This window comes from Mus caroli, unplaced genomic scaffold (genome assembly GCF_978045245.1).
Source record: "Mus caroli unplaced genomic scaffold, Mus_caroli_1 scaffold_1, whole genome shotgun sequence".
Lineage (NCBI taxonomy): Eukaryota > Metazoa > Chordata > Mammalia > Rodentia > Muridae > Mus > Mus caroli.
Window position 1 is genome coordinate 178,739,169 of NW_028227256.1, and position 69,920 is coordinate 178,809,088.

At 49.4% G+C, this 69,920-nt stretch overlaps 2 protein-coding genes across 6 annotated transcripts; both read left to right on the forward strand.

The window, feature by feature from the left end:
* Positions 1-16,805: 16,805 nt before the first annotated feature.
* LOC110302982 (left-right determination factor 1) lies at positions 16,806-19,715 on the forward strand. Of its 2 annotated transcripts, XM_021173860.2 has the most exons (5): positions 16,806-17,055; positions 18,267-18,309; positions 18,412-18,513; positions 18,761-19,006; positions 19,352-19,715. In XM_021173860.2, the coding sequence occupies exons 1-5, from the start codon at positions 16,806-16,808 to the stop codon at positions 19,713-19,715; spliced, it is 1,005 nt and encodes a 334-aa protein (XP_021029519.2). The 2 variants fall into 2 exon arrangements, with proteins under 2 accessions (XP_021029519.2, XP_021029513.2); XM_021173854.2 differs by having other exon boundaries at positions 18,267-18,513.
* Positions 19,716-23,353: 3,638 nt separating this feature from the next.
* Tmem63a (transmembrane protein 63A) lies at positions 23,354-57,476 on the forward strand. Of its 4 annotated transcripts, none has more exons than XM_029478127.2 (23): positions 23,354-23,372; positions 27,860-28,059; positions 31,061-31,140; positions 34,286-34,349; positions 35,140-35,177; positions 36,984-37,126; positions 38,270-38,321; positions 38,698-38,806; positions 40,632-40,702; positions 42,674-42,754; positions 42,992-43,115; positions 43,245-43,378; positions 44,561-44,698; positions 45,193-45,346; positions 48,095-48,201; positions 48,299-48,385; positions 49,086-49,148; positions 51,316-51,478; positions 52,660-52,765; positions 54,357-54,524; positions 55,100-55,215; positions 55,550-55,612; positions 56,560-57,476. In XM_029478127.2, the coding sequence occupies exons 2-23, from the start codon at positions 27,874-27,876 to the stop codon at positions 56,725-56,727; spliced, it is 2,415 nt and encodes an 804-aa protein (XP_029333987.1). In that variant the 5' UTR covers positions 23,354-23,372; positions 27,860-27,873; the 3' UTR covers positions 56,728-57,476. The 4 variants fall into 4 exon arrangements, with proteins under 4 accessions (XP_029333987.1, XP_021011797.1, XP_029333982.1 ...); XM_021156138.3 differs by lacking the exon at positions 23,354-23,372 and adding an exon at positions 23,630-23,870; XM_029478122.2 differs by lacking the exon at positions 23,354-23,372 and adding an exon at positions 27,625-27,733.
* Positions 57,477-69,920: the final 12,444 nt, after the last annotated feature.

Genomic DNA, 69,920 nt, shown 5'->3' on the forward strand with positions numbered 1-69,920 from the left:
AAGACCCCAGACTCAGAGAGTATGCAGAGACAAAGAGTGTTTATTCTGCAGAAATAACCAGCGTGTGGGGGTCCACCATTCTCCAAAATGGCAACCCCAAACAAAGGCTCACCTGCCTTCTCAAAGGGAACTGGGGGAACTTTCAAGAAGGATTAGGGTAACATAAAATCTCATTGGTGTGTGCAGGGAGGTCACAGGTGGTCAGTGGTCTGCATTCCTATGTCATGAACGTTTAACCATAGGATGACATAGCCCAGCACAGATGGCCTATCCTGAGATAAGATAGCCTCATTTTTGTGGTTTTCCCCATTTTTGTGGTTTTCCTCATTGCCAGGGTTATCCTCAGGAGATTTTATGACCTTGTTTCTGGATTTTATGGTCTGTTCCTGGAGCTGGTGCTATGGCCTTCTTTTTGAAATCAGGCCTGGGGGCTAGAGAGATGGCTCTGCGGTTAAGAGCACTGACTGCTCTTTCAGAGGTCCTGAGTTCAATTCCCAGAAACCACATGGTGGCTCACAACCATCTGTAATAGGATCTTATGCCCTCTTCTGGTGTGTCTGAAGACAGCGACACTGTACTCATATACATAAAATAAATAAAATAGCTGGGCGTAGTGGCGCACATCTTTAATCCCAGCATTCGGGAGGCAGAGGCAGGCGGATTTCTGAGTTTGAGGCCAGCTTGGTCTACAAAGTGAGTTCCAGGACAGCCAGGGCTATACAGAGAAACCCTGTCTCGAAAAACCAAAATAAATAAAATAAAATAAAATAAAATCTTTAAAAGAAAGAAATGGAGCCGGGCGTGGTGGCGCACGCCTTTAGTCCCAGCACTCGGGAGGCAGAGGCAGGCGGATTTCTGAGTTCGAGGCCAGCCTGGTCTACAAAGTGAGTGCCAGGACAGCCAGGGCTACACAGAGAAACCCTGTCTCGAAAAAACCAAAAAAAAAAAATAATAATAATAAAATAAATAATAAAAAAAAAAATAAAAGAAAGAAATGTACCGGGCTGGTGAGATGGCTCAGTGGTTAAGAGCACCCGACTGGTCTTCCGAAGGTCCGGAGTTCAAATCCCAGCAACCACATGGTGGCTCACAACCATCCATAATGAGATCTGACTCCCTCTTCTGGAGTGTCTGAAGACAGCTACAGTGTACTTACATATAATAAATGAATAAATCTTAAAAAAAAAAAGAAAGGAAGAAAGAAAGAAAGAAAGAAAGAAAGAAAGAAAGAAAGAAAGAAATGTACCTATGTGGGAGAGCCCGAAAGTAATACCCAGATGTGGAAAAACGTCACCTTGATGCCCTCTTCTGGTGTGTCTGAAGACATTTACAGTGTACTTAAGTATAATAATAAATAAATCTTTGGACCAGAACAAGTAGGGACTGAGCAAGCGGGGTTGATTGGAGTGAGCAGAGGTCCTAAAAATTCAATTCCCAACAACTCTATGAAGGCTCACAACCCTCTGTACAGCTATAGTGTTCTCATATACATAAAATAAATAAATCTTAAAAAAGAAAGCCAATCTATGTGCTACAAAAAACGAGGCAATACAGGTTCCTACTGTGCGCTCAGCTAGAGTTCAATGCCTGGCACTTAGCAGGTGCTTAGTGGGGGACTGCTGAGCCTTGAGGGAGGGGGCAAGGTGAGAGTGAGGGAGTGGTGAAGGCCTGTCAGACAGAGCCCCTTTACGTGGGTTTCATTAGGGTCTTTCCCCCTTTTTTTCTATTCCTTCTTTCCCTTTTTCTTTCTCCTTCTTCCTCTGCCCGACCCCCATACATGAAGTCAACTCTGCTCGACAAACCAGCACTGGTGCCTGGAGACCCTAGATAGGCGTTTCTGCCCTGGGCACTTTCCTGTGTGCCAGCCAAACAGGAAACGTAACCCGGCCATGTTGGCTTAGATACCACAACCAGAGAAAATCAAGAGCATTTAGCTAACAATTGTTTACAATTTGAAGGCTAATCCATTTTACCCAGAGTTAACTCACGACACATTCTTACACAAGCACACACTCATATATACTCGGCATCATACTCACACACGCATAATCACATTTTCATGTACATACATACTAGCTCATACACACATGTCATAGACTCATGCGCACACAGTAACTGGTGCCCACACTCATGCATGTGCACTCCCCCTGAGGAAGCTTCCGACAAGAGGATTGTCCCTGATGAAAGATGGGAGGTGGAAACTGCCAAGGCCCATTAGAACGGCTGGTGATTTCAGAGACAGGGATACTAGAGGGAGGCACGCATGGTCCAAGGCAAAATCCTTTCCTCTCTAGAGGACCTCCTTGGCTGCCCAGGGTCACACATATCATCTTGACGCCCAGGGCTGTGTCCAGCCCCTTTAGACTTCCTTAGCTATGGGCAACTGGCAAGGTAGCCTGGGCGTCTTGTCAATGTGGATCTACAAACAGGCTCTCATCATAACCATCCCTTGACCAGACACGAGGCCTGGTGCTTTGATCCGAGGTGAGGCTTTCCATGCCCCCGTGACTAGAGTCCTTTTCACTTTGCTGGATAAAAAGCTGAAGAACACTTTGTCAAGTAAAGCTGAGATGCTGGCCGGGTAGGCCCTAGACCAATCAATTCCCTTGTCAGTAGACAAGTCACTTCATTGATAATTAAACAAAACAAAACAAAATAATAAGAGGATGAGCTATGGTGTGCTTGTGGAAGTCAGAGGACAGCTTTTCGGGAATCTGTTCTCTCTTCACTCTGTGGGTCTGGGAACCATGTGACTCTGGGGACTGAAGGCAGATTGGTAGGCTTGGTGGCAAGGACCTTTACCCTCTAAGGCCTCTGGGTAGTCAGTCCTGGAACGCCTCTGATCCTCCCGTTTCTGCTTCCACAGAGCTGAGATCACAGGAGAGTGCTACTGTAGTTAGCTTTTTAATTAGCTCTTTGTTCTTCTGAAGGAGAGAGGGCTTCAGAGCCAGGGCTGGCCTGGGAAAAGCATAGTGTTTGGAGATGAAGGTAGATTATAGGCCCTCCATGCTTGCCTCCTGCCCAGACCTGCTGTCAATAGTGTGATAGGCTTTGTAGGCCGCACCTTCCCGGGCTGTGCTGCTAGACTGTGGACTAAGGCTTGCTGCTGGGTTCTCGCAGACACCACCACCACCCGAAGCAGCTCCTCTTTCACCAAGGCACAGCTGCTTCTCTGACCTCACTTCCACATCTGAACTTTCATCTTCTACTGTAAAGATAAAAATACCCTCTCAGCCTCCCTGGTCCTGATGCTAGCCCAGCCTGTGGCTATCTAAAGTGAGTGTCTCTTGCATCTTCTCTTAGCTCTTTGTCCCTTTGGGCTTTGGGCTTCTCTCCCTCAAGGATCTAGCTACTAGTTATTTTTCCAGAGGCTTCCTCTGTCCTGATCATCAGCCCTGCTGTGTCCCATCCTGCTCTACTACTGATGAAGCCAAAGACACCCTTCTGTCCCCTCCCTGTCCAGCTGACCTCCCCGGAGCCCTGAGTGTGGTCCTCTGAGAATCCCCTGGCTCTGTAGGCTGGTCTCCCCACTCCTAGTCTTTTTCTGCATATCCCTATCCCTGCTCTGTGGGTGGGACCCCTTCTTACTTGGCCCATGCCCTGGATCTAGAGGCCTGTAGCTGTGACTTGGGCCAGGAGAAAGAACTTCATGTAGGATCATCCTCCTGCCTTCTCTGCAGTAGCTTCTCTGCATCTGCCTCCTTGCTTGGACACATGGCAGTCTCTTCTCACTGTGGTTCGGTATCTGAAAAGTCCCATACCACACCCCAAATCAGCTGGATTTTCTTCTGTGTTATCTTCTATTTTCATCTCTTTTTCTTTCTTTTTTTGAGATAGGGTTTCTCTGTGTAGCCCTGGCTGTTCTGGAACTCACTCTGTAAACCAGGCTGGCCTCAAACTCAGAAATCTGCCTGCCTCTGCCTCCCGAGTGCTGGGATTAAAGGCGTGTGCCACCAACGCCCGGCTTCTTTCTTTCTTTCTTTCTTTTTTTTTAACAGTCTCATTCTGTAGCCCTGACTGGCCTAGAACTCATGTGTGACAGGTCTGCCCACCTCTGCATCTTGAGTGTCAAGATTAAAGGAGTGTGCTTCTACCTCTGATTATTTTCTTGTTTTAAAACTCAGTGGTTAAGAGCACTTACTGGCCTTGCAGAGGTGCAGTTCCCAGTACTCACATGGCAGCTTAAAACTATCCTTAACGTCAGACCCAGGAGATCCAACTCCCTCTTCTGACCTCCACAGCCTCCAGGAACATAGTGGTACACATACATGCAAATATTTAGGTCTATGGTTTAAAAAAAATTACTTCTCTTATGTCTGTGAGTACACTGTCACTCTCTTCAGACACACCAGAAGAGGGTATCAGATGGTTGGCAGCCACCATGTGCTTGCTGGGAATTGAAATCAGGACCTTTAGAAGAGTACTCAATGTTTTTAACTGCTGAACCATCTCTTCAGCCCAGTCCATGATTTTTTTTTTTTTTTTTAAAGATAAGATCTTACAGGAGCTGGAGAGATGACTCAGTGGTTAAGAGCACTGGCTGCTCTTCCATAGGACATAGGTTCAACTTGTAGCACCTGCATGTCAGCTCACAACTGTTTGTAACTCTGGTTCCAGGAGATCTGATGCCCTCACACAGATATACATACAGGCAAACCATCAAAGCACATAAAATAAAAAAAAAATAATAAATTAAAAAAAAAAAAAGATAAGGGGCTGGAGAGATGGCTCAGTGGGTAAGAGCACCCGACTGCTCTTCCGAAGGTCCGAAGTTCAAATCCCAGCAACCACATGGTGGCTCACAACCACCTGTAATGAGATCTGATGCTCTCTTCTGGTGTGTCTGAAGACAGCGACAGCTACAGTGTATTACATGTAATAAATAAGTAAATAAATAAATCTTTTTAAAAAAAAAAAGATCTTACCATGTAGCTCTGGCTGGCTTGGAAGTCCCTTGTAAATCCGACTGGCTTGAAACTCACAGAAATTCATCTGCCTTTGCCTCCCAAGTCCTGGGTTAAAACTTCTGCACTACTATGCTCATTTTATTTTGAATTTTGATACAGGATCTCACTGTAGCCAGCCGAGGCTGGGCTCCAGTTCACTGTGTAGCTAAGGATGGCCTTGGACTTCTGGTTCTCTTGCCTCTGCCTTCCAACTGCTGGAATTGCAAGCCCGTATCACCATCCCCTGCTTCTAGAATTAACTTTATTTTTGGAGGATTTTGACTAATGCAGCTCACTTTTCAAGGATTATTACTATTTTGGAGGTTGAGAGGTGGGCAGTCGCCCAGCAAGGGATGGAGGGTCTCAAACAGAAAATGAGACCCAGTGAGACCATACTGTCTTGTGGGGGACATGAGGCAGTAAGGACCCCCAAAGGGCTCTAGGTTTGGAGGCCTCTCTGACTATAGGAGTTGGAAACAAGGAGGTAGGGGCAGAGAACATTTGGACATTTTTGGTTCTGGGGCCCAGAGGAGAAACCAAGCTCAGCGCAGAGAATACAGTTTCAGATAGGGCTCTTGTCATGACCTCCAGCTGTTGGCAATTGCAGTTCAGACTAGGGTTGTGTGGCCTACAACTAAGGAGGTGGTGAGACACATCGTTAAAGAAGGTGTAGCCAGCAGACAGGACAAATATCCCTTGGCAAACAGATCTCTTTTCTGAATGTGGATTCTGGATTGTCTTTGGGGAAATACAGTAATTGACCAATCAGCCAGAAGGAAGTGAATGTGGATTGGGGATTTTGCACAATGGGCTTGATTAGGTGTCAGGTGGGAGGGAGACTGCCCTTTGTCATGTAGAAGGAGCTTGGCCTGCTAGCCTTGGGGATGAGGGTAGGTAGAACTTTGGTGGTCTTGGGGGGATCAGACTGGAAGAGGGAGTTACCCTCTTGGTGAACCAAGTTTGTCACCCTGCAGGAGAGGGCAGGAGAACACTGACTAGTGCAGCCCTGGGCTGGGCTTGACCTCTTACCCTGCAGGTCAGGCTGCCAGTTGAGTGTCAAGTGACAATATGGGGTCAGGCCTTTAGGGGTATGTGTCAGCTAGCCAAGGTTCAGATGCAAAGGGGACTCTGAGGCTAGGCAAGCTAAGGCCCAGGAGCAAACTCATTCCAGGCAAGAGCCAGCAACTGAGGTTGGCACGGGTAGATACTTTGTTCCTGTTGGACAAATGCACGAAGGCCAGCCAAGGTGCCTTAGAAAGGCCCAGCCCTAGCCCCACACCACTGAGCTCCTGACTCTAGTCCAGAGCTCTCTCCCAGGGAAGTCCAGGCTTATTTGGGCCTCACTGGGTCAAGGAGGGAGGTGACTAGGCAGGAACAGGGAGCACGCTACAAGCCATATGGCCCTGTCCCCTCTCTGAGAGGTGTGAATCCTGAGTTTAGTTTTAGATGTGTGTGTCAGGAGGAGCCTTGGTACCTCTCTCCTCTTGTCAGGTGAGGCAATGAGAGGCAGGATTCTGTAAAAAGGACGGGATGGAAGCCCAGCGATGCCATTAAGGCTCTTGTCTCACAGATATGGAAACTGAGGCACAGGCTGCTGATTAACACATCCTTGTTCCCCTAGGTAGAACTGGCCCTTGGTGAAATGTCACTGGGGAGAGTGAAGGAGATAGGGGGCCATGAACACTGCAGAGTCACCTCTCCAACCCATGCACCTGTGTCCCTGTGGTGGTAGTGGCTTCCACAGGGTCACAATCAAGAAATATTTGCTTAATTGATTGAAGAGAAAAACAGGCAGGAAGAGAAGCTTGTAATGACCAAGGCTTCTAGGTTTTTCTGCAGAGAAAGAAATCACCTTCAGAGGTCTTTCTCCCTCAATACCTTTTAATTGTGTGGGGTAGGGCAGGGAGGCAATAATATGACAGACAGACAGACAGACAGACAGACAGACAGTGTACAGGGGATGAAATCAGCACCTTGAACATTCTGGGCAAGTTCCCTTCACCACAGAGCTATACCCCAGCCCCTGTAATTTCCTGACCCTCATCCCCACCCCCACCCCCAAGTCCTCTGTGATAACAGATGGAATTTAGGTGTGGCATCTCAGAAGAAGTGGCTCTCCCGTGTGGACCCAGAGAAGATGGGGTCTCTAGTTGGCATGGCTGAAGGAGGGGTCCTTTTGACTCCGGCATAGACTTTGGTGGCTCTGACCCAGCCAGGAGCAGAAGTTCAGGGTAGCACAGTACATGCCCCCTTACCCCTTGAGGGTTTGTTCTAATGGGAAGTGGTTTGCCTGCAGGTGCCTCTGAGGTGTGACTAAAGCCCCAAGGAGAGCAAACAAATCATAATGAAACCAAGTCTGTGTGTTTGATTCCTGTCTTTAGCCTCCCTCCCCTGTGTGCTTGGTAAATACATAAAATGAAAACACTTCTCAGTGACCTGTGCAAGGTTTCAGGCTGTATCTGCAGGCTGGCCTTGAACTTGTTTGTAGTAAATAACTCCCAGAGTCCTGGGAGTACCGTGCCCAGTCTTTATGACATGCTGGGGAATTGAACTCAGGGCCTGGTGTTAATCATTCCCCAACAGTATCCAGCCAGAGGGTGGTGATGGCACTGAGCTGTGTTTATTTCATCTTGTCCCCGTCTGTTCCCAGCCTTGAGGTTTCATCTTTTTGCCCATGTAATAGGGTTGGGGTGAGGGGATGGGTAAACTCCATTTCATCTAGATTTTTAAAAAAGACCTGAAATAATATGTTTAGGTTATGTTTGTATATGTTTAAGAGCTTCTAGCCCTGAATTTCCTAAGTTTGTTCTGGGATAAGAGCTTCCTCAGGGAAGTCCACTACAGTGAAAAGTCGAGAGAAGGGCTACACACGGAGGCTCATGCTCATAATGTCAGCACTTGAAAGGCCAGGCCAAGACAAGAGGATTGCACTAAGTTCAAGGCCACTTAGCTACATAGCAAGCACCAGGCCAATTGTAGAAGATAGAAGGTAGAGGAGGAAGAGGAGGAAGAAGAGGGAAAGGAGGAAGAAGGGGAGGAGGGGGAGGAAGAAGAGGAGAAAACTCTTAAAGTGTGCCTTTAAGGCAGAAAGAGTCAGGCATGGTAGTGAATCTCTATAATCACAGCACTGGAGAAACTGAGGCAGCAGGCTAAGTGCATGCTGGAGACCAGCTAGGGCTACCCAGTGAGTTCCAGGCCTGTGTGAACTATAGTGTCAGACCCTGTCTCAAACATAAGATGATGAAACAAATAAACCAACCCCTCCCCAAAACAAACAAAACATCGATCAATCAAAGGGAAAACCCCGAAACAGCAAAACCCGAGGAGTGACCACAAGGTAAACTAGGAAACCCCAAGCTATGGGGGAGCTGCTCGTGGCACGGACTCTGCTGCTCGTCAACCCACGTGGCCCTGATGGAGGGCGTGGGGCTCTGGAGAGCACGTGTTGGCTGCTCACTGCACCCCCGTGTCCTGTGTCCATGAGTGTTCTCAGTCTGACGTGGGTCTCCATACCTTGTGTGGCATGAGGCATGGGCATTGGCACTGGAAGTCTCAGCACACTCGAGGGCCTGGGGGCTGTGGGAATCTCCCCAACACTGCCAGGCATGAATCCAGGGGTTTGAGAGCCAGGAGTTCCCCTCTGCTCTGCTAGGACAAAGGCTCCTTACACTTCTTCCACTTGTGGCCCCTTGGGCCTAAGACATTTTTATGAGAACCCAGGTATATGGGAATAAAATAGGTGACAAAGCAAACATTTGCTGACAGTGATCATAAAGACGGTTATTTTAAAACAATTCATTGATACGCACATGTCATGTGCATTAGATCGGTAAGCTGTCATGTGCTGTGAGGGGCTCTCCAGTCCCAGACTCCAGCACCTTGTCTGGGGACAGGTTGCTCCCTGACTCAGACTGTGGCTGAATGCTTGATACAGCAAGACTGAGAGCATCTTCAGCCTCTTCACGGTTGTGACTGCAGATTCCCCAAACTGAGTACATGTAGAAAAAGCTCCGGCAGCTTAACTCTCAGAACGAGACAATTCATCACAACCAAGTCATCACAAACCATCCTAACCAAAATGATGGTTATCAGCAGTGGACCCCCTGGCCTCCTGCCGAGGAGTGTGGCTCTAAACGGTGCAGCCTACTTCTGCCTGGTTTTGAGTGACAGGTGACTGAACAGACTGTGTCTGGGTTCTGTCCCCTGTTCTGCTCTTGCAGTGGCCAGTGCCAGACAGCTCTGACTTGTTCTTCCTGTCACAGGATAATCCATGCAAAAACTTGACTGCAGCGAGATATTTCTGGTAGGTGGCTCTGGTTGTCCACTTGGTTGGTTGGTTGGTTTGGTTTGGTCTTTTGTGTTTGTTTGTTTTTGTGTTTGAATGGAGCCGAGGGTCTCCTGCGTGCTTGGAAAGCCCTCTGGGCCATAGCCAGCCTGTCTAGACTCAGACACTCGGACACCACTGTGATAATCATCACTGTTATGAATGTATTTATGTCAGACTGAGGGGAATTGCTGGGTCTCAGAATGATGTAGTTCCTCCAACTCTAGAACCAGCTGCCAAAGTGTTTTCAGCTGTTTTTCTGTTTTTATTACAATATAGGAGTTCTCATCAGTATAGACATTCAGTAAATTGGTAGGATTCTGTTTGCATTCTTGATTTAAAAAACAAAAAAAAAAAAAAAAAAAAAAAAACAAAGCCGGGCGTGGTGGCGCACGCCTTTAATCCCAGCACTTGGGAGGCAGAGGCAGGCAGATTTCTGAGTTTGAGGCCAGCCTGGTCATCAAAGTGAGTTCCAGGACAAGCCAGGGCTACACAGAGAAACCCTGTCTCAAAAAACCAAAAAAAGAAATCTTCTAAGCTAAGTGAGGCCAGGGCCATGGTGGCACAGGCCTTCAACCACAGCACCTGGGAGGCAGTGGCAGATGGAGCTCAGACTTGCACAGAGAAATCCTGTCTTGAAAAAACAAAAACAAAAACCCAAGTGTGTTGGCTCACATTTCCCAGCGCCTGGGAGGTGGAGACAGGAGGGTCAGAGAAGCTACCTGGCCAGCATGAGGCCCTGTCATGGATGGCCAGAGGACTGTCTAAGAGGTGGCTCTCACTGGCCAGCATGAGGCCCTGTCATGGATGGTCAGAGGACTGTCTAAGAGGTCGTTCTCACAGGTTGCATGAAGCACCTTAACAGATAACACTATTTTCTGGGCAAGAAGAGAAGAGTTTTGGAGAAAAGTGAGGATCTAAGACCACAGGACAAATGACATGCTTTTCAACAAAGTATGAACACAGGGAGAATCTATAGGTTATGAGATTCAAAAGGCTCATCAGAGCTGGGTTGTCATGGCCTATGCCAGAGTGAGGCAGAGGATCATGAGTCCAAAGCCAGTGTGAGCTTCATAGTGAGACCCTGTCAAAAGAAAAACGCAAACAGTGCAGATGGAACACAAAATTGGTCTGGGTCAATATAATGGGTACATGGGAGTTACTTGTGCTATTTCATCTACCTTTGTGTATGACAACTTCCATGGTGTGGGTGAGATTTCCTAATGGTTACAGCTAATAGAAAAAGGACTCTTCCAGGTGTGGTGTCAGACGCCTTTAATCCCAGCACTTGGGAGGCAGAGGCAGGCAGATTTCTGAGTTCGAGGCCAGCCTGGTCTACAGAGTGAGTTCCAGGACAGCCAGGGCTACACAGAGAAACCCTGTCTCGAAAAACAAAACAAAACAAAACAAAACAAAACAAAACAAAACAAAACACCACCACCACCAACAACAACAACAAAAAACTCCAACAGCCGGGTGTGGTGGTGCACGCCTTTAATCCAAGCACTTGGGAGGCAGAGGCAGGAGAATTTCTGAGTTCAAGGCCAGCCTGGTCTACAAAGTGAGTTCCAGGACAGCCAGGCTACACAGAGAAACCCTGTCTCAGGAAAACAAACAAACAAACAAAACAAAAGGGCCAGGAAGGAGTTTAGCTGATAGAATACTTGCCTAGAATGCTTGAGGTCTTGAGTTCAATCCCCGGCACCATAGAACACCTGCATGTTTGGAGGGGCAGAGGCAGGAAGATGAGAAGTTCAAAGTCATCCTTGGCTGCACAGTGAGTGTGAACCCAGCCTGTAATACATGGGGGGTTGGGGAAGGCGTGCCAGTGGCAGAGCCAGAGGGGAGAGGTAGAAAGAGAGAGACAAAAGACAGACAGACAGACAGACAGACACATACACACAGAGAGAGAAAGAGAGAGAGAGAAAGAGAGAGAGAGAGAGAGAGAGAGAGTATTGATGGATACCCCATTTGTACCTAACAAAAAGCAGTGGATTTAGACATGGAAGTCACCTAAGCACTGTTATAAACAATAAGGAGAACCCAGAAGGGAAGCTGCGTTGGAAGTCAGAAGATAAAATAAACAATATGCACTGAGCGATACAAGCAACAGTTAAGCAGGCCTGTGAGTTAACGATCCCTTTTCCATAGCAGCAAGAATTACAAAGGGCCTAGGGATTTACTGAACATGTTACACATAGACACATACATCTAACTGAAAATAAAATAAATCTTTAAGAAAAAAATAAGAAGAAATCCACATTGTAGTGTGTTGTCACCATAGTGCTTCCTGTCTAATCATGCTTGCTAAAGTCAGAAAAGAGAGGTATGTCTGGCCTGCAGGAGGCCTGAGGTTCATCCCCAGCTCTGAAACAAACAAATAGCCAAATCAGCTATGCAGGCGTCTCAATTGCCACCCGACTCAGAGCAGCGATAAGGTCTAATTGCAAAGAGGCAAAGTAAGTGTCAGAGTAAACAAGTGGCCCTCAAGAAGAAGTAAACCTGGCTGCTCCTGGGAGGGGACCCTGGGGAGGAGGGACTTTTCACTGGACTGCTTAAAGGATAAAGTCGGGGAGCATGTGGACACGGAAGGGTGAAAATGTTATACGGCTCCATCCCTAGACAGAGAGCTACACATGACCAATGACTGCTGGGTTGGGGAGAGTTAGCCTTTGCCACCGACGAGCCCCCTTAGTGGATAACCACGGCAGAGTGGTGGGCCTCAGCCCATATGCACACAAACAACAAAGGCTGGATCAATATTTACATTTACATGTGAGTGTGTATGTGTGAGTGGTGTGAGTGTGTGTGTGAATATGTGACAGAGGGAGTGTGAGTGTTTGAGAGTGTGTGAATGTATGAGATAGTGAGTGTGAGAGAGTATTGTGAGAGTGTGTGTGTATGTGTGTGAGAGTGTATGTGAGTGTGTGTGAGTATATGTGTGTATGAGAGTGTGTGAGTATGTGTATGTGTGTGTTTTCAGTGAGTGTGAGTGTGTGAGAGCTTGTGTGTGTGACTGTGTGTGAGAGTGTGGTTGAGAGTGTGTTGTGAGAGTGCGTGAATGTGTGACAGAGGGAGTGTGAGTGTTTGAGAGTATGTGAAACTATGAGATAGTGAGTGTGAGAGTGTGTGTGTGTGTGAGAGAGAGAGTGTATGTGAGTGTGTGTATGAGAGAGTGTGTATATGTGTGTGAGCCTGTGTGTTCAGTGAGTGTGAGTGAGTGTGTGTAAGAGTGTGTGTAAGTGTATGTGCCTGTGTGTTAAGTGAGTGTGTGGGTATGTATGTGTGTGTGTGAGTGTGTGTAACAAATAATCTAAGAGAAAACAGGCCATCAACCTGAAAGTGGTGGGAAGAGCAGGGAGGAGTTTGAGGGAGGGTAGCTGTGAAGGGAGGGAGGAAAAGGGGGGAAAAGAAAACAAATGACAGATGTTGATGCAGATGTGGACAGAAAGGAGCCTTAACTACCCACCACTAGTGAGAACGTGAACCAGCCCAATATGAAGCTCAGTATGGAGGAAGGAAGATTCCCATGTGACTCAGTTGGACCCTTCCTGGGTATTTGCCCAAAGCACTCCAGGTTGACTCATCACAGAGGCGAGTGTTTAATGTGGCTCTATTCACAGCAGCAGAGTCAGGGAAACAACCCAGATGCTCACACAGAGGAATGGAAATGGGAAAGGTGGTGTGTATACACAACAGCTTTCTGCTGGTATGAAGGATGAAGCCATGGTGTTTGCAGGAGAGTGGACACTCCCAGAGGTAACCATCGTGAAGGAATTAAGTGAATCTCAGAACAGTTCTCATGCATTTCCTGTCACTCTGGCTCCCAGATTGTATGTGGGTACAGAAATTGATATTCATATATCATGAGAGTAGAACTGCCTGGGGTTATAAGGCAGACCAGTGGGAAGGGAAAGGAGAGAAAGGAGAAGGTGGAGGGGGCGCAAGCAGGATGTTTTCAATATGTAGTATATGCATACTAAAATCTTCAAGACATTAAACCATGGATCAGTGAGGTCCATTGGTGGGTGACGGCGCTTGATACCAAGCCTGACCCACAGACTTCAATTCCTAGGACTAACGTGGTGGGAGGAGAGGACCAACTCCTTTGTTTGTTTGTTTGTTTGTTTGGAGATGGGGTCTCTCTGTGTAGCCTGGTCTGTCCTGGAATTCACTCTATAGAGCAGGCTGGTCTTGAACTCACAGAGATCCACCTGCTTCTGCCTCCCAAGTGCTGAGATTAAAGGTGTGCACCACCACAGTCCCATGGGAACCAACTCTTAAAAGTTGTTCTTTGATATTCACATACATACTGTAACCCGTGCCTCTACCTCCTCCAATAAATAAACAAAAACAACAACAAAAAATCAATTTAAAACACAGTTTGGGGGAAAAACCCACATAAAATTAAGAACTGGGCATAACGGTCTGAACCTGTACCCACTGTGGAGGGTGAGGTGGGGAATCACGTAAGTTCAGGAGTTGGAGGCTAGCCAACTCTTTTTTTTTTTTTTTTGGTTTTTCGAGACAGGGTTTCTCTGTGTAGCCCTGGCTGTCCTGGAACTCACTTTGTAGACCAGGCTGGCCTCGAACTCAGAAATCCGCCTGCCTCTGCCTCCCAAGTGCTGGGATTAAAGGCGTGCGCCACCACGCCCGGCCCGCTAGCCAACTCTTAAACTAAATTAGGGCTGGACTATAGCCTAGTGGCTGAGGACATGCTTAGCATCCCTAAGTCCCTGGGTTCAGTCTAAGCATGGGGGGGGGGGGGAGGTGGCCGTGGCGCGCGGGAGGGGGAGGGGGGAGACAACAAAACAAAAACCAACTCACAAAACAAAACAGAACATATCTTCACACACACTCCATGACACTCCACATCGAAAACTCCAATAAACAACACTCGCCTGCCACCAAATCTGTAAAGATGATTTTTTTTTTCAAGATAGGGTTTCTCTGTGTAGCCCTGGCTGTCCTGGAACTCACTCTGTAGACCAGGCTGGCCTCGAACTCAGAAATCTGCCTACCTCTGCCTCCCGAGTGCTGGGATCAAAAGGCGTGTGCCACCACGCCCGGCAAGATGATTTAAAAAAGAAAAACTAAAAATTTTATATATTAAAATGTAGGTGCAAATAATGGTCGTTAATAAAATCTGCACGACGAGGAAACCATTCCATGTTGTCTGCAGGAGAGGTGGAGGACGGTGCGCAGGCGGGGCAAAGGAAGAACCCGCCTCTTCCCACACTCCTCCCTCCCACAGATCCAAATGTTCCTGAATTCTAATTAGTTTTAAGAGAGTAAAAAAAAAAAAAAAAAAAAGAGAGTCAAGCTACATCTTAGAAAGTTCACTTCTCAAATATGTTAACAGTGTAAGAGGCAGCTAGCCTTTCTTGAGCACCTACTGTGTACCAAGAGGCTTGCCAAGAATCTGGGAACATGGTGATTAAATGGCTAATTTCTGGGTCCATTTTCCCAGAGGGAAACTGGAATCACCTTGAGAGGACTCACATGTCCCACAGTGGATTTACGTCACATTGAGGAGGCTCTGAGATGTGCAGAACTTGTGAGTGTGGTACAGCAAGGTTTGAATTCAAACCTGCAGGAGCCAACGGCCTAAAACGCCTCTGTATCCCTGTCTGCACCTCGTCTTTGACCTAAAAAAGTTTAGGAAGCTGAGATGCTCTGGGAGAACATGGAGTCCACCAGGCCATGTCTGGAAGTTCCCCTGCACTGCCCACCAGAAGCCACACGGCCTCAGGCAGGGATTAGGATCTTCACGTGTGGGGCCAGGCTGCCCGTGGCACCTGGGCTGGCCTTGGTGTACTTGCTAAGCGAACACAAAGTGTCTGCTCTGCCCAGTGAGGGCACCCTAGACACCAGGAGCTAGCCTTGCAAAGACTGTCCTGGACTTTAGCTTCCCTGACCTCAGAGGCCCTTGGGTCTGATCCTACGCCTGATGTTAGCCATACACTTAACTCTGCAAGTCCCAAGATGACTTCTGTTCCCATTGCAGGGTTTGCCCCAGCAGCCCAACCTCTGTTTGGATCCAGAGAGTGGTAGGAAACACCAGGCTTTTTTTCTTACTTAGCCCTCATTCCCCTCGTGATTGGGCCACTGCCCACCCCTGGGTCCTTATGCTGGTCTTGAGCCAAGAAAGGCATCATGTCAGAAGCTGCAGACTTCTTTCCAGGGCCCCCCCACCCTCCCCCACCCCGCTCTCCTGGTTTGGGGGCTGCTTTCCAATCTCGAGCCTGACCTGGGTCAGACCTGGGCAGGAGCGGTGGGGAAGGGAGTTGCTCTTCTGCATAACAAAGGGTGGCCCTGCTGGAGAGCCAGGGAACACACCAGGGACAAGTCTTACAATCCACTATGGTTTCTTCATCTATCCCCCGGCTAAGATTGTCTGAATCTGCAAATAAAACCCCTAGATACTGGTGTAATGCAAATCCCAGGTAAACAATGACTGATATATTGTGTAATCAAGTCCCAGATTCCACACCGGTTATATTTGGCAGCCCTACCCCTGGCAGCTTGCTCAATTTTATTTCTCCAGCTCACAAAGCCACAAATTCACACTCGGGTATGTATCCCAGCTGTGACTTGGAGAAGGCTTAGTATATTCCTGGTATATAGCTACACACCCCTGTCCCCACCCCAGCCACATGCCCCTGTCCCCAACCCAGCCACACACCCTGTCCCCACCCCAGACACACACCCCTGGGCAGGACTTAGCAGAAAATAATTGGAGCTGTGGAAAGCCCTTTGTGGGCATCGATCTTAACTATGTTGCCCCTTGTCTGAGCCGCTGTACTCTGGCTCAGAGATTGGGATGGGGGTAGATTCTCAATTCTCCTACAGCAAGAAAGGGAAAGGATAGGCTGCTCATGGGCCAGTCCCAGGCTTTGCAACCAAGGAAGGTCCCCCAGCCCCCAAAGTGAAGAAGCTTCACTCTTATCAGCCCTAGAAAAGTCTTTTGCACACCTGGGAAGCAAGTCAGTTGGAGAGCCCAGGTGTTGATTGACATTTGGTTCTCTCCAGGGTTTGGAAGCAGTGATGGACAAGACTACAGGTGCACATTCCAGACACTGGGAACAGGCATCCAGCAGAGAACGAGAGACCTCCGCATCTTCTCCAGGACCCACCTTCCATCCCATGCTGGGATTGAATTTAGGGCTTCACGAGTGCAGGGCCGGTGCTGCTCTACCACTGAGCTATTACCACCCCCGTCCTGAATGTCCTAATTGGTCAGACACCCTTAAGTCAATGGTGAAGTATATGGCTAACAGACAGTGGTGACCAGATGTTCTCAGTTCAGACAGGCTTTTGTGTCCTTTCTAGACAGCCCCTCCTCAGGACCCAGGGGCTTGTTTCATGCTGAGCTCCCAGGAGGTCCCAGGGGTGTGACCTCTCCTCTTCCTCCCTGCCCCCCACCCCAGGACCAGCCTATAAAGCTGTTCCGTACCAGTCCTCCGCAGACTCAAGACCCTTTCAGGACACCTCAGGGACACACACATCCACAGCTCCTCTTCCCAGACAGCACCATGCCATTCCTGTGGCTCTGCTGGGCACTCTGGGCACTGTCGCTGGTTAGCCTCAGGGAAGCCCTGACTGGAGAGCAGATCCTGGGCAGCCTGCTGCAACAGCTGCAGCTCGATCAACCGCCAGTCCTGGACAAGGCTGATGTGGAAGGGATGGTCATCCCCTCGCACGTGAGGGCTCAGTATGTGGCCCTGCTACAACACAGCCATGCCAGCCGCTCTCGAGGCAAGAGGTTCAGCCAGAACTTTCGAGGTGAGCCCTCCCCTGTTGTCCTTGGTCTCTAGGAAAGGCCGACTGATCATACCTTCCTTCCACCTGTGGTGTGTATGGACCCTTGCCTTGTGGTGCTCAGAGTCAGTCATGGGGGGCACAGGGTGAGGCAGACGTTAGAGGAGAGAAGATTTGGGAGGGTGTTTGGGTCTGGGCACTGGGGATCTGGCTGTGCACTGAAGGAGTCTCAGGATGGGATAAGGGGGCCTGTGCTTGCTGATAAATTAAGGAGCAGAGAAGAGGGAGGAGAGTGGAAGAAAACAGAACTCCTGGAGCAGTCAGGGCCAGGTAGAACTTCCTGGGGTCACTGCCTGGAATAGTGGCTGACTATGTCTTGCCATGGACAGAGAACAGTGGCTGGGTAGAGGCAGCCCTGGGTGACAGAATTTGGAAGGGGGAGAGAGAGAGAGAGAGAGAGAGAGAGAGAGAGAGAGAGAGAGAGAGAGAGAGAGAGAGAGAGAACAGGTATCCAGCTGTCAAGTAGCAAAGGCCTGTGTGGTGGTGCAGCCTTTTCCAGCTGGAAGCAGCCCTCATGGGCACAGCCACATCCATAAACTTACTGTTCTGCGGTACCTAGGCCTGGAGATATAAGGATGCTGGTTCTGAACAGGCAGGCAACAGAGATGTCTGCTGAAGATAGGTGTGGCTGGCCTCTCAGGTAACCACTCTGCTATCCCAGAGAATGAGCACACTGGCTGGAGCCATTTAGGAAGGTGACAACTCCCTGAACACTTGCCCCAGGGTTCAGCAGTCCTGACAAAGATGTTCACAGACTCCTGTTCCACTGAACGGAACCCCTCACAAATGCATCTGTCTCTTAAGAAAGGCACCTCGGGCTGGGCTTCTTTTCTCTAGTCTCTGCAGCCTGATTCTGTATCCCTCCCCCAATCCTCTCCCCAAACCTTCCAGAAAGAAGCCAGCATTGCCACCCTCTGGAACCCCTCCAGCTCCTTCCTTGCACAGGGTTCCAAAGTCATCACTAAGGGTGGAAGAGTTAGCGTTCAGGGCCTCATTGCAAACTTTACAACTCCTGGGTAGTAAGAGAGACTTCTTTTTCCCGTTGTTTGTGGGCTTCCTGCTTACAACTCTCCCTGAGGATTTTTAAGGAATCTTGGCCATTGGTCTTGGGTCTTGCCACCCTGGATGTTATCTGGTACTTGTAGAGGCCCGGCTGACTCTGCCCTTGTCCACAGAGGTGGCAGGAAGGTTCCTGGTGTCAGAGACCTCCACTCACCTGCTAGTGTTCGGCATGGAGCAGCGGCTGCCGCCTAACAGCGAGCTGGTGCAGGCTGTGCTGCGGCTGTTCCAGGAGCCTGTGCCCAGAACAGCTCTCCGGAGGCAAAAGAGGCTGTCCCCACACAGTGCCCGGGCTCGGGTCACCATTGAATGGCTGCGCTTCCGCGACGACGGCTCCAACCGCACTGCCCTTATCGATTCTAGGTATAGTTTCTCTCTCTCTCTCTCTCTCTCTCTCTCTCTCTCTCTCTCTCTCTCTCTCTCTCTCTCTCTCTCTCTCTCTCCCCACCCCCCTCCCCCGTGGGAGAGTTGGGAAGTGAGGGACTCGGCCATGCAGGGGGAGGGGAGCAGCAGATGATAGGGATGGGTACCAGACGGGACAGACTCTTCCTCCAAGGCCTCCCTAACAACTTGCCAGTCCCCTCGCCTGACGCGCACTGCTGTGTCTCAGGCTCGTGTCCATCCACGAGAGCGGCTGGAAGACCTTCGACGTGACCGAGGCCGTGAACTTCTGGCAGCAGCTGAGCCGGCCGAGGCAGCCGCTGCTGCTCCAGGTGTCGGTGCAGAGGGAGCATCTGGGGCCGGGGACCTGGAGCGCACACAAGTTGGTCCGGTTCGCGGCGCAGGGGACGCCGGACGGCAAGGGGCAGGGCGAGCCACAGCTGGAGCTGCACACGCTGGACCTCAAGGACTATGGGTAGGCACTGTGGGCTAAGTTGATAAGTGAAATTGAGAGACAAATGAGGACTTTGACTTAACTGTGAAATGATAAAATTTCAGAATGTGAGAATATTTAGAAAAGGCTTCCTCTGACTGTTATGAAGCTCTCAAATAGTATTTATTTAGTTCTTAGCTGCCCATCCCCATAAATATCCAATATTCAGTTGTTTCCTTTGCTTCGGCAGTGGGCTTGAAATCTAGGCCAGAAAATTCCTAGTAAGCTACACACCCAGCCCAGTTCTTCAATACTAGATCTTAAGTCTCTCCCAGATGCTCCTGACCCCTGCCCTGTCAGGTGACCTTTGATCTCTCACCCCTACAGAGCTCAAGGCAATTGTGACCCCGAGGCACCAGTGACTGAAGGCACACGGTGCTGTCGCCAGGAGATGTACCTGGACCTGCAGGGGATGAAGTGGGCTGAGAACTGGATTCTAGAACCGCCAGGGTTCCTGACTTATGAATGTGTGGGCAGCTGCCTGCAGCTACCTGAGTCCCTGACCAGCAGGTGGCCATTTCTGGGGCCTCGGCAGTGTGTTGCCTCAGAGATGACCTCCCTGCCCATGATTGTCAGCGTGAAGGAGGGAGGCAGGACCAGGCCTCAAGTGGTCAGCCTGCCCAACATGAGGGTGCAGACCTGTAGCTGCGCCTCGGATGGGGCGCTCATACCCAGGAGGCTGCAGCCATAGGCACAGGGTATGGCTTCCCCAAGGATGTGACTTTCATGCAAATCTGAAGTGCTCATTATACCGGGAGAGATGGAGATTCTAAATCCCTAAAGGGCAATCCCTGTGTGTGCTCTTTGCTCCCTCTGAACCAGCCTCATCCCTAAATTTTTACCTTCAAGGAATGTGACTCGCTGGCCCCTGGAGGCGCTACCCAGTGGTCTCTGTCCTTCATATTGTTCACTGCACTGTATGCGAAGCACTTACATGTATAGATACTGCAAACCAAGGACAGAATTCCCAATTGCCATTGTTCCCTTAATTTGTCGCTGAATCTGGGCTGAGTCCCAGTCTTGACTCTGGACCTAAGCCACAAGTTGGGCAAACATGCCTAACCTAGGCAATTCTGGCTTTGCTAGATGTGAATAAAATATGCTTTGTTTTGTAGCGTTTTGTTTCCTTATTTTTTTCTCTCTCTCAAGACAGGTTTTTTGTGTGTGTGTGTGTGTGTGTGTGTGTGTGTGTAGCTCTGTCTTGCTTTCCCATTTAAACTACATCTGTGTAAACTGGGGCAGAAAAAAGAAAGGCCTGAAGCCGGGCGTGGTGGCGCACGCTTTTAATACCAGCACTCGGGAGGCAGAGGCAGGCGGATTTCTGAGTTCGAGGCCAGCCTGGTCTACAGAGTGAGTTCCAGGACAGCCAGAGCTACACAGAGAAACCCTGTCTCGAAAAACCAAAAAAAAAAAAAAAAAAAAAAAAAAAAGAGAAAGGCCTGGTGTTAGATCAACTTAACTGAGAACTAAAGAGCTAGACTTGATCGAAGTTTCAACGATAAAAGAAGCCAAGTTGGTGGTGTCTGCTTTTCAGAACTGAGATAGAAATGTTTTGCTGTTGAGATTTTTGGCTTTTTTGGGGTCCAACAATTAGCGTTTTATTTTCAATTCTAGTTGCATTAAGAAAAAAAAATCTTATTATGTCAGGTGTGGAGGTGTGCACCTTTAATCCCAGCAGAGGCAAGCAGATGTCTGTGAGTTTGAGGCCATCCTGTGACATAGGGAGTTTCAAGCCAGCCAGCACTACACTGTCAGATCTTGTTTCAAATAAGTAAATAAATAATAAAAAAATCAAAGTCATAATTCTAGAAGGATGGAACTCAGGCCTCTTGGGCTGATATAGGGGGCGCTATTCACAGCATTGGCTATGCCATGGCAGGATGCCAAGTATACAGAAGCCTTTTAGAAACAAGCATGACCAGAGTCTCAGCCCAGGGAATGGGTCTTTTAGCCTCCCTACGGGTCTGCACAGCAGTTGGCTTCAAATCCCATATTCTCGAGTCTAATCTGAATCCTAAGCTTTCTTGTCCTTGATCCCCTAAATAGCAGCAGCAACCCCCAACTTCCACAGTTTTAGTTTAAGAAACCAATAATTTTTTTTAAAGAAAACCTGTATTATTTTATTTTACGAAGAAACTCCTGCTCAAAAAAAGCTTTATTTCCCCCTTATAAAGTGAAGAAACTGACGATTTGTTTATTGTATTTATATGAGTACACTGTTGCTATCTTCAGACACACCAGAAGAGGGCATCAGATCCCAACACAGACAGCTGTGAGCCACCATGTGGTTGCTGGGAATTGAACTCAGGACCTCTGGAAGAGCAGTCAGTGCTCTTAACCACTGAGCCATCTCTCCAGCCCTAGATTTATTTATTTATTGTATTTAGAAACCAATAATTTAATAATTACTTTACACACTGACTAGTACAACCAGGTCTATGGCTCGTTCCAACTCACACCCTAGATTTATTTTCTTAGACAGTGTCTCATGTCGTTTCCTGTTTTTATTTAATTTATTATTATTATTATTATTATTATGAGACAAGGTGCTATATAGCTTAGGATAGCCTCCAACTCCATATGCAGTCAAAGATGACCTTAACTTTCTTTTTTCAAGACAGGGTTTCTTTGTGTAGTCCTGGCTGTCCTAGAACTCACTCTGAAGACCAGGCTGGCCTTGAACTCAGATATCTGCCTGTCTCTGCCTGCAAAGTGCTGGGGCTAAAGGTAATGCCCCACCTTGCCTGGCTTTGATGTTTTGTTTTGTTTTGTTTTGTTTGTTTTCCAGCCAGGGTTTCTCTGTGTAGCCTCAGCTGCCCTAGAACTCACTCTGTAGACAAGGCAGGCCTCAAACTCACAGAAATTTGCCTGCCTTTGCCTCCCTAGTGCTAGGATTAAAGGCATGCACACCACTGCTCAGCTATAAATATTTTTAAAAATCAAATTGTGTGTGTGTGAATGTGAGTGTGTTTGTGTGAGTGTGTGTATGTGTATGTGAGTGTGTGTGTGTGAGTATGTGAGTGTGTTTGTGTGAGTGTGTGTTTCTGTGTGTGTATGTGAGTGTGTGTGTGAGTGCCAGCCAGCAAGTGCTTTGGAAGTCAGATGGAAACTTTAGGGAGTTGGTTCTCTCTTTCAACAGTGGGTTCTGTGGGTCAGACTCAGAGACGCAGCTGGTCAGGCTTTCGTGGTAAGTGCCTTTATCCTGAGCCTGAACCTTGAACTTCTCATCCTGTGTCCACATCCGTCCACACCCGGAGTGCGGTGAGTACAGACCTGTATCACCATGACTGGCTTGTGTGTCACTAGGTATCGTGCACACTACCCAAACACTCTGCCAACTTGAGCTACATCTCTAGCCCAGGTCTTGTCAACTCAAACACTCTGATCCATCCCAGCCTTCTCTGGACTTTGAGACTGTAACCTGCAGAAGATCAGACATGGCAAGCCTTTCCTTCCCTTACCAAGGGCCCTAACCTTTTCTTTGGTAGCTGTGACATTATCCTAATGACTGGGGCTAGATCCCAGGGCACAGGCCCGGCAGGTGTCAGCATGATCAACAAAGGCAAAAATGAGGATGTGTGGGATGGGAGCCAGGAGAAGATCAGGCAGAGCCAATCTGAGGAGCCAAGTGCATAAATGACCGGGGGGCCTACAACCAGGGACCTAGAGAAGCCAGTTGTGGGGTCCCTAACAAAGAAAAGACAAGGACAGAGGATGGCTCTGGGAAATTAACTGTTAGCTAGGTGCTTAATGGGTTGGAGGATGGGAGTGGGAAGGGACAGAGAACCAGAGAGGAAAGAGACACCCTGTTTCAGATATCTGCAGGCTGGGCTAGAATCAGGACCAGGGAGGCTGCGAGAGTATTTTTATCTTTACAGTAGAAGATGAAAGTCAAAACATGGAAGTGAGGTCAGAGAAGCAGCAAAACTGTGCCTTGGGGAATGAGGAGCTGCCAGGCATGGCGGTGTCAGTGTGGCAAGAACTCAGCAGCAAGCTTTGGTTCCACTCCTTTCCTTGTGGAAACTGAGACCTGCAAGTGGGTGGTTTGAGGCAGTGGCCCCTCCGGGATCCTTACTCCATTTCCCTAAACATCCAGCGTCGGTCCTGTCTTGGGAGAGGGCGCAGAGCAGGTCCAGAGGCCGCTGTTATCTGGAAACCTCCAAGTCCCAGCCAGAACACACCAGACGCTCAGCGTGTTTGGTTCCAGTTGGCAACGCTGGTGACCCGGGGCAGAGCAGTAACGTGTGGTCCTAGGGAACGCTGGAAATGCTGTTCTTTATTTGGGGCAGGACAGAGCTTTGGAACTTTCAAGGTCCCAGCTCCCTTACGCGGCGGGGCTGGGAACAGGGTAGGTCCACTGCGCCCTGGAGCTCCCCCGCCCTGAAATCCAACTGGGCCAGCTTAGAAGTTCCTGGGGACATTCAATCACGAACATTTGCAGATGCTCTCCAACGCCGCAACTATCCTAGGCACGGCCCAGTGCCCTCTCAGTGGGGATGTGCTAGGGCACAAAGGAAAGGCAGTTCGGAGACGTCCTCTCCCAGCCTTGTGGGCGTTAGCTGGTCTGGTCCCGCCCCTAGACCTCCGTGAGGACGGCCACGCGTGGACCAGGGTTAGAGAACCACATTGGGGTTCACTGCCGGGCACACAGTGCTCGAGGTCCTGCTGGGGCCGGCGGGAGCGAAGAGTCCAAATTAGGTAACGCGTGGACACAGTTCTGCGCATGTGCAAGAGGAGCCGGAGTTTCACTTTGTAACTTTTAAGTGGTGGGGACGCCGCCCCGCCCCGCCCCGCCAGGTACAGACTGACCACTCCCCCGGGCGCGCGCGCCGCGCCGCCGCCACAGGTAAAGTGGGAAGGGGAGCAGAGATGGGGAGGTCGCGACCAGCCCCTCCCAGGACGCGCCGGCCTGGGTCCTCGCGGGGCGGGGCGCCTCGGGTAGCTTTCCCCGGCGACTGTCTAGTGACAGTAGCCGGGTAGGTGGCTAGAGAGTGCCAATCAAGCCCCGCGCCGCTGGGACTTCCTGACAGCTCTTGGCTGCGTGGCGGATCCTTCCCTCCACCTCCTCGGCGGGCTTTGGAGTTTGTTTGTGGAGTCCGATCTCCCCGCCTAACCCGAAGGGCAGCGTCGGAGCCCTCTTTTCTTTAATTCCTTACGAGGCTAGACCCGGCTTGAGCGGGCTTCGTACTGTCCGGGTGACCACTCCCTCCTGCTCGGGTAGCACCGGGTGGTGGAAAACTGGGGACTTGGGAAAGGGCAGGAGGGGGAGGGAAGAGCTGAGACGGCAAAGAAACCACATCCGACAACAACTTACCCAGACCTGATAAGCCTGGCTACCTGACACCTCGGGTGAGGTGGAGTTGCTGTCTTTCAGTCCCAAACAGGAGCCAACAGCTTGTAGGGACTTTTGCAAAAAGCCTGGGAACATACTTTCTCTCCTGAAGCTTTGGCTGGGTCCCAGGGACTGCCCTGTTGATAATTTGGGGTGCGAATGATATAGTGGAGTGCTGAACGTTTGCGTGTACGAATATTCATTGGATGTGGGATGGTGGCCATTGCTAAGTGTATACCTAGGCAGGGCTCCTGAGACCACAGTGTCTAATTGCTGTTTTTAAGGCCCCCTCACCCCTCGTAGTGATGTGGTTGGAATACAGCCTTTTGCCTTGCACATTCTAGGCATGCACTTGGCTTTGAGCAGCATTCCCATCCCTTAGGGACTTGCTTGATTTCTTCCCTACACACACCCAGAGCCTTCTCTGTCTGGCTTGGCTGCCCCTTGGTGGGTGTGCTCCCATCTGCCCTCTCAGAGCGTGTTCCTTTGGGAAGGCAAGAACGGACTGGCTCATTGAGAGCCTAGAGATTGTTTCTGTAGCAGGCTCTGACTCTTTCTGCAGCTGCTGGGTGGGGACAGGTTGCTCCAGCTGGAGAGTGGAGGGTCTGGGACTGTGGCTTCTAATCCCTCTCACTTGTCAAGCCTTTCTTGTTTGCTCTGCAGTATTTGATTTCCCTGATTCTAGCCCACAGGGGATATTGAGGCAGAGAAGCAGCCCTTGGTGTCTGCATGAGGCAGAACAGGCTACCTGGCTGAGGAGGCCCTTAGGTCTTCTGTTTTGCTTTTGAGGCAGGGTCTTACTGTGTAGCCACAGATGGCCTAGAACTCACAGAGATCCACCTGCTTCTGCCTCCTGAATGTTGGGGTAAATGGGTGGGTGCCACCACACTCTCCCTTCCTTAGTTCTTACCAAACTTTGTAGATTCTCTTGGGAAACCTGATTGGCAAGAGAAAAATGACTTAGGAGTGTGGCTTGGCCACTAGGGGAAGGGAGCCACAGGTACCCTCGGGGGGTGGGGGTGGGGGTCAAGGCTTCTCTGTTCCTCCAGGCCTCTGAAAGAGCAACTTTGGTGAGTCACCCTTCCTACCCACCCAGCATGACCCGTACCTCCCTTCCTGGGACAGCACTCCCTCTGTGAGCCTTTATGAGGATATTTTTCCTTTTCTTTTCCAAGCCTTCCTTCTTTGCTCTAGGGTGGCCCATTTCCCCTAGTTCTAGCTTTAGGGGATCTTTGGGTGCTGCAGCAGCCCTCTGGGTGTCCATAGGAAACCTTGGCTTGGTACGCCACCTCAAGCCCAGAGCCACTGTGCTTCTGAGGGAGCGAGGCCCTCCTGACCTTGGCAGGACCTCGGTTCTATTGGACAAGAGATGAGCCATCCTGCTGGGTGAAGAGAGAGGAACAGGGTGGCGCAGACGAACCCCGGGAGGTGGCGGAGAGCTTGTTCTAGAAGTTTAGGTGTAAAGCCAGGTATTAAGAAACTCAGTGGGCAAGACCAGAAAATGGGCGCATGGGATGAGAGGCATGGGCAGGTCTCAGAGTAACATCAGAGCGTAGCGGGTTTCTGTTCTGAAACCCTAAACTGGAAGGTGGCTCCCCTGTCACTTATGTGACACTGGTGGCATCAGGACAGTGTGTAAATGTTGGTGCTGCAGGGACAGGACAAAGTGGACAGCCTAGCAGGAAATGAGAAGCAGGCCAGAGGCCTGACTCACTAAGAGTTGGAGCTGTCAGGGGTGGGGGGTGGGAGGGCTGACCCAACTGAAGACATCTCCAGTAGATACCCACAGTCCTTCCTCCCCTAAGTGTGGCAACAGTACAGCCTTGCATCACCAGGCAGGGATGTTTCGAAGTCCTGGCGTCCTGGTGATTTTTCCCCCCTTTGAAACAGCCTTATGTGGAGATTTCCATTAGTGCCGCCCGCGGTGCCTGAAACCTCAGGAGATGTCAGCACTGAGGCCGGAGCCATGTCTGTTTATCTCAAGCTTTCTGTGTAGCCAAGGCTGGCCTTAAAATCCTGATCCTCCTATCCTTGAGTGCTGGGGTGGCAGGTCTTTCGGGACCCTTTGCTCCTCTGGGTTTGGGTTAAAGGAGAGAAGCAGGGACATCACTCCAGGTGGAAGTGCCATTCGTGACTGTTCACAGTCACTAACCCGATGGCACCAGACACATCGTCTACCTACAGCCACTGCAAGTTCCTTATAGAAGGGGAAAGTGATCCATTCTCTTAAGCCAAGTCCCCTCCCCCATCCTTCCCTCACTTTCCCTCAGGTGCGTTACATGTGTGAATCTGGGCTAGGGCTTGTGTGTGTTGCATCTGCGAGTCTGCGTAGGCGCGCGCGCGCGCGTGTGTGTGTGCGTGTGTGCTCGCACGAGCATGCACACAGCAGTGTCAGGAGTCAGAATTGAGACCCTACCCCAACCCAGCACACCTCACTAGCACTTTTTGTAGTTGAGACATCTACTTCCGGTTCTCTGCACCCCCTTTTCTTGTCCCTAAAACTTCTGCCTCTCTAGCAGGCAGAAGAAACAGACACTGAGGAAGGAAGTCCTCTGAGAATTACAATTTAAGCAGACTTGGGGAGGTGGGAGCCTGAGGAGGGAGGGGCTCCCTTAGACTTCCCACTCATAAATAACGTGAAGCAGGCCAGAACCTGGGCACCAAGTTTTCAGGCTTCCGTGCCAGGGGACAGACTGTAGATTTCCATTAAATTTGCCAGGGGTTCTGGGAGCCTTCAGGAGTCAGCACGCAGCCTGCAGCTGTGCCTGTTTGAAACACTGACCCTTCTGTTAGAGGGGAGGCGGGAATGGAAGAGGGTGGAGCTGAGCACAGCTTTGCCAGAGCCTCGCCCAGGAGAGGGTTTAGGCTTCTCCGCTCTGGCTGCCCCTCCCACTTTTGCCTCTCTCTGGAAAGCCCTAAGTGATGGCAGCTACAGAGTGAAGACCAAGGCTCTGGAAGTCAGAGTTGGAGGTTCAATCCTGCGGCACCCAACTGTTCTGGGGGTGGCTTTAAGTTTCTTGGATTCCAAGAACAAATCAACCAGCCTTGGAGATCCTGGCTCTGACTTTCTGAGCATAGTTGGAGTGGGCTTCTGTCCTTTTCTCTGATGGACCAACAGCCTTTGTGGTCCTCTCTTCTTGCTCCTGTCTGTTTCTGGATGCTCTGAGGACTCTTGGGGGAGTTATTTTCCCAGCAGCCCTTGAAGCTAGAGGAACTTCAGTAGTGGCTACCTCTGACCACCCTGACCCCTTTATATCTTATTTCCTCCTTTTTGGGGGCATCTGCTCTTTGCATCCCTGAAGCGGTCGTCTAGTCTGACCATCTGGGCTGTTCCTGTAAATGGAGCTAGTCTTTGTGAACTCGACCAAGGCACAGAGGTGTGTTGTCCAGATTCTGTGCTCCACCTGCATGGGGGTGGGTAGATGGGGAGGACTAACCTGTGGCAGCACTGGCTGGGGGAAACTGCAAGTCCACACTCTGATCATATACTTCTTGTTCCCTAGGGAGAGAAGGCACAATGACCAGCTCCCCGTTCCTGGATCCCTGGCCGTCCAAGGCGGTGTTTATCCGTGAGCGCCTGGGTCTTGGCCAACGTCCCAATGACTCCTATTGCTACAACTCAGCCCCAAACAGCACCGTGCTCCAAGGGGTCACCTTTGGAGGCATCCCCACTGTCCTGCTCTTAGATGTCAGTTGCTTTCTGGTAAGACCCCCTCTCAGTGATGTGTGTTTAACCCTTTGTTCTTGAGGACCTTCTAGGAAACTCACATGAGGTCGGTACTTACGCCTGTGCGTGCTCTGTGACCCTGGACATGGGGTAGATGGACCTTGAGTTCTGGAACCATTGTAATGGTCCCTTCCTCAGAGGATTTGGGGGTTGAGTAGGGCCCTGTGTGTCAGTGTGATCCAGATTACGTAGCCACTAGCGCGTCCTGTCATGTCTCATTGGCCCTCGGGTGAGTGGCCTGAGAGATGGGGATGGGGGTTATGGACCAGGGTTAGAGCAGGTGCAACTTCTAGTGTGTGGGCGGTGCTTCCTTTTGTCCCGGGATGCCTGGGGCTTTTAAAAGGGAAGCAGATAGACTCTTTGAGCTGACCTTAGGGGACATCTTTCCTTCATATTAACCTCTGTTCACAAAGATTCTTCCCATTTGAAACAGGTGTTATTATCTTTGCAGTGTGACTCGACAACATTTGAGGTGTGTGTGTGTGTGTGTGTGTGTGTATGTGTATGTGTGTGTTAGGGATAGAACCCAGGGCCTTGGGCATACTCCACACTCCACAGGCACTTTCCTACTGACTAGTTTAGGTTTATTGGGGCTAACATGTACTGTCTTTTCACAAACACCCCCAGAACAGTTGCTCCCTTGAGCCTGGCTTCTAAGAACAGAGACCATGGGGTAGATGGGAGGGTGAAGTCCACACCCTAGGTCTGTCTGGAGCAGGGTGGCTGGTTTGGGTAGGGAAGCTAGGATGGAAGGGGACCTTCTAGGCAGGAGCAGGGGTTCCTATGACCACATCTCCTGACCCTAAACTTGACCACAGGAAGGACATTTCTTCCTAATTTTGGTTCCTTAGGACCAAAGTCTACATTGTTGCCCCTGAAGTTTGCTACAAGGTTGCTCATCAGGGCTGATATGTAAAACTGCCTGTTTCCACCTTGGCTTTCAGGAAAAATGGAATCCCTACTACCAACAAGCGTCCCCCAGCTTGCTCCTTCCGGCAGGAGAACAGTTCTCCATGCTTGTGGGCCCAAGAGGCGGGGAACAGGTGGGGTGTGGCAGATGGGGAGAGTTGGCTAAGGTGAAAGGTCTGGACAGGACTAAGTGGGGCCTAGGTCGGTTGGGGAGCTGCTTAGGGAGAAAGCCATTTTCATCTAGATTGTGCTGGTAGAAGTGAGTTTTTGCCCCTGAGAGACAGGGTCTCATTATGTTGCTGAAGATGATCTCTGAGCTCCTGTCCTCAAGCAATCCTCCTGTCTCAGCTACCCAGATAAGTGGGATGAGAGGCTTACACAACCACGATGGATTCGGGAAGATTATTGGTATCTGCACTGGAGAGTGAGTCCAAGTCTTCTCATACTGTACCATTCTGTGATACCCCAAGCCCTCTGAGCTTGGACTTTTATTGCAAGAATTTACAGGGTCAAGTGGAGGCTATGTTCGAACCAGAGAAGACCTAGGTGTGGGGGGAGATGTCCACACTGTGCAGAGAGGCAAGGAATGACAGAGGGTGACTGCATCCCAAGGGACTTGTGTTTGTTCTCCAGTGGGACTCATCTGTCTTTGGGGACACATCATCCACTTCTGTCTTAGTTAGGGTTCTCTAGGGTCACAGAACTTATGGGTGGTCTCTATATAGTAAGGGAATTTGTTGATGACTTACAGTCTGTAGTCCAACTCCCCAACAATGGTCATCAGCAACAGCAGCTGTGAATGGGAGTCCAAAGATCTAGCAGTTGCTCAGTCGCACAAAGCAAGCAGGTGAAGGAGAGAGCAAATCTTCCTTCTTCCAATGTCCTTATATAGGTCTCCAGCAGAAGGTGTGGCCCCGATTACAGGTGTGTGCCTCTACACCTGGATCTGGGGCTTGCTTTGTCCCAGATGTCCTTGAACGCAGAGATTTCCTTGTCTAGCCATTAAGCCTCAATATCTCCATGTCAAGATCCAGGTCAGAAACTTGTATCTCCCAGCCTCCAGATTAGGATCACTAACTAGTGAGCCTCCAATTCTGGACGGTAGTTCATTCTAGATATAGTCAAGTTGACAACCAGGAATAGCCACTACAACTTCCTGATTCACCTTAAGAAAATCCCCACAGAAATTCAGGGCTTATGGATTTCCCTTAAGGACATAACATCTGCCTTCAAAACCTAGTACATCTAAGGTGCCAGGTTCCACCCCCAGCACTAAATAAACACAGGACCAAAGCAGGCAAGCCTGTGCTATTTGAGGTGTCTTTCCCCCTTTCTGCCTTTTCAAAGGAGCCCATGTAAGTTGGGGAGAGAGGTTAAGACACACTAGAGAGCTGGCCAAGGTGGAGGTAAAGGGTCCAAGGGGGCAGGCGAGCGTCTCAGACATCAGGACCGAATAGGCAGAAATGGGTCTCACTCTGCACATGAGGTTGTTGCTATCACACAAGCCTGTTTTCCCATCCCAGCTCTCTGGGGTTGGGCTGGCCTAGAGCACCAGGACGTAATGGGGTTCAGTGGATGGATGCGCTCTCTGTGTGAGGTGCTCAAGCTTGCCTTTAGGGGGAGAGAGGTTAGTGTGAAGAGTTGGACACAAAACAAATGAAATGTAATTTTAAAAAAGCAAGCCAGGTGCACGTCTGTAGTCTCAGCTACCAAGAGCTAAGGCTGGAGGATCCCCGGAGCTCAGGAGTTGGAAGCAAGCCTGGGCAACCTAGTGAGGGCTTGTCTCTCAGAACAAGGTTTTGGAATGAGGCAAAGAGGGAAGTGGCTTTTCCACCCTGGTGAGGTCAGACCTCACCTTTTCTGAGTCTGCTGGTGTGCTTGACTAGAGAGACTCCATCCAAGCCTGAGGCAGTGTGACACCGTTGGTGACGCGGGCACAGTGGAGGAAGGTGCCAGGCTGTTGAGCCGTATGCTCTTTCTGGGCTGGATAGAGTCCTCTGCCCTCTGAGTCTGGCTACCCCCAGAGCCCAGACAGGCTACTCTGACTTAGTTTCCTTTTTCCTTTCAGTTTTTAATCCTGGTGTTTTCCATCATAAGGAGAAGATTCTGGGATTATGGCCGCATAGCCCTGGTGTCAGAAGCAGGCAGGTAAATAAAACATCAGGAACATTTTACCGAGAATGTGAGCATGTCTGTGCATCCTTCTGAGTGTGAATATTGTGCATGGGTATGTGTGCATTGCGAATATATGTATGTATGTATGTATGTATGTTTATGTATGTTTATGTATGTGTGTTTCTGGGATGGACTGGAGCCAGGCCTATGCTAGGAGCTGTCTCTTCCTTTCTGTTGCTCACCAAAGACCCCTGTGAGGCCTCGCTGCTTAGAGCTGTATTCACAGGAAACCAATGCTGGAGAGTCTCTGCTCCCTGGGGCTCTGGTTTCAGGTTGTGGAAGGTCAACATTGCGTTTAGGGTTTTGTCACCAGGGAAGGAAGATGCCATTTTCTTGTTCCCCTTGCACACACCTCCCTTAGAACATCATATGAAGTTAATTAATATGGCTGAGTGATTAGGAAGGAAGGCAGGTGTGGGGAAGCTGCCCACTTTCCTTCCTGGTCAGGGCTCAAGTCGGACAAGCCCGTTAACAAAACATAGGCTCTCTGGCCAGACCTCAGGCCCTTCCGGTTCCTCTCTGGGTGGGGACTAGTGTGCCCTTTACTAAAGGTGAAGATGAGCCGGAGAACCAGACTTTCCTGTTCTGTCCAGTTGCTGTGAACCTCTGGAACGTGTGTCACATGAGGCAGAATGGAGTGAGTGGGAGACGTCAGGGGCCCCCTCCAGGTCTGTCCCCGGGGCCCATGGCCATGCTTGAGCTTCTGAAATGTCCCAGCGGTGGGATGAGGAAGGAAGGTACATTTAGGGAGGTGCTTCTTTGCCGCCACTTGGGGGAGGGGGTATCCCTTCAACAGTTCCTAGTCAGCGTGGACCTGAGCACGAGTCCTGCCTCAGGACGCAGGGGAGGATGTGGGAATGGTTCACCTCCTCACTGTTACGGATACAACCATTCACACTTGGGGCTACTGTACTCGCCTCTTCCCTCCGTGTCATAGAGCTGAGGAGGGGCACCTCATTCCCCGACAAGGGGTCTGGGAGGACACTTTTAGACAGATCTGTCTGGTTCTGAGATGCGGTGAGGGCTGGGATGAGGGAGCTCAAACTGCACCTGACAGTTTACTAACGTAATATTTTACACACACTGGCCACAGCACCGTGCTCCAGGTTTAGTACTCTCTCAAAACAGAAGATGAAGAGACACTCAGGAGGATGCCAAGTGTTGGCCCCTGGCTGCCACATGTGTGTGCACGTACATCTGCACTTGAGTGCTCACACACAAAGACACACACAAAGATACACAAAGACACACACACACACACACACACACACACTACTGTATTTAACATGTCAGTTCATTCACTTTGCGATGTACACTTTAGAATTTTCTCACCATTAGAATTGGAATGTCTCTTTCTAGTCTATCTGTCCATTCATCCATCCATCCATCCATCCATCCATGCATCCATTGGAATGTCTCCTATGTCCTGGCCTCCTGGGTGGACCTTCTTTGAACTTATGATCCTCCTGCCTCAGCCTTCAATTGAGTTCTGGGATGATAACTAGTGTGTACCACCATGCAAAACATGGGAGTATTATCAACTGTAGCTTAATTGGCAACATTGTGTCTTTCTTAATGATTTATTAAAAATTATGCATTTGACTACCACTGGTATCTTAAATGAGATAAAATACAGTGTATATGCATGTACATGTGAGTTGTGGGTTTTTTTTTTTACATTTTTTTTTTTTTTTTTTTTTTTTTTTTTTTTGGTTTTTCGAGACAGGGTTTCTCTGTAAAGCCCTGTCCTGGCACTCACTTTGTAGACCAGGCTGGCCTCGAACTCAGAAATTCGCCTGCCTCTGCCTCCCGAGTGCTGGGATTAAAGGCGTGCGCCACCACGCCCGGCTATTACATTTTTTTCTTATGTAGAATGCAAATTTTATTTTTCCAAGGAGATACTTTTTCACTTGTCATAGGATTTTTTTTGTTAAAACATTTTATTTATTTTATGAATGTGAGTACACTTTTGATCTTCTCAGACACATTAGAAGAGGGCATCAGATCCCATTACAGATGATTGTGAGCCACCACGTGGTTGCTGGGAATTGAACTCAGGACCTCTGGAAGAGCAGTCAGTGCTCTTAACCACTGAGCCATCTCTCCAGCCCCTTATTTTTATCTTTTTAGAGAATTTCTCACCTTCCTTCCTTCCTTCCCTCCTTTCCTCCTTCCCTCCCTCCCTCCCTTCTCTCTTTCTCTCTCTCTCTTTCTCTATTTCTTTCTTTCTTCATTCCACATCCCAATATCAGCCTCCTCTCCTCCCGGACACCTCTGCAGCTCCTCCCCCCATTTCTCCTCCTCCTCCCCTCCAAGAAGGGGGTGTCCCCCCATTACAATTTTTTATTTTATATGTATGGGTGTTTTGCATGCATGCATGTCTGTGTACCACATGTGTGCTTGGTGCTGGCAGAGGCCACAAGAGGGTGTCGGATCCTCTGGAACTGAAGTTACAGATGGTTGTGAGTCACCATGTGGGTGCTGGGAATTGAACCCAGGTCCTTTGGAAAAGCAGCCAGTGCTCTTAACCACAGAGCCTTCTCTCCAGCCTCATATGTAAGTGTTTTGAAGAGGGTCCATTCCAATAATGAGGCTTGCAAGTATTTTTCCTTAACAACTTCCTGGGGGGCATGGGCGACTTGTCCCCTTGCTCCCTCGTGTCCCTGTGTCCACTATTTCTCAGGCTGTTTCTCTGGAATGAAGCCCCTATAACCTTTCATTCCAGTCACTGTGGTAGGATAAAATGCAGCATTACACATTGATTTGGATGTATTAGGAAATGTACTGTAAACAGGTGTAAACACCCTGAAGTTCCTGTAGGTGGACCAGTTTAGTGCTGAGGTTGGAAGGTGTGCACATAGCTATGGTCCCTTGATACCCTGGCCCTGGGGTGTGCACATAGCTATGGTCCCTCTGTGCATAGCCCATACAACACAGAGTTTTATGCCATATGGACTTACGGGCATTGCTTCCATATGTTTTTTGAAGTAGTGTATATTTGCTACCACAACTGAGAGTCAATAGCTTTGATCAAATACTGGACATGTATATTCAACCCTTTTTAATTTCAGAATTATTTATCTGTTTTTTTTTTTTTCTTTTCCTTTTATGCCTACAGTGAGGCCAGGTTCCAGAGACTGTCCTCTTCCTCCTCAGGGCAACAAGACTTTGAAAACGAGCTGGTTGGTATCCAATGGATGGTGGTTTTGTGACTCGAAGGGCTGAGGGTACAGCTTGGTAGCAATGATTGATTGAGGTCTAGGCGGTTGCACTCCTGGTTTAGTGACTAACAGCACTGTGATCTGTGAGAGGTCAGCTCTGGGGAAAGCCCCCCTCCATATGAACGGAAACACGAGGAGGACTTGGAAGTGTCTAGGAGACAGTGGTTAAATGATTCCTCCCTGCAAGGCTCCATCGACTTTCCAGGCAGAACAGGTTGTGGATCTCCTGGGCTTTGGCAGCAACTTGTCTCTTACTGTTATGGTTCTTGTACAAGAGTTAATTATTGACGTGTCTGTTAGATTTTGAGCCAAATGTGGGCAGGGATCCTGCCTCATATAGCCTTGTCCCCAGCACTAGATATCTGGTAGGTACTTAGTCAACTGTTGACTGAGTGATGAGCAAATATTTGTCTTTCCCAGCTGGTAACAGGCTAGCTTTATGGAGCAGTAGGACCTGAGAGGTCATAGAACCTACACACATTTCTTTCCTTCCCTAAGGCCTATGCTGGGTGCTTTCTAATGCCTTAGACTGGTTCCTGTTGTGTCTTTTTTTTTTTTAAACCCCACCTGCCACGGGGTTGTGCCTTGCAAAGAATAAGAGTTGGGGGGGGGGTCAACTCACCAAATGTGTGAAGGAAAATCCTGTTCTACACAGCTCCAAGTGGAATGGTGATTTGATCTCAAAGATGTGATTGTATCTGCCTCCCAAAGACATGGGTGCTGGATGCTAATACCTGTTCTCTGTCTCCAGGGATGCTGCCCTTGGCTGACGGCCATCTTCCGCCTGCAGTGAGTAAGATAGGGGTGTCTGTTGGAGCATGTGACTTCGTGTGAGTGCTTTGCCATTCAGGAGGAAGTAGCTGAGATGTTAGATTCTGAAGTGGTATCTCTCATACTTTTCTGGTTGAGGACCCAAACGGTGTGTAAGGTCTAGAACAAAGATGACTGGGAAGTCTCTGTAGTCAGGGCCCAGGGAAAGAAGGAGGCCTTCTGTGTACACAGTCCTACGGGCGCTCAGACATCCCCAAACTGCAGTTGGATTTCAAAGGTTCTTGAATCTAGTGATAAACATTTGAGTCCAATCGAGGTGGCTGTCTGAGTATGGCATTGAACCCAGGGCTTCCTGCATAGGATGCACAGTAGGCTAGATTCCCCAGCCCTTAGCTAAACGAATTTAATCTCCCCACTTACTCGTTCTGATGCATATAAACCCGTCTAGCAGAGTTCCTATCCATATCTAATCAATGTGACATATCAAGTAGAACCATTCCTGTCTAAAGCAAAACAAAACAAACGCCCCTCCAAAACAAAACAACAAAACTTTAGTTAGATTATATAATATTATAAAAGAAAAGGCCATTGTAGAATTAGTGAAATGGGCTTGGGGATTCTCAGTTCCTCTCTCAGGGCCTCAGTTTCTCCACCTGATTTATGTGGGACTTTGGTGGGAGTTGTCCCCAAGATTGCTGGTGGGAGGCAGGGTCACACGGAGAAGCCAGTGAACTTCCTGAAGCTGAGGAAGCAGGTGGGCGTGAGCCTGACTTGCTTGGAAGTGGAAAGATGTTAGCTGCACAGTGCATCCCAAAATGAACCACTGAGCAAGCATGATGCTCGCTGCCATGTCTGTGAGCACCCTTGGGAGTCGGATGTGCTTTAACTCATTGCATCCCGGAGCTCTGCTGGGTGTGTGAGGTGGGACATGGACAGTCAGTTCTGAACCTATTGGGGTGTGACTGTGTGACACACCAGTGCTGGGCACACCAGGGCTGGGCTGTGCAAATTCACTTTTGTTTTCATGCTTCTCTGCTTGTTTTTCTGCCTTTACCACATAGGGCTTCCCTGGTCTCTGGCTTTACTACACAAGGCTTCCCTGGTCTCTGGAGCAGGAGCCTTGGAACCCCTCTGTGTGCAGAATGGGGAGGAGTAGGTGGAACCCCTCACCCTCCTCCCTCTGTGAAAAGGAAATCTGGTTGTTGTGACCCAGGAATTCTTGGTGGGTAGGAAGGCGGATCAAGTTACTCCTTCATTTCTGGGGCCAAGGCAGGGACAGAAGGAAGGAGTTGTACAATTGGATGGAATGAGACAGTGAATGTTCAAAACACGGCTCACCTCCGTCTCCAAGCCCATCCTGGGGTTTGGGAAAGGGAGATACAGGGTGAAGGAGGGCCCCAGCGAGCTGCATGGCATTCCCAAAGGGGCTTTTGGCAGCCATCTTGCTGTGGAAGCAAGCAGGGATTGTGGGAAAGTTGGATGCATACGCCTCACTCATCCATCATAGGACGGAAACACAGATGTTTCTAGCAACAGAACACGGGAGATGGTAGTTCATTCACTGAGAGCACGGAGCTGTGTCTGGAGATGGCCTGGAACTCATGCCAATAGCTTTGTCTTTTCAAGTTGTGTGGTCCTTAAAGCCACACAGGTTTTCTGTGCCTTGGTATCCGCATTATCCGCATATATCTAAGTAAAAGATGTGGCATAAAATACTGTCACCTCCAATTCTCACGAGAACTGGACAGATGCTCCATGCAGGGCCTCGTAGGCCTGGCTTCCACCTCTACCTGTTAAGAGTGTGTCTGTGTGTGTCTTGGCCAGTGACGACCAGATCCTGGAGTGGTGCGGAGAGGACGCCATCCACTACCTGTCCTTCCAGAGGCACATCATCTGCCTGCTGGTGGTGATCAGCTTCCTGTCCCTGTGTGTCATCTTGCCTGTCAACCTCTCAGGAGACTTGCTGGGTGAGACCCTTTCTTAGCCAGTGCCTTCTGTTGAGGTGGAGCAGGGCTCTAGGGAAGGGACTCAGTATGGTAGGGTAGACCCTAGGGGATGGGAGACAGTCTGAGGGTGGCTTTGGGGAAAATTACCATCCAAATAAATATCTAGAAGAGAATCCCTCCGAATCTGGGATGCGAGCTGGGACCCTTAAATATCAATTTTTGGTTCTAAGTAGGGAAGAACTGGCTAACCAACCAACCACAAGGCCTAAGAATTGGGCAGGTTTCAACAAGTGTGTTTTTGCTTTGTTTGTTTGTTTGTTTTGGTTTTTGGTTTTTTTGGGGGGCGTTTTTTGGTTTTTTTCGAGACAGGGTTTCTCTGTGTAGCCTTGGCTGTTTTGGAACTCACTTTGTAGACCAGCCTGGCCTTGAACTCAGAAATCCACCTGCTTCTGCCTCCCAAGTGCTGGGATTGAAAACGTGTGCCACCACCACCCAGCTAGAATATATCCTTCAGTTTCTTACCTTTATCCAAGCCTGGAGGCCACCATTCATGGACCCAGATGCCATGATACACAAAGTCATTGTGGAGTTGTATCTCCTTAGCTTCCAAAACGCCATCACAGATCCACTTATGACATCCAGGCTCTCAACCTTCTTGTTGGTAACAACCAAGGCTGCTACTAGTTCTCAACAAAGCATCTTTAAGACAAACCTCTGTGCCAGGCGAACTTAAATTCTGACTTTGCTGGCACAGTGAGCTGTAGCAGAGGCCCTGAGCGACGGAGGTTTAAACAGGTGGATGGGTGTCGTTGTCTTCCATCTTGGTCTAGTCATCTTGTATTGTGCCTCCCCTGAGCTACAGACCTCTATAACCCAAGATCAGTTAGGCCCCTTCCTGGTTTCTCACGGTGACTCTTTTTTTTTTTACAGCATTTTTTTTTAAAGATTTATTTATTTATTATATGTAAGTACACTGTAGCTGTCTTTGTCTTCAGATGCACCAGAAGAGGGCATCAGATCTCATTACGGGTGGTTGTGAGCCACCATGTGGTTGCTGGGATTTGAACTTCGGACCTTTGGAAGAGCAGTTGGGTGCTCTTACCCACTGAGCCATCTCACCAGCCCTCACGGTGACTCTTGCACTAAGTGTCTCCTTCTCTGCAGGTAAGGACCCTTACAGCTTTGGGAGGACAACGATAGCTAACCTGCAGACGGAGTGAGTATGGACGGAGCCTGATGACTGCAAAGGTGGCCAGTTTGGGAGCGGAGGGCAGGCTGGAAACACCTCAAAGCTGCTGTGCTGCTGGGCTGTGGTGTGAACATGCCCTGGGCAGCTTTGGTTTTGTAGGAGGCTTGAAGCTCCGTGTCAGGACAGAGAAGCTGTGGTGTGAGCATATCTCAGGTCTTCAGTTTTGTAGGAGGCTTAGAGCCCGTGGATGAATAGGGATCTCTCCGAAGTACTGTGGCCTCTGTTGAGGGCAAAGCCACTGGCTCTTAACAAAGTGCCCACTGGGGGCGATTCAGCCCCAGCCTTGCACCCCATCCCTTCTGTTGGGATGCCCAGCCTTGGTAACAGGCGATATCCCCCTTAGCAATGACCTCCTCTGGCTGCACACTGTCTTCGGCGTCATCTACCTCTTCCTTACCGTGGGCTTCATGTGGCATCACACACGGTCCATCAGATACAAAGAGGAGAGTCTGGTGAGTGAAGTTGGGGCCTGGGGAATGTTCTGGGGAGGGGTGTCTCACGTGAGAAATGGAGGGGACAGTCCTCATGGCCTCCACAGAATCACATCAGTAATGAACTCGAGGGCTGCTGAAACCTGATTTCCGTCTTTATGCACTCACCTGGCACCACCACCACCACCACCACTACCACCACCATCATCACCATATCATCTGTCTTAGTCAGGGTTTCTATTCCTGCACAAACATCATGACCAAGAAGCAAGTTGGGGAGGAAAGGGTTTATTCGGCTTACACTTCCATGCTGCTGTTCATCACCAAAGGAAGTCAGGACTGGAATTCAGACTGGTCAGGGAGCAGGAGCTGATGCAGAGGTCATGGAGAGATGTTCTTTATTGGCTTGCCTCCCCTGGCTTGCTCGGCCTACTCTCTTATAGAACCCAAGACTACCAGCCCAGGGATGGTCCCACCCACAAGGGGCTTTTCCCCCTTGATCACTAATTGAGAAAATGCCTTACAGTTGGATCTCATGGAGGCATTTCCTCAACTGAAGCTCCTTTCTCTGTGATAACTCCAGCTGTGTCAAGTTGACACAAAAATAGCCAGTACATCATCTATCACTGTTTTTTTAAAGACAGGGTCATTTGAGGTAGCTAGGTAGCCAAAGATGACCTTGAACGCGTGCTCATTTTGCCCCTACCTCCCAAGGGTTAGGAGAACAGGCACGTATCCACATAGCAGCTTAGTAGTAAGGTCGTTATTATTTAATTTACTGGTAAACGGCAATTTGGAAAATTTCCTTCGTTTGTCAGTTGCTACTCGATCTGTGGGGTCAGGGCTTGCAGCTACGGCTGTGAAATAAGGGAGGCTATGGAGGACTGTGAGCCAACGCTAGAGTGCTCTCCTGACAAGTGCCAGGCTCCGGCTGATAACTTCCCCTGCGAAAACAACACAAAACACACCTCCCATTCTAGTTTGCTTTCCGTTACTGTGATAAACACCATGACCCAAAGCAACTTAGGAGAGGGAGCGGTTTTTTCAGCTTACGCGTCAGAAACGGAAGGAAGTCTGGACAGGAACTGAAATAGAAAGGAAGAGTGCTCCTTCCTGGCCCACCCCTAGGCTCACAGCCTTCTGGCTTTCCTATACAGTCCAGGGCTGCTTGCCTAGGGAAGGTGCCGCCCACAGTGGGTGTGGCCCTCAGACATCAATCATCAATCATGACAGTCTCTCACAGATACGGCCAAAGACCTGTGGGATCTGAGTGATTCCTCAATTGAGGTTCCTTCTTCCCGGGTAACTCTGGGTCGTGTTAAAGTAACAAAACAAAACAAAAACCAGGGCTGGAGAGATGGCTCAGTGGTTAAGAGCACCGACCACTGTTCTTCTAGAGGTCCTGAGTTCAATTCCCTGCAACCATATGGTGGCTCACAGCCATCTGAAATGGAATCTGATGCCCTCTTTGGGTGTGTCTGAAGGCAGTGACAGTGTACTCACATACCTAAAGTAAATAAGTAAGTAAGTAAATAAATAAATCTTTAAGAAACAAACAAACAAAACACCAACCAGCATCTCCTGCAGCCTGGGCTAAGGACAGGTGCCCCTCTGTGATTCGTTGTGCTTTTCCTTAGAGCCACGTCCCATTCTGGACTCTCCGTTCCCTGCTCTGCAAAGGAGGCGTATGATTTGCTTTGGAAAAGGATGCAGTGTGTGGAACACCCTTGGGCCTCTTCAAGGCCAAGAATGAGAAAATGTGGACCTCCTCTCTACCATCTCTCTTGTGATGACACCCCACGTCCCCAGTCACCCCTTGACTTTCTCCTGCTATGTTCCCTGGCAGGTGAGACAAACCTTGTTCATCACAGGACTCCCCAGAGAAGCCAGAAAGGAGACTGTGGAGAGCCACTTCCGGTAAGAGAGAGACCCTGTGAGCCACCCATGGTGAACAGGGCTGTGGAGGGCCCGGGGCTCCTGAGGCCTGTGCTATAGGTGGACACCTGTGTCTTCTGTCTGAGTATGCAGGGCTGATCCTTCCCTGCCATAGGTATCACGTGGCTTCCAGACGTGGCCCTGCTGAGCTGTGCCAGCAGCCTGCCTGGGCTGGTTGTGGTTAAGGCTCTGGGACCCAGGATCCCTAGTGCAGGCTGAAGTTCATGCTGAATGAGAACTGAGCTTTCATGCCGAGCTGGTCTCCTAGGTCCATGGATGTTGGCTGTCTACAGGGAAAGCCTCTGGCTGTCAAGGGCTGTCAACCTTTGCAGCCACAGGCCCTGCAGGTAGAGCAGGCAATGCTTACAGCCACAAGCTCAGGAAAAGGCTCAGGATTGATCCCAGCAAAAAGAGCAGCTCCAGGGCTCCCCCTGACCCCCACCAGGACACTCCCCAGCTGAGGTGTCAGCCTCTCTTCATCCCTGGTCAGTTCTGCTGCCACAGCAAATACCAGGCAGGAGCTAGCTACAGATGAACTCTGTGCAGCTTATGAAGAAAACACTAGGTGAATCATTAGCATAAAGAGAACTGTAAGAGAATGCTTAAAGTTACTGACATGTCTCTCCAGCCACTACAACAATTTAGGAGATATTTGCATATGTATGTGAGTATGTTTGCATATCCACTTGATACTGGAATGATTTTTTTTTCCAGCCCTTGAAAGAAAGTTCCTCTAAGTTACCTGCTAGGCAATGTTTGAGTGTGCCCACTTCATGTATGGACTTAAGTAGGAAAACATGTGTCTGCATAGCCATGCAAACACTGTGTGACTTAGACACTCCCTGTTTAGGAAGGCTTCCTGGAGGAGGCTGTGGGAGTACACAGCAGTGGACTTGTGGCTTTGCTCCGCAGCAGGGTCACATTCACTGTGAATCTCCTTCTCAAAGTCTTTTCCCCCTCATCTTTTTGTGATTCTGATTATTGAATCTCACACGACAGAGGCTCTACCACTGAACCCCAAGCCTTCTTCTGAGCTCTTGGGGTCAGAACTGGTCCTACTGACCAGCAAGCTAGTTAGTTGGCTCATCCATGGGCTTGCCTTCTCACACACTTACTAAAATCCAAGCTTAAGCAGGCTGTACTTCCAGGACCCGGAAGAGCAGCAGGTGGTGCCTGAGGTGGGCCTGCAGTCGTCAGGAGTCCTGTGGACAGTGTTTTGTGTATGGTACAAGGGCATTTTGTGGTAGCTCTTGGCTGACCTTGGAGCTAGGCTGCCCGGATTCAGTTTCTGGCTCAAACATTTACTGGCTGTGTGATCCTAAGCACAAGAACCCCTTACCCCTGGTGAGGCAGGTATTTGATTGACTGTTATGTGTGTATGTAGACATTTTCCTGCCGTTTTCTATTAGACCCCCTAGAGGTTCATTGGCATCAGGTAAGTTATGGGTTGAGTAGGATTTCGGTGATAGCGAAAGGTAGACCCATCCCTAGGGCAGATGACCAGTCTCTTCCTTTCAGTGGCTGGGGAGGATAATGTTGCAGTCTTTCTTTTTGGTACTGGGGATGGTATCAGTGGCTAAGCACTCGACCAGTGAGCCATACCCTCAGTCCTGGTATGTTCCCATTTCCCATGAGAAATTTCCACCAGCCCAAAACCGAAAGAGTATAAATTTGTTAGCTTAAGGCAATTACTTTAATGTTGCTGAAAAAAATGCCTCTGGGGCTAGGGATGTGACTGTAACAAGCGATAGAGCATATGTTTAGCATTCATATGGTCATGGGTTCAGTCCCTATACCCCACTTCTTTGTATTTAATTTCCCCTCTGTGGAAACTTAGGGGCAATTATCAGACAGAGGTGTCATGACTCCCATAGAAGAGTGGGTGGGGGTGGTCATTCCTGCAGGAATGGTCTCTTTCAATGGCTTATTTTGCCCCCGCTTTGCTGGCCACAGAGATGCGTATCCCACGTGTGAGGTGGTGGATGTCCAGCTGTGCTGCAGCGTGGCTAAGCTGATCTACCTGTGCAAAGAGAGGTAAGGGAGGTGGGTGCCAGAAGTCAGCTGGCCTGCAGCTTTCCCACCCCTTGCCCCGAGATGCCCACTTGCTTTCTTGCTGGCACCCTTCAGCTGCTGCCAAGGGTGGGCAGTGGGTGGTCCTGCCTCTTTCTGGATCTCAAAGCTAACCTCTTAACCCTGCCGGTGACTGATTGTTGGCTGTGGCGTGGTGCCAGGATGGAGGGTCTGAGTTTGTGCCTCTCTTCCACCTTACAGAAAGAAGACCGAGAAGAGCCTTACCTATTACACAAACCTGCAGGTGAAGACAGGCCGACGGACCCTCATCAACCCCAAGCCTTGTGGCCAGTTCTGCTGCTGTGAAGTTCAGGGTTGTGAGCGGGTGAGACATTGCCATCTATCTGCCTGGAGCAGGCAGGGGTTTGGGGCGCGTGCACACACACACACACACACACACACACACACACACACGGCCATGGTCACATCATCCAGGGGCTGTGTCTTCTGGCAGGAAGATGCTATTTCTTACTACACACGAATGAATGACAGCCTGCTGGAGAGGATCACAGCCGAAGAGAGCCGGGTCCAGGACCAGCCCCTGGGAATGGCCTTTGTCACCTTCCGTGAGAAGTCCATGGCTACCTAGTGAGTGTGGCTGAACCCCTGATCCCACCTGCTGACTGACTCTTGTCTCTTGTGTGGAGGCACACTGCTCTCCGCTCTTGGGGGACGTCCAGTTTATATCTGAGTGACAGCTGGAAGGGCGGGGCGGGGCTCGGTTCTTGCTGACCTCTACCAGGTACTCTCCCCAGCTGCCCCACTCCACCCTGCGGCTTCTGTGTGTAACATTCTGTCAGGTGGATTGACACTCAGGACCCAAGGCTCTCCTCTCCTCAGTCTGTCGACAAATGGACAGCTACTGGGAAACCCTGGCTCACTCTGGGTGTTACCATAGCTACAGGATCCTGGAGCTGCAAGCTTATGTGATGCTCACAGGCCTAGGCTCTTGTTTCCTCTCACCTTAGAGCATTGAGCGTGTGTAGGGTACAGAGGGGAAACCAAGCCTCTCGTGCTTTCTGTGCCTCGGACATGGTGGCTCTGGGGATGGCCTCTAGGATGTTACGAAGGGCTCTTGCCTCAGACTGTAGCAGTAGGAAGAGGAGACACCCTGGGGTAGCAGTGAAGAGTCTGTGAGTTTCTTTATGGGCAGCCAAAGCAGACAGAAGCCTTTGATGGAGGAGGTGGGCCAGGAGTCCTTGGAGGGAACTTTAAGAACAGGTAGTGTGTAATGTGACCTGGCCTGGGGACAAAGGGAGAGCTGGGGAGGTGGAGCCACTTGGCTGGAACAGAGTCAGCTTTAAGGTCCAGAGGCCTTGAGGGTGGCCACTTGGAGCATGCTGTAGTAGGGCAGTACAAACAACACGGAAGCCAGGTCAGGTATCTGGGATGCTAAACCTGATGTCCTGGGCCTTGGCTTCCTTGTCTGTAAAATGGGGTAGCAACCTTTTGCCTGTTGAGTCATGATGAGGACAAATCACAACCTGAAGTGTGGCACGCGTGGCGTTTCTTTTTGATCGTTTAAGACAGGGTCTTAAATAGTTAAGACTGACTTGAACCATACTATGTGGCCCAGGCTAGCCTTGTCCACCCATGATGCTCCTGCCTCAGCCTCTCCAGGGCTGGGATTGCAGGCCAGTCTTTCCTAGCACTAATTATAATAAGATAGTGACTCTGGGGTGGCGTCCTGTGCTCTTTTCTGTCTGCAGTTGCTGTGGATGTTGGTGGCTCACAGGTGACGTGCAGTAACAGCCTTGCGTTTCTTGACAGCATACTGAAAGACTTCAATGCCTGCAAGTGCCAGGGCCTTCGGTGCAAAGGGGAGCCCCAGCCATCCTCCTATAGCAGAGAGCTCTGCGTCTCCAAGTGGACGGTCACTTTTGCCTCCTATCCTGAGGACATCTGTTGGTAAGTTCCCAGACTGGGGACGAGTGGGAGAGAGACCCGGCTTCCTGCCTGGGACGCCTGTTTACCTGGGGTGTAGATGTGGCCTGCCTTTTTATTTTTTTAAACTTTTAAAAACAGATATTTATTTATTATTTTATTATTTTTTTTTTATTGTTTTGAGATAGGGTCTCAGTATGTCCTGGAACTTACTATGTAGACCAGGCTGTTTTTGAACTCAGTGATCTGCCTGCCTGCCTGCCTCTGCTTCCTGAGTGCTGATAATAAAGGCACGTGCCACCACTATTCCCAGCTTTTTAACAAATATTTAAACATCTACGATATGCCAGGTAGTATTCTATTTTCGTTGGTTTTATTTTAATTTTGCTCTTGGGGCCCAGAGGAGTCTCAGCCAGAGCCCTAGTCTGGCTTCCCTAAAGTTCACCTGACGTGCCTCAGCCACAGCGGATGGTCCATGTCTGAGAGACTAAGCCTCTCGGCTGGTGTTGCTTCTGCAGGAAGAACCTCTCCATCCAGGGCGTTCGCTGGTGGCTCCAGTGGCTGGGCATCAACTTCTCTCTGTTTGTGGTGCTGTTTTTCCTGACCACGCCCTCCATCATTATGTCTACCATGGACAAGTTCAATGTCACCAAACCCATCCACGCACTGAATGTGAGTGACCAGCCTGCAGGAAAGGGGTGGCGGGGAGTGGTGAGACCTGGGCATGGAGGGTTTGAAGCAGAGAGCCAGGCCATTGTGGAAGCTAGAGAAGGACATTGGTTGTCTTGCTCTATTACTTTGAGACAGTCTCTCAGACCTGGCAATAGGCTGGTGGCTAGAACCACCCCCATTTCCCCTGCCCCACCCCGCCCCACCCTGTGATCTTCCTGCCTCCACTTCTTACAGTGCTGTGGGCATAGGCATGCGCCAAGCCTGGCTTTCTACATGGACTGCTGGGGATTTCATACTTGCACAGCAAGCAGTCTTATAGAATGGGGCACTTGTAGCCTACGTTTGGCCTTTTAAGCTGAAAGCAGGCATGGCGATGTTTATTGTAGTGCCTTTATGGTAATGCAGTTATATTCACTTAATGGAACCAGTCTATTGCTCAACAGGAAAGAGGATTTCAGTTGAATGAAGTGTATCTAGTCTGAAAAAATGGGCAAAGTTTATGAAAAATTGCATAGTCATTCTGGTAAGGTTGTAATGAAAGCAGAACACGCAGGGGTGTGATGGCTCACACCTGCAAGCCCTGCACTTGCGAAGTAGAGGCAGGAGGATTAATGCAAGTTCAAGGCCAGCTTTGGCCATAGAGTCAGATCCTCTTTCAAAAACAGGCCAGCCAGATCCAGAGACATGTCTCAAGGTTAAGAGCACTTACTGCCTTTATTGAGGACATGGGCTCTGTTCCCAGCACCATGTTAGACAGCTTATAATTGCAAGTCACTCTGCTCTTCACACCTGACTGAACTCGTATGCATTTACCCATCCACAGAGGCAAACACACATACACATTAAAAAATAAAAAACCAGCCGGGCGTGGTGGCGCACGCCTTTAATCCCAGCACTCGGGAGGCAGAGGCAGGCGGATTTCTGAGTTCAAGGCCAGCCTGGTCTACAAAGTGAGCTCCAGGACAGCCAGGGCTATACAGAGAAACCCTGTCTCAAAAAAAAAAAAAGAAAGAAAAAAAAACCCAAAAAAAAAAAAAAACCCAAAACCAACCAACCAATTAAACAAAACCCCCAATACACAGTGTAGAAGTCCTTTTAAGCTGTGCTTCCAATGATACATACATACATACATATTTACATGCATACATACCACACACACATACATACATACACACATACCACACACACATACATACATACATACCACACACACATACATACATACCACACACATACATACATACATACCACACACACATACATACATACCACATACATACATACATACATACATTTCATGCATACATACCACACACACATACATACATACATACATACATACATACATACCACACACACGTAGACAGAGAAGGGACGCAAGGCACAAGACACATGAAAAGAGCTTTGCTAGTTGGGATGGTGGGATACCTTAGATTAAAGGTTCTCAACCTGTGGGTCAGTGCCCTTTTGGGGGTCAAACAACATTTTCACAAAGGTAGCATATCAGATGTCGGCATACCAAATATTTACATTACAATTCATAATAGTAGCAAAGTTATAGTTATGAAGAAGCAATGAAAATAATTTTATGATTGGAGTTACCACAACATGAGGAACTGTATTAAAGGGTCTCAGCATTAGGAAGGTTGAGAACCACAGCCTTAGATGGCCAGGCATGATAGATATTCAGATGTCATACTGCACATCTGTAATCCAGAGCTTGGGAGGGGCCCTGGCACTGTGGTCCTGGCTTCTCCATCCATTGCTGGTGAGTTCTGAGCCTTAGTTTTTCATTCATGTTACACCTGTGATATATAGAGGGAGCTGACTAGAAATCGTTAAAAACCCTAAGCATACACAGCATAGTTTTCAGTAGACTGACAGCCGTCAAGCTCAGCCTTTTGCCAGTTGATGCGGGACAAGGCCTGGTCTTTGGAAGAGAGATCTGCTGGGTACAGTTCCTTTTGTCTGTCTTGCATAAATTATATTTTTTTTTTTTTTTAAGATTTCTTTATTTTATGTATACGAGTACAATTGTAGCTCTCCTCAGACACACCAGAAGAGGGCATCAGATCCCATTATAGATGGTTGTGAGCCACCATGTGGTTGCTGGGAATTGAACTCAGGACCTCTGGAAGAGCAGCCAGTGCTTTTAACCACTAAGCCATCTTTCCAGCCCCTAGTTTACTCTTATGTGATAAAACAACATATTTTCAGAAATTTTTTCTTTTCAGAAAAAAATTCCTTTCAGAAATTTTTTTTCAAAATGTTTAACTTTATCTTTTAAAGTTTTAATATATTTATTTCTGAGGTACGGGCGATGGAATTCAGGAACTCACACACACTCAGCAAGCACTTGATATGGAACCATATACCCCTAGGTGGCCCAGAGTCTGTAACATTTGTAACTGGTACCAACTAGTGTGAACAGGATTGGAATCAGACACCGTGGAGCTGACTGGCAGGCCACGTGGAGAGGAGCCCTGGCCTCCAGCTAGCAGCTGGCAGCTTTGCCCTGGGGATGGAGACGCCTCCCTCATCTGGCCCATCACTGCTCATACCTCCTTCACTGCCAAGGGCCGAGTAACCACAGAGCGTAATGACGGTCTCCTTGCCCACGTTTGAGGACTGCCCACTCTTTACCCATCTCACCTTTGTCTCTGGAGGATGGTTGTGAGCCACTAGGCCACCAGTGACTGCAACCCCAGCACCATCTTGATTCTCTCTGTGATGGTCCTTGTCTTGCAGAACCCCGTCATCAGCCAGTTCTTCCCCACACTCCTGCTGTGGTCCTTCTCCGCACTGCTTCCGTCCGTTGTCTACTACTCCACGCTGCTGGAGTCCCACTGGACGAAGTGAGCACAGCCTAGGCTTCTCACCCCACCCAGGGTCGCAGGCACGCTGCCTGGTCTTACTTTGACAGCTTACAAACTCACCTCTGTTCCCTCGCAGGTCAGGGGAAAACCGGATCATGGTGTCGAAGGTCTACATATTTTTGATCTTCATGGTGCTGATCCTGCCCTCCCTCGGCCTCACCAGGTACCTTCCACCTCCTGCCTGGCCCCAGTCAGACTCAGGAGGGGTTCTTGCCGTCTATTCTGGAAGTCCCATAGTCCTTAAAGACAAGAAGCTTGTGAACAAAACTTACAGCGGACTTCCCTGGTAGGGAGGGGCTAGTCCTAGCCGTGTTTATCTTGTGGAGGAAAGTGCCAATTATAGCCAGTGTGACCTCAGGGGACAAATGTCTCAAGGTTGGGGCTGCTTTTAGAGTGGAAGAAAGTGTCTCACACTGCATGAGTGTGAGAAAGAAAACTGGAGGGTAGAACTCTAGATTGGTGTGAGCAAGACCTTGGGTTTCATCTCCAGTACTGAAAATCAATCAATCAATCAATCAATCAAACAAACAAACAAACCGGGCAGTGTGGCACACGCCTTTAATCTCAGCACTTGGGAGGCAGAGGCAGGTGGATTTCTGAGTTCGAGGGCAACCTGGTCTACAGAGTCAGTTCCAGGACAGCCAGAGCTACACAGAGAAACCCTGTCTTGAAAAACCAACCAACCAACTAACCAACCAACCAACCAACCAACCACCACCACCACCACCACCAACAAAAAACAAAAAACAAAAAAAAACCCAAAACCCTAAAAATCAAACCAAACCAAACCAAACCAAAACACAAAATGAAACAAACAAATGAATAAGAAACATAAGGAATTCATCTGCTTTTCTGCTTTTCAGCTTGGATTTCTTCTTCCGGTGGCTCTTTGACAAAACTTCCTCGGAAACCTCAATCAGGCTAGAGTAAGTATTGGCTCGGCCGCCATGCAGAGCGTGGGACTGAAGAGCTCTGGGGGTGGGGGGTGGGGGTGGGGAGTAGGGGGGGTGAGGGAGGCTGTGGCAGCAGCTAGCTAGCGCTACAGTGTGGTTATTCCCCATCCCCCTTCAGGACAGGCATCCTCTCCTGGAAATACCAGGCCTTGCACTCACACCAGTCCCTCCCACATGCCTGGAGCATGTTGTGGGAGCTGACCTACTTTGTGTCTACTTGCAGAAATGTGGTTGTCTTTTAGCCCAAGACTGGATTAGTGGCCCCCACTTTTCTTGTTTAAGACTTACTTACAGACCACAGAGCCGTTGGGGAAGGGTACTTCTGGGTTGTAGTGGTGCCCCAGTCACAGAGGGATAATAATTAAATGTAGTGTCAGTGTAGCCGGTGGGTGGTTTTTGTCAGGAGAATGGAGTTCAGTTTAGGGCTGGTGTGTGTCCTTGTTAGTACTCAAAGCCTATGACACTTCCCTCATAGTGACAGCTGTGATTTAAAATGGCTGGCTCCATGCTAAATGTTTATGCGTCCTTTACCCTATGAAGCTATGAGGGTGTGTGGGTGAGGAGGATATGTGTGTCAAGTGCTTGCTGTGTGGTCTAGACAAGAGAAGAGAGACAGAGACAGAGACAGACAGAGAGAGCTGTGAGACAGATGTTATTCCTGTCTCCATTTTACAGATAATGGGGTGCAGAAATATTGAGGTTGTCACCCAAGGTTCTCCAACTAGCTATTCAGCCCATTTCATTATTTCATTTTCAACAGCCCCAAAGGCCCCAGATTGGTTGGGAATGGTCACGGGGGGAGGCTGGCCTATAAAGATGGAGCAGTTGCTTCTTGCTGACTTGGCTGGTGACTCAGGAACAAGTAGCTACAGATAGACATCCACCTACCTAACTCACCCTTTCCTGGGTAGACATGGCTTCTGGCTGCCACATCCAATGGCCTGCTCCTCTCTGTGACTCCTCAGCCACACCTGACATACTGGCCGAGGCTCTTCCCAGACACAGTGTTTTCATTTGGCACCGAACTCTGCCCTTGCCATCCCTGTCTACAGCATCTCCTTTGCAACCTTCTTGGGACTTCCTCCAAAGCTAGGTTACCCAAGGCTGCCTGAGGGCTCTATCCTCGCCCTTCCTCCTCTGGGCCATGGCTTCATTGCTATTTGGCTACTGAATTAAAATACGTACTCAAAGGGGCGAGGGGTATGCAGTGCTGGGCTTCATCTCCAGTGCCAAGGAGTTAAAGAAAAACCCCACAGTATCCATATTACCACTTTAGAGTCTTCTGTCTCCTGCCTCAGCTTCAGGTAGAGCCCCTGCTGTGCACTGTGGACTTTAACTGCCCTAACCCAGATCTGATATGCCCCAGTTCTCCTCATAATTCTTTCAAGTTGGCCCCCCAAAAGCCTTGGAGTACACCCTGCCTTTCCCCTCCCCTCTCCTCCCTCCAGTCTATCAGCACACTCCCCCAGTTCCATCTCTGAGAAAGATAATCAGACCCTGCCTCCTCACCTCCACCAGTACCACCCTCATCCCGCACACCCTACGTCTGCGACCGTGTCCACTGTGTCTTTCAGCCTCCTGTTCTGCCTCCCCTTTGCCCACTGCTATCCAGAGCCCCCTGCCCTCCTACTGTTGCTTGGCACTGCCAGGCTCACAGCTCTTCATCAATGTCATTATCCATAGTCCCTTGGTGTCCAGGTGATCTGCTTGCTCAGTGACGTTTTGGTATGCCTTCTAAGCTCAGTGACATTGCCCCCCACCCCAGCTGGACAGCCTCTGGAGCACTGCTTGCCATACTGTGTATGCCTATATCTGATTGTGTCCTCAGAGAGTGTGCAAATGCAAAGAGAACAGCGTCTGAGGCCTGGTTCTCTATTTTATTTTATTATTTTGAGAAAAGATCCTGCTATGTAGCCTAGAAGGGCCTAGAATCATGATCCTCCTGCCTCTGTTGCCTCAATGCTGGGATCACACATGTTATGGCTTTCAGCACAGTAGCTGACACACTCAGACGGTCTCCACAGATGTGTGCTGAATGAGGGATATGGCAAGAGCCCTCCCAGAGGCACCCCCCCCCAGTTATTTTTCCAGCTTGAAGGAAGCTGGGGCCCCCAGCTAACAGCCCTGTATCTCATCCCAGGTGTGTCTTCCTGCCAGACCAGGGTGCCTTCTTTGTGAACTACGTCATCGCCTCAGCCTTCATCGGCAGTGGCATGGAGCTATTGCGCCTGCCCGGCCTCATCCTCTATACCTTCCGCATGATCATGGCCAAGACGGCCGCTGACCGCAGGAATGTTAAGCAGGTACTATAACCTTGGGTCCTGTCCATGCTCCCTGCCTGTGGGACTCTCGGTTCTCAGGAATAAATCGTAGGCAACAATAAGAGCTTTGCAAACCGGGGCTCAGGGTCGCCTCTGCCTGGAACCTCTTTGGATCATGACAAGTCTGTCCCTAGCTTTCATGCTGACCACTGGGCCAGAGAAAAGACCTTGCGGTTTTTGTGGTCTAATGTGGTCTGGTCACATACTGTATCTATCAGTCTTCTCACCGCCCGTGCAGGGAACCTGACAGAAGCAACCTAAGAAAGGGAGGATTTGGCCTTCAGTTTGAGGGTACAGCCCATTGTGATGGGGGAAGGTGTTGGGGTGAGAGCGTTTCTAGCTGCGGGGTGGGAGACCACTGGTTACGTTGGGTCTGATGAGGAAGCAGGGAAAGATGAATGCTAGTGTTCATCTCTTTCTCTCTTCCTTCTTTCATTCACCTTGGGACTGTGGTCCACAGAGTGGTGGTGCCACATACATTGGAGGGGTGGTAGTCTTTCTCTCTCAGTTAAACCTCTCTAGAAACACAGAGAACTGTGTCTCTGAGGTGATTGTGACTCCAGCCAAGTTGAGAATCAAGGTTAATCATCACACAGGAAATGCATAGCTAAAAGCTACACATTCAATGCGTTAAGCCCCTGGCACTCATTCCAGGCCTCATAAGTTAGGTGGTGTGGGGTTGCTATGCCTTGGTGAGTTCTGTGAGAGGAAGCAAGAAGCCAGCTGTCCTCTGGATTTTGTGATGGATGCCACTAATCTTGTTTTACAGAGGTACAAACTGAGCTGGCCCGGGTTACCTGAACTAGGGTTGAGCTGATGGTGGGGGGTAGGGTTGGGGGATGCCCAGTCTGTGTGGAATCTCTCTCTGGTGTATCTTCCAGCTGTATCTGCCCCAGGAGCTCATCGCCCTGGTGGGAGGGTACAGTTAGAGGAGGGGAGCCCTGTGAGAGCACACACCACCCACCATGCTTTGGAAGATCTGAGTATGGACTGAGAGAATCTGGAGCTGTCTGTCGAGGAGAAAGCCAAGCCTTTCAGAAGCATTCCTAACTACCTAGTCCTCCCTGACCCCGTTGGACTCCCTACCGGCCATGCTTGGAGTGCACAGAAGGGTGTCTGGGGACAGAGCCAGCTTGTGAGATCCTTAACCCTTTCCTTCCCAGAACCAGGCCTTTGAATACGAGTTTGGAGCCATGTATGCATGGATGCTGTGTGTCTTCACCGTCATCATGGCTTACAGCATCACCTGCCCCATTATTGTGCCCTTTGGTAAGTGGCCCTGGCATCCGTCTCAGGACTCATGGCCAGCTGACTCTGTCACACCTGCTGGCAACAGCTACCACCAGGTCACATGGATTCCCAGAAGAGTGCCCTCTTGTAGTTACCGAAGTACAAAATGTCCTTTCCTTTCTAAATGATTGCTTCTGCCGGCCTCTACTGTGGCTTCTCTCAACATGTCTGGTGTGAGTTTCTGTGTTGGCTCATCATGGTATCTTGTTTGGTTTGTGAATGTTTGTGTATGTATGTATGTATGTGTACATGGGTGAGTATGGGTGCCCATGTACTTGTTGTATAGAACAGAGATAGATATTTCTGTTCTTTCTCTCCCCTCCCCTCTCCTCCCCTCCCCTTCCCTCCCCCTTCCTCTTTCCTTCCCTCCTCTCCTCTTGCTTTCCCCTCCCCTGCTCTCCCCTCTCTTTTCTTTTTTGAGACCGAGTCTCACCTTGTAGCCTTGGCTGGCCTGGAACTCACTGTGTATGTATGTGTACTAGATTGGCCTCAAACTCCCGAAGATCTTCCGGCCTGAGCCTCTGCCTCCCAAGTTCTGGGGCTAAAGGCGTGTGCTGCCACGTCCAGCTTGTCTGCTGTATTTTTTTAGAGATGGTCTCTGGATAAAGCCAGAGATCTCTGCCTGGGTAGACTGGCTAGCTCTGGGGCTCTGCCTGCCTCCATTTCCTCCTGCCAATGCTACAGGTACAGGAGTGCCTCACTATGCCCAGCATTTAGGTGGGCGCGGGATCTGATCCCCAGTTCTCATGCTTGTGGCAGACGACTCATGAGCTGAGCTGTTGCCTCAGTCCTAATTATCATCATTGTCGTCATCATCACCACCACCACCACCACCACCATCATCACCGCCACCACTACCATCATTATGATCATCATCATGTAGACCCTATATGGTTTACAAAGTCTCCCTATGTTGTAGCACAGGTCAGCTTCAAACACAGGACCTTCTACCTTAGTCTCCCAAACATTGGAGCTATAGCTATGTGTGTGCTACAGTGACTGGCTCTTTTTAATGTAATTTAATTTTTTAATGAACTGAAGGCTAGAGAAATGGCTCAGTGGCTAAGAAAGAGCATACACTGTTGCTTGCTCAGGACCTGAGTTCAGTGCCCAGCACCCACAGCAGGCAGCCTGCCTCCAAATCCAGCTTCAGAGAACCGGCACCTCCCTCACCACCTTGGTCACATGCACAAACACATAAACATCCACAAAAAAACAGATAATAAAACATTAATTAATTAGCTAATTAATTTTTTTTTGAGACAGGGTCTCACTATTCAGCCTCAAACTCATGAAGATCCACCTGCCTCTGTTCCCGAGTGCTGGGATCATGGCCCTGCAGGGCTCCAGCTCACAGCCACTCTTTTTTTTTTTTTAAATTAAAGATTTATTTATTTGTTTATTTTATGCTTATGAATATACTGTTGCTGTCTTCAGACACACTAGAAGAGGGCATCAGATCTCATTACAGATGGTTGTGGGATTTGAACTCATGACCTCTGGACGAGCAGTCAATGCTCTTAACCGCTGAGTCACCTCTCCAGCCCTGATCACAGCCGCTCTTTTGCAGGCCTCATCTACATCCTGCTTAAGCACATGGTGGACCGGCATAACCTCTACTTCGCTTACCTCCCGGCCAAGCTGGAGAAAAGGATCCACTTCGCTGCCGTGAACCAGGCCCTGGCCGCCCCCATCCTTTGCCTCTTCTGGCTCTTCTTTTACTCCTTCCTCCGTCTGGGTGAGGGACATTCTGCTCTGTGCCCAGTGCCAGGCCTTATATCCATCCCCGTTCCCCCAACCCCCAGCCAGTCAGCTCACTAGCTGATGTCCCAGTGTCAGTGTGGTAGAATAAGGTGAGGGCTGCTTGATGTGGTATTGACAACCAGGCTACTGATCTAGGTCAGGTGTGACAGAGCCCCAGAAATTCCCATGGAGGAGAGAGCTGCTGTGTCAGTTCTGAGCCAGAGGATATGAAACTGTACAGTCAGCCCCAGAGAACTCCCATCCTGTCTAGCCTTAGGCTCTGGAGGCTGGCAGGAACTGTCCTAGCTAGCTCACTGTCAATGGCTCCTTATGTGGTATCCCAGTGTCTCAAACCCAGTCAGGGATGGGTCTAGCCATCATGTGGGCCATAAACCTTGTGTTGTGTGCTCTGAGCTATGAGGATGCCATTCTGACAGTTGGACTGAGGAGCAGGACTGGGGGCTGTGGGGATGTCACCCTCAGTCTGGGCACCAGGCCTGGCCCCTTCCTCACCAGAGCAAGCATAACAGGAAGCGCCAGCCTCCCTCAAGACTGCGCGTGTGTTCCCAGGTCTGACGGCCCCGGCCACGCTCTTCACCTTCCTGGTTGTTCTGCTCACCATCCTGGCCTGCCTGCTGTACACCTGCTTTGGATGCTTCAAGCACCTCAGCCCGTGGAACTACAAGGTACCGGACGGTCCGCCACGCCTCAGGCTGGACAATGCAGCTCTCTTCTTCCCCATCCCCGTGTGTGTGAATGGAGTACCAGTTGCCCCCAGCTTTTCTTTGGGATTGGGGTGTGTTGTGACTTCCTCCCTCCCCTCCCTCCCTCCCCTATTCCAGCCCCCCCCCCCCCCCCCCCCCCCCCCCCCGCCACCGTCCCTGTGTCTCAGTTGGGCTGCATTGGGAGCCTGGTGCCGGCTGCTCCTATTATTCTGCTGGGTTACTGGTCTGTTTGTTTGGGGGACCTTAGTTCAGAGAGACTGGCTCTGTTCGTCATTGTATCTGCTGTTGTCCACAGACAGAAGAACCAGCTAGTGACAAAGGAAGCGAAGCCGAGGCCCACGTGCCCCCGCCATTCACAGTAAGCTGCTATCTGTGTTTCCGTCCCCACGATGGTTATTGTTTGTCATGCTGGTTGCAAGGTCCCACCCAGAGAAGCCACAAGAATGTGCTGGAACAGTTCTGCCAGGCTGGAAAGGCCCCCTTCTTCTTCCTGGCTCCCCCCCCCCCACACTCTATCCTCCAGGATGCTCCCTCAGGGTAGGGTGTGGCTCTTGAGCTCCAGATGGTTGAGTGGTAACTTCTGCTCATCCTAACAGAAATGAGGGTAGGACTCTGACTGGCCTCCTCAGCCTCAGGCCTTCCAGCCGCTACCTCCCTAGGGGAAAGACTCTTCAAAGCTGGGGCGTGCCGGAGCACGCCTTTAATGCCAGTACTTATGAGGTAGAGGCAAGTGGATCTCTGAGTTTGAGGCCAGCCTGGTCTAAGGATCAAGTTTCAGGACAGTCAGGGTTACATCTTAAAATCAAACAAACAAACAAACAACAACAACAAAAAGACTCAAGCCCCCCATAAGTAGGTATTCAGGAGCGCAGTTACCCAGAGGCAGCTATGGCCCAGGCCCTGCCAGCCAGCAAGGAGAGCAGGCGATGAAGAAGCTTAGAACCTTCATTTCCAGCCTGGGTCCGGGAGGGATGCATAGCTGACAGACACACACTATAGACAGACAGGCAGACAGACAGTTCCCAAATAAACAGGCAGTCACTCAGAATACAGTACCGGGAAGGAGTGCTTCCTCCGAGAACTGGAGGAAGCCACTCTTCCTTTCTTCATATGGTCATGAGATCTGGGTTGTAGACGGCTTCCCATTTTGCTCTGGCTTATTGTGGGTCCAAGTGTCCCATGAGAATGCTATTTCCTGATATGTGTCCTCCCGTTGGGAGAAAGAGGGGTAAGTGGGGCATGACCAGGATGTGAGATGTCAGGCTTGCCACCATCCAAGATTTAACTCTTTGCCTTTGCTGACAGCCCTATGTGCCTCGGATTCTGAACGGTTTGGCCTCAGAGAAGACAGCACTATCCCCACAGCAGCAGCAGACCTACGGTGCCATCCATAACATCAGTGGGACTCTTCCTGGGCAGCCTGTGGCTCAAGATCCTAGTGACACTGAGGCTTATGCCTACCAGGAATCCTGAGAGTGGACAAGCTGGTTTGGCAGGCTGGGAGCATCTAGGAATACCGAGGGACACAAGGGGCTGTGCCCCAGACAGGCTCTTGAGGGTTTTGCTGTTTAAAAGCCCCATATTGTGAGAAGAGGAAACCAGCGGGTCCTGGGGTTCTGGTCCTTGGCTGAGGGTATCCGGTGGGGCTGCTGTCCCTGGGAGCCATCTGTAAGGTTTCTTTTCTGGTCCCAGTGTGGGGAACATTTGTAGCTCCCTCTTGTGGTCATCTGAGGATTTGCACTTTTTTCCCCCATCCACTGCTCAGGATGCTCTGTAGTGAGCATGGTGTATGTCCCTAGTGGTTTGTAGCCAAGATCGTGTGTTGGGCTTTTGCCTTTAGGGCAATCATATTTGGGGACTTCTGGTTGATGGGGAGATGTGTCCAGGAAAGACTTGGTCCCTCTGAGCCCTGGAACACTGCTTAGCCTTTTGCAAGCTGATGCATAGCGCAGCAGTTGGGTCTGAGATGGAGGCCATGTGGGGCCCTACAGTGCTGTTCAGCCTGCAGTCCCTTTTCAGGGATCCATGGATTAGCTGTAGGGACTGGGGAATACCTGTTCAGCAGGCTCCTGCCAACTGGCTTTGTAGCTGCCTCTGCTCCTGCTGTGCTTCGGGGTTTTTGTATCCTGTTGCCTGAGACTGGGCTGTGACTGGGTAATCCCAGAGCAGGTGGGGACATGAGAACCATTAATAAAGTACCCACTGGGCTGGTGGTGAGGCCACACCTCTCATGCTTCTTCCGGGTTCATGTACAGATTTTCCACGTCTGTGCAGGATTCTTCCAGCCTCTACCTGATAAGTCTGCTCTGCCCAAGATAGCAGGGGCAGAGTCAAGGGCATCTTGGAATTATGAGAGGTCCGAGTGGCAGACACAGAGAGAACAGGGTGCCTCTCCATTTCTTCGGTTTTGGGCAGCTCACTCTTTTTCCAAAGTGGGACCTAGGGTTGGGCCCTAGGGGGCAGGCGGAGATGAGGAGGAAGGTAGCAAAAAGGAAGGTGGGACTTAGCAGTCCACGGTTGGGTAAAGGTGTGGGCCAGAGCAGGACTGTGGCAGACCAACTATTTGGGCCTGCCTCCATTCCAGCCCCCTTACGACAATGGACCAGGCAGGGTCTCCCCATTCCTCTTTTCACGGGTCTGGTGGCTCTTGGCTACTTGAGGCAGCCAGCCAGCCAGCCACACTGCCTTTTCTCCCACAGGTCGGAACTTTGTGGGTGTCTGGATGGTGCCATCGCTACTCTGGGGGCTGCTTGGCACAGGGTGGCCCTGGCCAGCGACTGTTTGCCAGTCTGGATTGATTCAGAGGGCCCAATGGGCACCAAAGCACAAGGGCAGAAGTGTGAGCTGACCTCTGGGAGGAGAGCCAGGTGGCTTGTCAGAGTAGAGGATAGTGCTTGCTCCAGCTATGCTTAGAAGTAAAATCATTTGTCACCAAGGCCACACTGCTTAACACAGGTGTATGGTGTGTTAGGTAAATTTTAGAAAGGACGCTGTAGGTTTCATAGACAGGTGTTGAGGTGAGCTGTGCCCTGGAATAGCTTTATTAGTAGTGTAATGACCTACAGGGTGGTCTTAAAGAAGGGAGCAAGCCAGAGATTCTTTGTGGGTCTGAGGCGAGTGGGGAGATGTAGCCTAAGTGGAGTCAGGTGAGGTGGAAGGCACTAGGTAAGAGTAAAATCGTAATTCAAAGTTGCCTTGGGTCTTGGCAGCCCAGGGTTGCTTGCCCACACCTGCAAGGCAGAAGGAAGAGGCCCCTCTCCCTGCTCAGCCAGGCTTCCCCCTCATGCCTGTGGACCATGATGCTCTCTGACCCATGTTCTCTGGGAAGCGCTGGGAAGAGATGATGGTTCCTGTCGTCCAGTAGATCGTGATGTTAGTCAGCAGATCTTCCAGGGAGAACTTCCTGGGAAAGCACGCAGGATGCCTGGGCTCTGTGCCAAGGATTCTGCTCATCCTGCTTCCCTCAGGTGACCAGTGCCATTTTCTTCCATCTGCTGCCCAGGTCAGGGTGCTCTGGATACAGGCAGATAGCTGATGTAAGTCCTGACTGCAGAAGGCAACAATTCCTAAACTCACCATCTCAGCAACCTGCCTCCATGGGAAGTGACATCACCCCTGTTTCACCACCAGGTGGCACCCTTTGCACCCGGGTGCTTTGAGCCCAGAGGTGCGCACAACTGCCTCCACCTTCCTCCTGGGCTCTCCAGGTCTCTGCTAACACTTCCTTCCTGTGACCATTCTTCCACTCCCAGTTCAAGATTCCAAGTTGCAATGAATCTCCCACTCTTAGGATCCCAAGGAACTTGAAACTCCTGGCAGCAGGAAGACTGGTATCCTGGCTAGAGGCAATGTGCTAAGAGTCAAGGGACCCAGATGTAGGCTTGGCCATAGTAATAAAGAGCCCTGGAACTCTGACAGTTGTTTGCCGTGTCTGGGTCCCAGTTTGTCCTCTGCTACAAACAGAGCGGATGACTCTTGGAAGACATGTGGCGGCATCCAAAGCACAGGGTACCTAGGTGTCTTATTTTGACAGCATGCCAATCAACTTGATGAGGACAAGGTCTCAGAAACTGATTGGAGCAGAATTTGGGGTGGGGCTTTGGGGAAGTGATTGAATGGATCCTGAGCGCTCTAACCTCATTATTAGTCAAATCCATAGATGGGTTTCTAATATGATAGTGTTTGGGAGGTGGTAGAAATCAGGGGGGCAGCCTGGCTGAAGCAGGGTACTGTGAACCTGTTTTTAGGGCTGTATTCTGTTCTCTGTCAATCTACTTGAGGCTCCACATATCTGCCTTGATGTTGTGCCCCACTGCAGACCCACAACAGCTAGATGTCACAGCTAGGATCTTTGAAACCATGAGCCAGGATAAACCTTCCTTTCAAGTTCACTGTCCTGTGGTAGAGGTGGGGAAAGGCAAGACTTGGGGACAGGGTTAGGGACAATCATGGAAGACATCTCTTATATATGACTGAGTCTTGAAAGGAGCGCAAAATGGCGGTGGTAGTGGGTTTGCAGAGAGAAGGTTAGCTTGGCAAACACCACAGGGTTGCAGGGGTGAGGTAGCTTCAAAGCCCAAACCTTCTTGGGGACCGGGTTTTGTGCTGGGTCCTGAGAAGCCCACATTTCCAGGAGCTGGGAGCTCATCAAGGGGCTGATGAATCCTCGTTGTCCAGGAAGGGTGTGGCCTTTTGCAGGGTTACAACTGCAGAGATGCCCCGGAGCTTTGAGAGCCTGAGCTCTTGTCTCAGGCTGCCCCTGGGGAGTACTGCTATGGCTCCTGGGGTGTCCCCTGACCTTAAAGACTTAGCCCCGTGGCTGTCTGATGTTCAGATCTCCAATGGTCCACAGCCCCCATGTGGCTTCCTATCCATCCAAAGCATCCAATCCTAGCTCAGAATCCTCTGGGGTTCCCAAACTGGTTCTCTCTAATGGGCTAGCATCCACGATCGACCGGCGTTTCTTGCTGCCCTCTTTGAGGACATCTTAACCCCCCAGATAGCAGTGTCAGCCATTTGTCTTTATCCCCAGGTCTTTTTGTTCGGGAGGAGGTGTCACTTCCTTCACACACAGATGATGGGATCCTGATAGCTCCAGGGGCCTCCTACTCCCAACCTGGCAACACTCCACATCCCTGTCACCTGCTCCCAACCTCCTCTGCACCCTTTCTCAGTACTGTGCTCAGAAAGTGTCCCTGCTGCTTGGGCCCATAGAAGGGTAACCATTACTGGGTTTTGTCTCTCCTGTCTTCCTGTCTGTCTGTCTGTCCATCCTTTTGTCTCTCTCCTTGCTTTGTATTCAGCAAGGCTTCCCAGCTCCCCTGGGTGCTACCCTTCCACTTTTCCCTATTAGCACAAACTTGGCTCTAAAAGACCCCTCACCTGAGGTCTCCATTTGTGGGCCCAGGCTCTCAGTGGGCATCTTTACCTGGATGCTCTGCAGACCCTGTCCCTCAACACAGCCATGCCAAAAATGATCTTAGTGTCAATGCTGGGACAGACCATTTGACATTCATGCCAGTGTGCATGAGTGCACACATCGATGTGCAAACACACGTCTACTTAGTCACAGTGTTCAGTGGCCTGCACATTTACATCCAGGCACACACACCCAGGCACACATGCACTCACATATATGCAGTGGTCAAGAGCTTGTATGTACACTTACACACCTGTGATTACTGATACACACACACACTCAGTTGTGCACACTTACCTGTGTACACACATGCATATACATGGTGTTCAAGAGCTTGTGCATTCACACCTGTGCTGGCTCTTAGGCGTGCATCCTCACAGCCACACATGAGTCCATGAACACTCTCATATGCAAGCATGCATGCTTAAACATACAAGGTTCAGGGGTCCTCACACTCACACCTCCAGGTTCCTCCCTTCCATCCTCCATTTCCAGGCATTGACATCTGGGCCAGAAGCCCTGGTCCTGTGTCCTCCCTGTCGCCCCAATCTCAGCTGCCCTGACTCTCCTCTCTGTCTGCCCCTGCCCCTGGTTCCCAGACCACATTACACAGGCTGCTTTCCCTACCTGGCCATCAACTTAGCTCTAGGCCAAAACGTAGCTGAAGTATCAGCAGCCATGGGCTGAGACCAGTCATTGGAGGAGTTTGCTGCTCGCCTCAACTTCCGATATTCTTTTAGTCAATGACCTTTTTATTCTCTGAAGCGTGCTTTAAGGAACATTGATTTCCTCTGCTCTGCTTTCCCTAATGGAGCAGAGGCAGGGAGATCCTGGAGTGTTGAGGGCTAAGGGGGCATGACAGAAATATTCCTATGAATGGAAAATAGGAAGCACTTAGGTGATGTTGCTTTCTTGGAAGGAAGAATATACCCATGACGAAATCAAACATGAATTCCATGGACTGGAGCTGTGTCAAGAGCCCCATTACCTTTTGCCTGATTATACCTTCCCACTTACCACATCCACCACTTCCAGCCTGGGGCATGAGTCTTCTTTCTGGACCCATAACTACCTGTCTGTCACTGCTAGGACATCCATGCTTCCCATGCCGGGGCAGAGACTGAAGGTGCTGCAGGCATCGGTGCCAGGCGCGTACCAAGTCCTTGCCAGGCACCTGGTGGGGTTCCATCGTTCATGGATCCTGCTGAGTATGGTCTGGGGAAGCAGACTCAGGGCGAGGACTTGTCCAGACTCTTGGTGACCTCCCCAGAGGAATGATTTTGTGACCTGTCCTTGATCTGTGATCCTGTGATCTGCTCAGGCCTCTGCACAAGTCAAACTCAACTTGCACTTAAATGGCTTTTCTCTATGTCTCGGTCCCTTCTCCCACCCGGTAGATGCTTGCTCACTAGCTCTTCAGGGCCCAAGGTGCACATTCGAGGTCATTTTCCCTCTAGACAAGGCAGATGCTTTCTCTGGCACAGGCCTCTGTACACATTGTTAGGGCTTGTTCATCTCACACCCGTTTCTTCACAGCTATCCAGCTGTTGTGGGTGTTGAGCTGAGAGCGGTGACAGAACAGTCTTTCTGTCCTCAGGCAGGTCCTGTCCTGTTTCACTCTCTCTTCCTGCCCACAGCTCTGAGATTGGTGATTTCTATGTCACCAAACAGGGAAAGAAGGCACAGCCCTGGGACTGGGGGTCAGAGCAAAAGCCTGTGCCAGGCTTAGGAACAGGACAAACTCTGTGCGTGGTACAGCTTCTAGAACCACAGAGAAGGGATGGCTCCCAGCCTTTCCCACATCTCTCTCTAACTGGCCCTGCAACCCTAACCTACAAAAGTCTGTACAGGGCCTGGGGGAGAGGCTCTGCTCTTCTGCAATGAAGGCCACTCACTGTCCTGGAGACTCCTGGACTGTAGGGGGAGCTGCTGAGTTCTGAATCCTCTGTGTCACTAACCTGCTGAACCACACACTTGTCCTGTAGGTGTCTCCACCTCTCCGTTCTCCACACAGGGTGCCCCTGGTGACAGGTACGGTGGCAGCCTCAGGTGTGGTCCTGAGTAGAGAGGTACGGAGGTACCCACATGGCTAGATAGTTGAAGTTACACGAGCTAGCTGAGAGACTTCCCCAGCAAAAGGCCTAAGCTTTAAACTGTAAGAGAAGTCTTGTGTAATTATTATACTACTGTGGGTCCAGTTTGCGTTCTCAGTTTATTCTTCCTTCCTTCCTTCCTTCCTTCCTTCCTTCCTTCCTTCCTTCCTTCCTTCCTTCCTTCCTTCCTTCCTTCCTTCCTCCCTCCCTCCCTCCCTCCCTCCCTCCCTCCCTCCCTCCCTCCCTCCCTCCCTCTCTCTCTCTCTCTCTCTCTCTCTCTCTCTCTCTCTCTCTCTCTTTCTTTCTTTCTTTCTTTCTTTCTTTCTTTCTTTCTTTCTTTCTTTCTTTCCAATGTCTTCTGCGGCCCCTGCTGTCAGAGGCTGCTGTGTAGGTAGGGGCTGTGGGAACTTGGGGAGCAAGCACCCTGGTTGCAGGGCAGGTTCATGCAGTTCACTCAGCCTGAAGCTCAAAACATAACAGACTGTTTCTGGAAGGTGAGACTATGTCCCCTCAGCTCCTGTCACAGTCCCCAGTGCCCTGCACCACAGCCAGCACAGACAACCACTGTCATTTCAGACCCAGCTCTCAGGTCCTGGAAGCAACCAAGAGCAGCTCTGCATGACATCATCAGGAGAGTAGCAAGTCGGGGCAGCAGGAAAGATGGCCAACCTGCCCTGGGAACTAGAAAATCAGCCCCTGGTGGGCTGGTGAGATGGCTCAGTGGGTAAGAGCACCCGACTGCTCTTCCAAAGGTCCAGAGTTCAAATCCCAGCAACCACATGGTGGCTCATAACCATCTGTAACGAGATCTGGCTCCCTCTTCTGGAGTGTCTGAAGACAGCTACAGTGTACTTACATATAATCAATAAATAAATCTACAAAAAAAAAAAGAAAGAAAATCAGCCCCTATCTGACTGCTGCAGGGAGAGACCGAAACACTGCTGGTGTTTTTCTTGGGGACACAAACCAGGCCTTTCCCTTTCCTGGGCATAATTATCCCAGCATGCTCTGCTGTGCACCATGGCTCAGTGCTGGCACCTTGAGCCCTCTTGAAGCAGCAGGCCCATGGAGCTCTGTACACAATAGCATCCAGAGCCCTTGGGAGAGTCAGGACAGACTGAGCGTGAGTCCCCACCCCTCTCCCTTTGTACACTTCACAGTCCCAATGACTCAGCTAATCTGCTGGGTGCATGGGGCAGTCACACTCTGGACTTCAGACAGCAAACTGAACTGCAGTGACCCAGAAACCAGATACAGAGATCATTGCTGAAGCCCCATCTAAAGAAAGGGCATCCAGGGTGTGAGGATGGCCCGTGCCAGCTTTGCCCAGTGGTCTCCTTTTGTGTGGAGCTTTGGTTATGTGTGGGGAAAACTGCAACCTGAAACTTCAGAAATCATTCATCATTTAAAACTGTGTGCTATTCAGAATGCCACAATAGCGTCCCCATTGTCCTGCTCCAGTCCCTCCCCCCACATCATAAGCCACTCCTTACTTAGTCCACTGTGTCAAACTGCATATGCTAGGTGCCTGTTAGTCACCTAGCAGTGCTCAGCTGTGAGGCGATTATCACAGTACCTCAGAGCTGTGTCCAAGCCTGACTCCATTTAATAACAGACCCAAAGCTCAGGTCCAGCGCTGCCAGCAGCACTGTACAGAAGAGAGCGCTAACACTCAACGGAATCATTAGTTGTTACCAATGTCTCGCTAGGTCTCATCGTGAGTAGCTTCATCATGAGTGTGCATGCATGGGTCAACATAGTATATTCTAATACTCTCCTCAGTTTGAGGCTGCCATGGGGTGATGTTTCTTGGAAAGTACCATCTTCAATAAGCCCCAGTGAAGCTAGAGTGGAGGGCAAGGTAACAGATCTAGCGTGAAAACTCAATTTCTTCTCTATGTTCTAATTAAGATGAGAATATTAGTACTTCACTCAAGGACGGGCCCTTGAGACTCATGGTCTCAGACTACAGAGCAGGTTTGACTGTGGTGTGTTAGTTCAGCAACCTCCACTCCTTATTTTACAGCAGGAAGTAAGCGGTATTCTAGATTATCTTGGAAGAGGAGCCAGCGTTGACCTGCTGTAGGCTGGGTCTCAAAGGAGTGATAGTCAGCAATGCATGCAGATTCAGGAAGAAGCTGTAATTCATGGAACTAAATAGTCTTTAACAGCCCAGGAAACAACAGTCAAAACTGACAAGGGATCTTTATACACTGTGGACTGGAATGGGAACTAATGCAGCCACCTGGAAGTCGGTATGAAGAAATTTCCTCAAAAAAACCTAAAATATGACCTAGCCAAACCATTGGATATAAGCATAAACATAAGTTTCTTGGCTGTCACAGAGACAGCAAGGCTACACAGAGAAAGCCTGTCTAAACAAAGAGCAGGGGGAGGAGGAGGAGGAAGAGGAAGGAAGAGAAGGAAGAGGAGGAAGAAGAATCGGAGGAGGAGAAAGAGGAGGAGGAGGAGCTATTAGTGGAAGGCACCAGAAGGGGAAAGAAGTGTGTAGTGGCCACCTTTAAGCCCAGTCTGGATCCTACAGCAACAGCAGAAAAGGTCATTCCAGATGAGAAAAATCCACAAAGGCCTGAGAAATTAGAATGGCAGCCCATAGAGATGCAATATTCTGAGTTAAGAATCCGGATTCTGTTTAAAGATGCTTTAGAACAATGTCATATAATAGATTGTATGTTTCATTTTATAGACTTTGGAGAATTAAGACATATGTCTTGGCTAATCCTACAATTGGCTGCAAGTGTGCTTTGGCTGTGAAGGCTTGAATGGTTCTTTGTGTCCTGCTTTGAGTGCTGCTGTTGGGTGCTGTGAAGTGACCTTAAGCAAGCTCTGAAGTTGAGACATGCACTGTTGGGTGCTGTGAAATGACCTTAAGCAAGCATGATCACATGTTAAAAAGTTCATCAAAAGTTCACACATGATCCTTTCGGTTTCCATCTGCGCCTGGAGCTTACCCTGTGCCACAGCTCTCCATATCCAAATCCCATCGGGAGAGAGCTGATCTTCCAAGAGTGCTGTCACACAGGCTTGCAAGGAGGGACAAGCCACAGTCAGAGACAGCAAGACAAGCTAACACAAGAGACAACCAGATGGTGAGAGGCAAGGGCAAGAAAATAAGCAAGAGAAACCAAGTCTACTTGGCATCATCAGAACCCAGTTCTCCCACCACAGCAAGCCCTGGATACCCCAATACACCAGGAAAGCAAGACTCTGATTTAAAAATCCCACCTCATGATGATGATAGAGGACTTTAAGAAGGACATAAACAACCCCTTTAAAGAAATACAAGAGAACACAGGTAAACGGGTAGAAAACAAACAAACAAAAACCAAAAAATCCCTTAAAGAATTAGAGGAAAACCCAACCAAACAGGTGAAGGAATTGAACAAAACCATCCAGGACCTAAAAATGGAAATAGAAATAATAAAGATAAAAAATTATATTACAGTTTGGTTATCCAGCCCAAACTAAATTATAAAAGAAAAACAGATGTTTTACCTGCTTGAACAGAAAGCAGAGAATTATGTTTAGTTAAATTGTGCACATTGCACATTCCATACATTGGCTAAATGTATATTTCCAGTGAAAGTTTATATGTTTACAGATGCCAATGATGTTAAGAGGCCCTGTCAAGATTTACCCTTTTGGATGTTGAGACATTGAGACGTATTTATTCTAGCATCCTGCTTTATCCAACCTCAGACTGCCTCATTAACTGTTTCATCTAAGCTTGCTTTCAGGACAGCTTCAAAGCTGCTGACCCCAGTTGGTCCAGCCTCTCAGACTATTCCAATCAGGACTTCATTCAAGCCCTGAACTTTTATAGCACCCAGAGACTGGGCAACAAAGATTACAGCTAACTTTCTTGAGGTTGGCCAATATCCCAATTTTCTTTGGGCCTCCAAAAGAAAACGACACTCCCAGACAGCAAGAAGTAGGTTTAAGAGAATGGTAACCCATTCCCATAAAGCAGAGTGGGTAGGTTTTGGTCGTTCAGTGGGTGCCATGTGTTTGTTGTTGTTTTAGGGGAGTTGGTTACAAGTTGCTAATGGTCTTGGTCAGGGCGGAAACAAAGTAAGAGTGTTTATTTACATTCAGGGATTTTTTTCCTCTCTTTTACTTTTCTCTTTCCTTTCTCTCTTACCTAATGTTAAGGGAAAAGTGAGGGAAAGGGATGAAAGGAAAAGGGGGGGGTACAGGAATGAGAAATAAAAGGGTAGAGTATCAAATCTACTTTTAGACCAAAGAGCATCAACAAGCCAAATATTTTACATTTGGCATGGACTTTGTATATTGATACAGATTTAAGTTTATATTATGTTACAACATAATATAAGGTATTTAAGGTATTGAACCTGTTTGTAACTCATTTAAACAGGCAGTTTAAAATTCTAGTTCTTTTGAAAGCTGCTATTACAAGCTGTTTAGGATAAATAAGAAATGCAAATTAGTAGTCAATCAAAAAACACATTGCTCATGTTAGATACTATTTTAGTTAATTACAAAAATAAGCTCCGTTTAGCCCCTTTCATAGATGTTTTTAAAAGTTAAGCAAACAGTAGATAGCTAGAAGCAAGCACAGATATACTATAGATAGGTAGATATTCTTCAAAAACCTCAGAGCTCTCTAGAATATGGCATTTAGAGATATTTTGTTAATAAAAGGCGTTTTGTGACAGTGACATGTCTGTTCCTGGCAACGCCTCCATTTTACTTCAAAGAGGATGACGAACATCAAAGTGTCTCCATATGGAGTTTGCTTCAAACGTGTGACGCTGGCCACCAAGCAAAAACCTGCCCTTTACTGTAGACAGGATGCTGTCCACTCTGTGGACAAACGGGAAGAAGGGAAGCTGACTGCCGAGCTTTGCCAAGACAAGGTAGACAGTTCTTCATAACTCCTGCTTCACAAAAAAGTCTGCCAGAGATTCTGGGCCAGAAGGCTAAAGATGGATGCTCTATCAATGCAGTGAAATTTTGGGTGACGTTCTAAGCAACCTGCACACCTGTCATTCCCATAGTTGTGGAAGTCACTTGCTCTGAACTCCCTGCATATTCAGGTTTATCCTTTTCAAATCTGTGATGGGTTGAGGACTAGGTAGTCATACTCTCACATTTAAACTTTAATTGTTGGGGATCTGAGAAAGAGTTTTAAGGTCTAAGAAGATATTCTTAGGTTTACATATATGCAAGTTTTGATAGAAAATGATTTATGTACGAACTAACTCCCCAAGATAAGATAGATAGTGGAGTCCTTTTCACAAGGCTGCCAAATACAAACAGACCGAACATTGTGAATGTAATTTTTACTTGATAAGTTTCATAATTGTATACACACACACACACACACACACACACATATCTTACTAATATAGGAGAAAGAAACTTTTATTGGATTAAAAGGGAAAATGTTGGGGGATGGTTTTGTGCAATTGTATTCATATGCTGATCTCTGTGCCCAGACATCTGGTTGTGGTCCAGAGGATGGCACAGTCAAGCATTTCTGGTCACTACACTATGTAAAATCGTTTTCAATCACCTCTGATGAACTAAATTGATAACTAAAGGAGCTGATCAGACAGTTGGCAGAACAGAAGAGAATAGAGTGGGACTTCTGATTCCAGTCAGGGAGGTCCCAAAGAGGTGTGTGTGTGTGTGTGTGTGTGTGAGAGAGAGAGAGAGAGAGAGAGAGAGAGAGAGAGAGAGAGAGAGAGAGAGATGTGTGTGTGTGTGTGTGTGTGTGAGAGAGATGTGTGTGTGTGTGTGTGTGTGTGAGAGAGAGAGAGAGAGAGAGAGATGTGTGTGTGTGTGTGTGTGTGTGTGAGAGAGATGTGTGTGTGTGTGTGTGTGTGAGAGAGAGAGAGAGAGAGAGAGAGAGAGAGAGAGAGAGAGAGAGAGAGAAGAGCAGAGAAGGACCATGAGATGTGGAGAAACCATGTGGAGAGAACAGGAAGATTCACATGAGATTGCCATGAAAGAGCAGCCATGAGGACACACATGGACAGAGAGAGCCAGAACAAGACCAGATGGCAAGTAACAGAACCTTTTTATGTCCTGTTGGCTTAGAATAGCTCAGAACCTGCCCAGTTTGGGCTTTCAGCTTGTTATAAAAATACCAAGTCTCTGTGTCCTTATTTGAGATCAAGAATGGGCTAGAGCAGGTGTAGTAATGTCCTGCAGTTATTTGAGAGCATGTGTGTGTGTGTGTGTGCGCGCGCACGTGCGTGCGAAGAAAATCCCCCAAGAATTACATTTATATACATGTATTCCTATTTTGTTTCAATATTAACTTTAGATGTTTATTCTGCTATGTATATGGGTGTTTTGCCTGCTTGTATGTCTGTGCACCACACACATGCTTGGTGCCCCACAGAGGCCAGACAAGCCATTGGATCTCTTGGTGCTGGAGTCACAGATGGCTGAGTCACCATATGGATGTTGGGAATTTGACCCTATAGAAGAGCAGGCAGTCTTCTTAACTGTGGAACCATCCCTCTAACCCTGGCATTTTACTTTTTAAAAGCTATTGTGCATGGAGAATGAGTTCTTTCTCAAGTTTGTTATTGGTGCATAGGAAAGCGACAGGCTTCGTCTGCTGCCTTTGTATCCCTGGCTTCGCTGTTCACCAAGTTAAGAGTGTTTTACTTCATGTTTTGCCCGCATGTATGTTTGTGTACCATATGTGTGCTGGTTACCCTCAGAGGCCAGAAGAGGGCGGCAGATCCCCAGGACCTAGAGTCACAGATGGTTGTGATCTGTTTCACAGGTGCGGAGGAAGTCAGGTTTTTCTGGAAGAAAAGCAGTCAAGAGCACTGGAAGTCAGTGCTCTTGACTGCGGAGCCATCCCTCCAGCCCCCTTTAGAATCTTTTAAGGATAGGATCATGTATTCTAGAAATAGGGTTAGTTTGGTTTTCTTTCAAATTTGTATCTCCTTTTAGAAATAAACTCTTGAGCGCACTCACACATCAGCCACCATAGATAGTTTTGTGCCCCTCACACCCTGCGTGAAGCCTGTTCCCATGCATTCCCACCAGGTTACCTTCCTGCCCCTTCCTCTCCAGTTTCAGTACTGTCAACTGGACCAGCGGCCAGTGCTTGGGGCGAGGGGCCATTATTCCACTTACTGATGCCCCCA

Bases quoted from the DNA above. Each gene is read 5' to 3' on its own strand.
- LOC110302982 (XM_021173854.2), top strand. From the start codon at position 16,806: ATGCCATTCCTGTGGCTCTGCTGGGCACTCTGGGCACTGTCGCTGGTT. The intron at 18,514-18,760 runs GTATAGTTTCTC...GCTGTGTCTCAG, and splicing joins ACTGCCCTTATCGATTCTAG to GCTCGTGTCCATCCACGAGA. The intron at 19,007-19,351 runs GTAGGCACTGTG...TCACCCCTACAG, and splicing joins CTGGACCTCAAGGACTATGG to AGCTCAAGGCAATTGTGACC.
- Tmem63a (XM_029478127.2), top strand. From the start codon at position 27,874: ATGACCAGCTCCCCGTTCCTGGATCCCTGGCCGTCCAAGGCGGTGTTT. The intron at 31,141-34,285 runs GTAAATAAAACA...TTATGCCTACAG, and splicing joins CTGGTGTCAGAAGCAGGCAG to TGAGGCCAGGTTCCAGAGAC. The intron at 40,703-42,673 runs GTAAGAGAGAGA...TGCTGGCCACAG, and splicing joins ACTGTGGAGAGCCACTTCCG to AGATGCGTATCCCACGTGTG.